Source organism: Mixophyes fleayi, chromosome 1 (genome assembly GCF_038048845.1).
Source record: "Mixophyes fleayi isolate aMixFle1 chromosome 1, aMixFle1.hap1, whole genome shotgun sequence".
Taxonomy (NCBI): domain Eukaryota; kingdom Metazoa; phylum Chordata; class Amphibia; order Anura; family Limnodynastidae; genus Mixophyes; species Mixophyes fleayi.
This window is the reverse complement of record NC_134402.1, coordinates 160552036-160612983: the sequence shown is the minus strand read 5'-3', so window position 1 is coordinate 160612983 and position 60948 is coordinate 160552036. Positions and strand designations below refer to the sequence as shown.

The 60948-nt window shown below is 38.8% G+C and overlaps 1 protein-coding gene across 1 annotated transcript; it reads left to right on the top strand.

Annotated features, from left to right (window-relative positions):
* The first annotated feature begins 1091 nt into the window (after positions 1-1091).
* Positions 1092-48196, top strand: MOB1B (MOB kinase activator 1B). The gene is made up of 6 exons (XM_075202476.1): positions 1092-1200; positions 33132-33298; positions 33873-33966; positions 34758-34891; positions 38946-39109; positions 41526-48196. The coding sequence occupies exons 1-6, from the start codon at positions 1187-1189 to the stop codon at positions 41601-41603; spliced, it is 651 nt and encodes a 216-aa protein (XP_075058577.1). The 5' UTR covers positions 1092-1186; the 3' UTR covers positions 41604-48196.
* Positions 48197-60948: the final 12752 nt, after the last annotated feature.

The following is a 60948-nucleotide window of genomic DNA, read 5'->3' as shown; positions in this document are numbered from 1 at the left end:
CATATAAGCAATCTGCGTACCAGACGTCTCTGGAAGAAACAGATATCTGCTGCTTTGCATATCTCTTCATTTTACTGAGCAGTCCTCATAACAGTGTATGGGCACTGCTCAGTATCACTACCGGTATTTACTAAAGTTTGATAAAAAAAATTGTAATTTTTTTAGCATGTTATTGTAGCTGGCGTACATTATCATTCTTGAAAAGTTTCAGTGCTGTCAGCTCTGCTCCAAAGAGCAGAGCTGGACAGCGCATGTGTGGAGGGATCACATGATCCCTCCCTGTCACTCACCACTCTCTCTCTGCAACTGTATAGTGCAGAGATGTTTGTGCATGCCCAAGGTTTTTAGTCGGCGCATGCGCACTGGAGAGAGAAGAGGACCCCCGTGGATCGCATACTTCTTTGGAAGTGAAGAGGCAGTGGTAAGTATGTTTTCCACTTCACATTAACAGCAGTTTTTTGGAACTGCTGTTCCTGTGTTGCTTTTTTCATAAATATGAGAAATAGTTCAATCCTTATCAATGCGATAAGGATTGAAAACTATTTTTCATTTTATGGTTGATAAATGTGCCCCTAAGACTGATGTTCTCTATATGTTATGACCTTCTCAGGCACCAGATCTAAACCCAACTGAATATTTATGGGATATTCTGGAACAAAGCCTGAGAGAGCACGTTTTGGATTAAGATCCCCCTTTTAGCCCCTGATCTCCTTGTCCCTTGCCATTCAAGATGTTGGATGATATGCTGAAATACTAGTTTATATTGTGTACTATGAATACAGATCATGCTAGTTACATACACTGCTGAATATCACACTAAAGTGTTTATTGGGCAGTTAAATGTATTGCATTTCAAATATACTTGTTTGAGGGTTGTATGCAAATTAAAACATGTTTTACCATCCAATAAATGTAGAAATACAGTGAAGATTGTCTGTAAAAAAAAGTAGTAGCACAAACAAGTTTCATTATAATATTATGACTAATATTATAATATTTCCAATTTTGTACTGTTCTTTTAGAGTTTTGTTAGTTTAAATAAAGTTATTGGGAGAAAAAAAAGCATTCTGCAGCGTGTGGTTCACACCCCCGTCTCTCTGGCAGAAGGATTACAGCTGCTGTTTGGAGAGGACTGTCACCTCCTGCGCTCTGCTGCTGTCCCTGCTGCTGTCGGCTTAGCAAGGAGATGAGCTTCTTGTTGTGAGTGTCAGTGTGGTTGTCACCATTAACCTTTGCATTGTCACACAGTGCTGTGTGTCCTGTGACATTGTGTACCTCCCTTGCACAATCTATCATTTTCTTGTTATTGTCGCAGAGTGATCTGTCCATTGTCACCTAGAGTTAAGTCCTCTGTCTGGCACTATGGTTTATGCCCTTTGTCTTTTGATCCCCGCAGCTGCATTCAGTGAATTTCCGCTATTTTATGTCCCCCATGCATTGTCTAGTGTCTCTGAGTCTGTCCATCCCAGAATGTGTTTCTGATCTCCCCACTGCAGCTCACATTTATACAAAGCACAGAGAGATCATAATGGTAAACTTTTTGTAGGGCACCTAGGCCTAGAGTGAAATACCTTCTCACACCTTATGGCATTCTGGGATTATTTATAAAACAGCAATGGCAAGCTCACAATGATCCAAAGATGCAACAAACTTGAATGTTTGGAAGCAAAATGCATTGTCTTTCAAAATCAATGTTTGTTGTTGGTTTTTTTTTGTAACAAAAATGTATTTATATTGGCTGATTCTGTAAATCTGACACAGAAGTGCACACCTATTATTGATATCCTTAAGATTTCAACTAATCCAGATGATGAATGGAGCATAGAGGTGCTGTGCTTAATACGTAACTTAACACACCATACTTACGCTGCAAAGTTAGCCTAACAAATAAATGTGTTAACTTAAGGAATGTATGACAATGCCTGGATATGTTTTTTAATGGTAACCATAGAAGAAAATGTTCTAATTTTGCACAATGTATTATACACAACCTATGTCAGTACTATCTAAATCTATTCATTTATTTCATTGTGGCACTGTTATTGGCCACTGTCAGTAGTTGATTGTTAGGAATATATATGTAACATTTAAACATCTGCTTTAAATGATGATGATGTGGTATGTTGGATTTATGTTCTGATTAAATAAACTTTAGGACCACTTCTTAAATTTTAAAGATAAAACTTTTGTTGTTATTAGTTGTTTTATGGAAATGTAATTATGAACACATTTCTTTCATCTTTGTGTATGTCACAGCACACAGGCACTTGCATGGCTGAGGAACTATGTAAAGAAAGCCACCTGGGACAGGCCATTAAATATATATGGCCCAGACTTGAAAGCGGACTTATTTACATACAGTGCATGTTATGTTATGCTCACAGACGTAGGGCATATGTAAAAAGCACTTGCATATAAGGTGACAGATTCATTTTACGAGAACCTTAATATGATGTGGAGATTTATATATATATATATATATATATATATATATATATATATATGAGAGAGAGGATCTTTTTAAACTAATTGCTATGAGTCATGAATTTAAGTTTGTCTTCAAAAATCCAATAGGAAGTAAAGTATATAATGAGGTTTTACTTTACGGAGGCATGGTATTATTTTGTGCTGTTTCCCAATAAAATTCTATTGATTATCCTGAATGAATAAATAAATAAGAAGTAAGAAACAGCCAAGGTGGCAGTCTCTTAGTCCCACATTAAGGAGGCCGCTAATAAAACATAATTTAGTGGACACTATATTGCTGCAACAGCTTGCAGCTTTACATGTCCTTTGTACTTCCTGACACGTGGTTGGAAATTATTGGACTTCTGTCCAGTATGTAGGCTAAAAAGATGCTTATATCCGTTGTTGCCCTATGGTGTTAATGTTCCTAACCATCATGGCTAGAGAAGACCATGTTAGGAAAACAGAAGGACAATTCGACACATTAGATTGTTTAACAGTGTATATTTGGACATAAATTGACAAGGGTTGTGTTTTGTAATCCTTTCTTCCCTGAATGACCTGTGGTGCTGGATTTGCAGCTCTTCAATTGCAACCTGCTGAGAATACTTGGTGATTCCAGTATCCTACTGCCCTAAGGCAATCTAGTAAAATGACAAATACTAAAAGATCATATTTTGCCTTATCTCTCACAATTCCAATATGACTATGGTTAATTATATTTTGTATATATAGGTCTATTAAAGATATTTTTTCAGGCTTAAAAGTGACGTGCACCACAAAGTACATATTTACATTACATTTCAACGTTTATCCATTTAAGATTTCATCAACCTCATAGTTTTTTGGGGGGCATTCCTTGTTGAAGTGTTTGACATGGATCAATAAGTTATAATATTTTTTTCATTTTTACTACAATATTTGTTATCTACATTTGGGCATCCCCCTAGGGGAAAGCTCATAGTTTGGTGCCCCATAGTTGTAAAGAACAGGCTTGTCCACTGAATTATCAAAGGTTGTTGATGTGCCACAAAGTCTGTTTGCGGTCATTTCCTGAGATAATAAAATGTGTGTCATCTTTAATAAAGCAGTTTGGTAACATATCAGCCTGGTGAGTCTTTCATTGTGCCTGCTGGTGAAAGCTGGGCAGCAGGGTGGCTAAGTGGTTAGCACTTCTGCCTCACAGCACTGGGGTCATGAGTTCAATTCCTGACCATGGCCTTATCTGTATTCAGTTTGTATGTTCTCTCCGTGTTTGCGTAGGTTTCCTCCGGATGCTCCGGTTTCCTCCCACACTCCAAAAACATACTGGTAGGTCAATTGGCTGCTATCAAAAATTGACCCTAGTCTCTCTCTCTCACTCTGTTTGTGTGTGTGTGTTAGGGAATTTAGACTGTAAGCTCCAGTGGGGCAGGGACTGATGTGAATGAGTTCTCTGTACAGCGCTGCAGAATCAGTGGCGCTATATAAATAAATGGTGGCGATGATGATGTTATTATCCTACTTAGTCCCACTGACTATACATTGCTACCCAGAATAGAGTCCATGAGCTGAAGCCTTCTGATCCCAAGGAGTACAAATGTGGCACTTGCTTTACTATGTCTTCTACAGCTAGCTGTAAAGTATAGATATTATTGTAATTTGTATGATTGCCAAGGTAAAACTGGTGGCTAGTCTTTTGGAGGTAGTTGAGGGGAAGTTATCTATCTTGGGACACAAAACTCTTGTTAGTAAAAATACAGTATTATATACTGGGTCAGTGCTGAAAATATTAGCTTTTTGGTTGTAGGTTGATTTCTGTAACTATTGGCAATACCAAGCTTATAAATGACTTCAGTAGTTAATTCACACATTAGCCATGTTGTTTGAACCCAGTCATTTTAAGGTGTGCTTTGCTATAGACGTTCTAATCTGTCTGTTCATGTTTACTGAATAAACAGGCCCTATTCACGTGCAGCAATTTGTTGTTTTCTGCTCCATAAGAGAAATGCATTCCAGAATCCGTAAAACGAATGCTAGTGAGTTTAGACTTTACAGGTCACACTGAAGAACTAACCAAGGATTGTCATGGACTAAATGATTTCTCAAATAAAAACCACCTTATTGCTTAACATACCTACAATACAAACCTTATCATATGAATACCAAAATCTCATGGCAAGTTCACAGTATAAATTTCCTTGACCTATATATTTCCTTCCCTTAATATAGTCTATAATTTGCTGTAAGGGTCTATTAAGAGGTTGAACTCCTCCGGACAATTGCATAAGTTTAAGGCTGTCAGCTGGGTGTGCCTATAGAAGTAGACTCCCTTGGCAGATGAGGGTGGTGTTATGTTATTGGATGTGAGGTGATCATGTGATATTAACATCCAATCTTGTGTCTCTTTCACCTAGAACACCAGCTGCTTCAATCTTCATGGCCTATGGCTTTAAATGTTGCGATCAGCCAGAAGCAGTTAAATAAACCATGGAAAAGTGGCTTGTTGGCCGCAAGTGGTGACTTAGCAGCTCTGCTTTTGTTTCTGTACCTCTAACATCCCAAGCAATATTTATTTCCCTTAGACACATGTAAAAAAAAACAACCTTAAATTAATTCTCAAAAATGAATGTTATTGACTAGCAAAGAGCAGATAATGTTAATGACTTGCAAATAAAGGTAATATTTTGTCATGGCGTAGTCATTTTTAATACACTGGGGTTGATGCAAAGTTAGTGTCAAACTGGAGTAAACTACTATAATAAAAAAAAGATGGAAAACTAATGTATTTCCACCCAAAATCAGAGTTGTACACATCTCAAGATGCATCCGCCTCTGCACCAGCAGCATATGTGCCTGGTTTCCAACGACTCATCAGCAGCAGCTTGCATTGTCAGCTGTCCTCCTAACAGACATATATGCATGTTTCTGCATGAGCCGCATTTGTGTAAACACAACTTCACTGCACTCGCCCATTGATAAAACACCCATTCCCTCCACATTTCTTGCCTCTTCAGGCACAGACAGGTGTAGGTGCCAGAGTCGAGTGATGCACTATGAAAACTATACATCCCACTCTGCATCAGTCCCTAAATGTATATATGATTTAGTTGATATACCGGTTTAAGTATACTGGTGAGAGGATTCAGGACTTGAAGAGATTTATAATGTTATACCACACTCTTAAGAAACACTGAGACTGGTTATGAAATTAGGTTGCAATCTCTGTGAAATGTAAATCTGTAGTTAGTCTGGAGGAGATGAGGAATGTTTTTTAGGAAATAATTTTATATATATATATATATATATATATATATATATATATATATATATATATATATATAAAAATTTAGCCAGCCACACTAGCAATTGACTGTTGTTTTTTATATGACAATATTATGAATTTGCTTTTTGAGACGTCTATGGAGTATCAGAGCTGGTGCATGTTTGGGATTGGTTCTATACAACTGAATTGGAGTTTTCTGCTGTTGCTTGTGGAAGCAAGCTTAGGGCTTTAGGCCAAGGCAGAGAGTCTCGAGGTATGGCACATAGTTTGTGAACAAGTCACATGGTCAGTGACCAGTGTTCCTCTGTTATACCCCCCCTCCCTTCTCCAATCCTCACATTCTGTGCTATCACTGGCTGCGGGGAGTACCATTGGGTTTACATGAATCAATTGGTGGAATGAGAACTATGATTCTATAGTTTCATATGCCCCCATACACTAGGTGCATTTAGGAGCAAATTCCATTAGCCAGTGCAGGTATAAACCAATCTGAGAGTCAATGGATGCAGATCTTTACTGGCTGCTTAAAACTTTATATTGTCTCAGAATTCTTTGACTCTTTATTTCCTCATTATTTTGTCCACCATGGCATATTGGCTATATGTACGGTTTAATGGAGGTTTATTGGCTACAAGGTGGCATGTGCAATAATACACAGTTTTATTGGCTAAGTGGTGCAATGAAAAGAGCAGCATTGAATGGGACATACTCTGAAACTTTCCTATCGCGGGACAAAGTGCCCATGATCAGGATTGCAGGACAGAGCCTAGTTGAGAGCAGGGCCACCTTAACAACATTATGGGCCCCCGGGCAAAGCAGTGCAGCGGGGCCCATACCTCTATATATGTGTATCATATAGATAGATAGATAGATTTGCAGGATTTTATTTTTTTTATTATTTTTTTTGCAGGGTTATTTATTTTACTTAAGAGCCCTGTCTGTGGGGCCCCCGGGCACCTGCCCATCATGCCCAATGGAAAAGATGGCCCTGGTTGAGAGGTATGATATACAGTTATGTCATTATGTTCTTATTGCTTTGTGGGGTAATCATATTACTGTGGTTGATAGTAGTGTGTAATTAGTGATGTTAACAAGGAGGTTTTAATCTTTAAGTTAATATTTTACTCCCGACTGGACATGGCTGACAATATTAACTTAAAGAGGGGATGGGAGTGGTGTAGTGAGGGGGCAATGTGGACAAATAGGTGTGTTGAAGGGAGGGTAAAGGATGATAAAGTTCTACATATAATGCAATGGAAGGATAATAAGAAAAGCAATTATGTTAAACATTGGAATTTAAGAATAAAGACCAATAAACTGAGCCAAATAAACTCTGGAAATGCAGAAATAAAAATAAAATAAAGAACCCAAAAACTCTGATCTTCTCTAGTTACTACCACTTGCTTGATTCAAACAGGCAGCACTGTTGTTAATGCCCTTCCTTAAAGAATTTCCCAATCATGCAAATGCGAAGTTCGCTTAGGAAAACCATCAACAGCACCATTGTTAGTTTGAAAAAAGCTTATCTTAGAAAGTATTGCCGTTCTGGACCATTGGAGCCTTTGGGTAGACCCGCTGGATTGAGATACTGCCAAACCAAAAGTAAGTATAACTTTGTATTTATGAGCACCAAAAATACATTTTTACATTAGGTGGAGTTATCCTTTAAAGTAGCACTACCAGATAGGGTAAAAAATTCATTCTACCACGGGCGCCATTCACCAGAGCCCAGAGTGCTGTCCACTGGGCTCTAAGTGGGCTTTCTTTAATACCTAACAAAAAAAAAAATGACATATGCAGGGTTAGTATTTGTTGTATTTAGATTTTATTTTTTTTTGCTATAGATTTTAATTTTAAAATGGCAGTGGGTTGCTATATAAGTCTCTTCACACTTCAATTTAACACTGTCTGCAACTTCAAAATATTAAACAAAATCTTTCCTGCTTGAGCATGCCCATAGGACACAACTGTTTTTGTTTTTTAACAGTTACTGGTAAACTGACATTTCATAAATTGCTTTTTCTAAAAATCTCTTTTCATCAGCTGTTTGTTTCAAGTCAGTGCCTGTATTTCTATACTTGAATATAGTGTAACTTAACTATTTACTGTTGTTTGTTTTTACTCAGTTGATTATCTAAGACACATTTGATTAATTCTAAAAGATACCATTCTGGAAATTCCAATTGCAATTATCACTTCTCGTTGTCGGTCACTTTGGAGTATAATGTATGTGCTCTAATGTGCCAAAGAATCATTGCCATTGCTTGCTGAGCAGGAATTGTATTGTGCCTTTAGCATAGCCCATACCATGTATCACAGCGAGCTGCAAACATATTTCCAGCTACATATGCCTGGTTCTTGGCGTGCATGTACCAAGTATTTCCTGACATTATATTGATTGTTGCTCATGTAGGGGAACATCTGGGCCTCTTGATTTCTTTTATTCTTATTCCCATGTGCATTGTGTTCGATGCATGAATAATGGAAACACAGTCTACTGTACAAAGGCAAGGTTGTTGTGCTGTATATCTGGCATCTATGAATTGGTCAAGACAAGGATAGAGATAACATGAGCACATTTCAGCCAATAAAGATGATTAATGAAATGGAAAAAGGTGCAGTGTGTATTATTACTCTGCATCTATTTGCCCAACAAGCACAAACACAGGTGCACTTTCCAAATCCTGTTAAAAATGTTGTGCGGACTCTGCATAACATTTTTCAGGCTTGCAATCTCTTATAGGAATGCACATGCGAGTAAAAAATAAGTCACCTTAAAGTATAATATTGGAGTGTCACTGTTGGTCATTGTCAGGATACCAAGGGGGTAGAGCCTGAGCTTACTAAATACCCCTGGCACCTTAGGGTTCTTTGGATCACACAGGCAAGAAGAAAGGGATTATACAACTTTAACTTTATTACAGAAGATAAACACAACTGGAAACAGTAGCTAAATACTACAAGAACAAAAACTTTAAATAATCACCAGCACCTTCACCAAACAAAAGAACACCTAAGCATCCCAGACTCAATATTACAATAACCGTTATATATACCAATAGAAATTACTTCACTGTAGCAAGTTGGAAAGTTCCTAGGCCAAGCTGTAGTTTTGCAAGGGGGGTGCACCAGTACGCTGAGAGTTCGGCGTTGTCCCAGCCAAGTTGCAAAATCCTTTGGGGTAATGATTAAACAGTGTATGGCTAAGCTGTTAATGCAACTTTCCCCTGCCAAGCTGTAAGTCCCATAGACTTATGTTAGAAGCTCCCGGTCAAGTTGTAAACTTTGCCCTTGCATGTTGCTGGTTCCGGCTGCTCGGCCACAAGCTCTTTATCAACATAATAGGATTCTGGAGCCCAGTCATGCTACTACATACTTATGTATATGCTGACACAGAGTGTCAGTACATTGTTTGTTTCAGAGCGCTGAGTTATATTTTCCTTTGTTTTCACCCTACTACAGTAGGCACACCAGAAGGGCAGACACAAGCAACTCCCGTTGGAGCAGAGTTTTCCCACTACAAGTTGTCTCGTCAAGGAAGCGACTTAGATGCAGGATTGCAAACTGGGCGCATGGTGGAGCTGGTAGGAGGCAGAATTCCAACATTAAGCTCTGAGTATTCAACAACACCCAGAATTTCCCCTGCAGGGTTCTTTTGACCAGTCCAAAATTTCACCCTGCCAGATTATCCTAAGGTCAGCTGTGTTGGCATTGGCTGGGAGAGGTCTAGAGTTTGAGGATAGGTTGTGGAAGAAGCAGCCCTATGTGGGGTTCTTCCCTGCTGTGTTGGTGCCCAGTTGCCTGGTAGAGCCTATGGTGACTCAAACCAGGTGATCAATAATACTTTCAGAGGTCTTGTGGAGTCCATAACTCAATGGGTTTGAGCTGTTTTGGTGGTACGAGAGGGACTTACACAATATTAGGCAGGTGGTTTTAATGTTGTAGCTGGTTGGTATAAAGCACTGTTATGTGATGGAAGAGCCATTCAAATCTACTTATTAAACCCATTATTATTGGTATTGATTGTCTAGGATTTGAGGTGAAAATTAATATATCATCCACAAAAGCTGTAATTTGGATTTTCCTACATCCAGCCTTGATAGCCTCTTGATGAATTTGGATATCTACTTAATGGATCTAGGGTTAGGTTGGGGGCAATGTGACAGTCTTGTTTTGTTCCTCTTTGTAATACAAATGTGTTTGAATAAATACATTATGTTTTAATGTGCTATAGAATTAGAATAGATAGCACAGAAGAGATCTAAAATATCAGGTGAAAGTGTTTGAAATTTCATTAATCATATGAGGTGAGGCCAAGTGATTTTGTTGAAGACGTTTTTTGGCGTCAAGGTTGACTATTATGTTATTCTTGACCTTGTCTGGGGGAATAGTTATAATAGCTGCAATGGCTATTTGTCTATATTTTACAAAGCTTAGTTTTGTGGGTGAGATCAGTCGTGTCAGGATATGGACATTATTTGACATTATTTTAGTGAGGAGGAGTCTTTACCAGGTTCAGGGAGGACTATGATTCTGGCCCTATTGAATCTATTTGCTGTACTGCATAGGTGAGAATATGATTGTAAAGTGAAGTGTATTGGGGTTAAGCCTGTCCCAGGATCTTGTATTATGATGCACCGAACCCATTTGGTCTGCGAAGTTTACGATTGGCTAACAATTTAATAATGCACAAATGTACTGCAGATTGTGGCGGTTCTGTTATTTTTGTATTATGTTGGTTTATAAGCGTAACCAAAGTTGTTTTTCAGGATCCTCTGATAAGATTTACTAATAGCTTCCCTGACGTGTTCCCACACCCATAGGATTTGTTTTACGTAAATTCATCTTGTTTTTGAGCTTTTTATGTGAGCAGGGTGTCATGAACTTGTTTTGCTTGCAAATATTTTTGCTGGTAGTATTCTGTTTACTGCTGGTAGGCTATTGTGAGTTCATTGTTAACTTTTATAACACTAGTTTTTTTTAGTATTTTTAATATTTCCTTGTATGTAATAAATAATATGGTCTCTTAGCACAGCTTTAGAGGTATCCCAAAAATTGTGCTGGTATCTATGTGTATCATGTTGTCATCCACAATGTTGAGTCAGGTTGATTTTAAGATATTGTCAGAAAGCTTCAGAGTGACTTACCCAGGCAACCTCCAATTGTTATTGTAATATTTTGTCATATCTAACTTTATGCTTATGGCAATTTGGGATATTATCAGAAATAATGTACTTCATAAACTTTAAGACGAGATGTTGAGAAACTAAGATATAGACAATATGAAGTGTGTCCCATGAGGATGGGAATAAAATGTGTATTCCATCTGTAAAGAGTTGAAGATGCATAATGGATTGGTAAAATCTAAATGTGTATTAAAGAATACAATACTGTTAGGTGTTGTGTTACACCTTGAATGATCAACTTCCAACTTGTCCTGAATGGATCACTGACCGAATGGAAGTCTCCTCCAGCAATTAGATTTTGGGGTCATCGTCTTCATTCTTCTTTATTCAGCTTCATTGTGTTTGCTGGTTTAGTTGGGAAAGTGTTGCAAAAGAGTCCTTGATGCCCGCAATTTTTTCTTCAAGCAACAGTCCAAAGAGGCAATATCAGAAGGTTTCATCTTTGCCACTTTAGAAATTTTTGAAGATTTGCACCTTTTCTGTTAGAATAACTGAGAGTTGGGATAATCACTCACTGGATTGGTGATTACGAGCATTGTCTGAAGAAACAGATTGTAGATTTTTTTATTTTTTTTTCTGGTTTTCTTTTTTTTCCCCAGTTCCTGGCCCTTGTTGTGACTTTATGTTCGATCCCCGTAAAATGGGCATGGGTGTTGCAGCCTCTATTTTCCTGCAGAACGGACCTTGGTGTTGCAGCCTCTATCTTGGATCACCATATAGAGGCCCTCCTTTCAGTCTGGGTGAAATCCAGGTATATGGGGCAGTGAATTACTGTGATGTTGAGTGCCCCCTGTGTGCCACAAAGACTGTCCTGGTGATCGGTGCCATTTTCAAGCTCTTTTTATAGCTGTAAGCATGCTAGGCCAGCGGATATTGTGTGGGTCCACTAGGAGCTGTATGAAGCCTAAACTCTAGGTAGTTGACGCTGCCCATGTGAAGAGTTTTGCATTCATTAGTATACCGTATATACTCGTGTATAAGCCGAGTTTTTCAGCACATTTTTTGTGCTGAAAAAAGCCCTCCTCGGCTTATACACGAGTGAACTCCTGTTCTCCCATCCCTCAGCTTTTAACTTCCACAGTGGAACATATGTGCGTTCCACTGACAGGAAGTTCGGCATTTGGAACGCAAACTTGCGTTCCAAATGCCGAACTTCCTGTCTGTGGAACGCACATGCGTTCCACTGCGGAGGTAAGTAAAAGGCTGAACTCCTCCTCCTGATCACTTATTGCACTGTTTCAAGCTGATGACCTTTGAGGTCTCAGCAACAATAGCATCAAATGTAATTGGCATTAACTGGCGCAATGAGGAGACATGGAACTGGGGCATTGACTTGCAGCCTATTTGCACATTGGACCCTTAATTGTGGACACTCATTATAAAAATCTAGCGATCCCAACAGCGCAGTGGAGGAGACCCCGGGGGAGGAAAACTCCATGATTCTGGTAAGGTGCAGCAACTTTAGTAGCCCACCACAACCAATCAGCATTCAATGACAGAGAGGTTTTAATCACTACAGCATCAATTTGCTTATTTTTTTTATATTTCAGGCGCTGGTAGCAATGGTTGCTAAAAACAGGAACTAAAATGTTAGTTTAGTTAACATATTCAGGGAGATCTTAGACTCCAATTTTCCCAACCTATCTGCCATGTCCTGCTGGATCCACCAGAACCTGTAAGATATTAGTTCCCCTCCATAACTTACATATGTCTCCTGTTTACCAGTAGCTGCTGCATTTCCCACCCTAGGCTTATACTCGAGTCAATACGTTTTCTCAGTTTTTTTAGGTAAAATTAGGTGCCTCGGCTTATACTCGGGTCGACTTATACTCGAGTATATACGGTAATTAAACAAATCAAAGCTAATATCTCATTTGTTGTACTATTTGCACCATGTTATTACAACGGCATAATGATGATTAATTTGTACTTAAGACCCATGCGGTCGCTCCAAAGGCTGTTGTGTTTTCTAAATGTCATTGTTGCTCTACTATTTATTTAAATATTTTTATTTTTTTTAGATTTTGCTTTGTCAGTTTGAATTATTATTACATAGTCAATGCCGGCAAGCTGGATGGGAGATGTCTGTAAACAACTAATGCCTATAGCAGTAATGTCAATATTTAAATCTCTGTGGATTTTTTTTGCCTTACCACAACATGCAGCACAGATTTCCTGACCCCTGGCATCATCTCTGTTTAATCCAAGTATAGTAAAATACATTATATTGTGGGCAAAATAAATGAAACACCCAAGTAAGCAATTGTTCTATTTATTATTACAACCCTGAGCATGGCAATATGTGAAATTTATTATTATTTTTATCGGTGTGAAAATCACGTAGCACTGGTATTTCTGAAAGCAATATAAGTGAGCCAGCTGAGTTAATATTTATTTGCCCCAGTGGATACTGGCCCAGAGCGGTAAGAGTTTGGAATTTCAGTTCAACTAATGTGCTTTAAGAATAAAACATTTTTTAATGCTTTTGTTCTGTTATTGCCATCCAGAGATTTCGATTCCAGAATAAGTCATACTTGCCTACTTTCGGCAAGTGAATTCCAGGAGAGGGGTGGGAGGGGGCAGGGCGTGGTCAAAAGTGTCATTTTGGCCCCACCCCGTGACGGAAATGCTGTTTTGACGCGGGGGCGGGGCCAAAATGACGCAATTCACAGAGAATCGCGTCATTTTGTCCAGGCAATTGCGGGATGCGGGAGACTTGCCTGCTCTCCCCGGAGTCCGTGAGACTCCCGGACATTCTGGGAGAGTTGGCAAGTATGGAATAAGTATTAAGGTGATACTTATGTAAAAGTTATGTTAAATAGGCTTCCATATGCAAAGTCATCTTACTGCATGTAGGGTTATTGCGGACGGTAACCCTTTTCTTGTATTGCCTTGGCAGTGATCTGGTTAAGTGCCTAAATATCTGACTTCAGGAGTGAACATGGAATTATTTTGCAAAGAAATGTATAGCCTATAGCATATTTGTTATGGTTATAACAAAGTTGCCTACTCTCTGTCAGACGCCGTCCCCGCGCCTCCACGCTAAGCAGGGACGGACGTCTGACTCTCTGAGCGTCCCGCTGCCCACCAATGAGAGTGAAGGACTTCCTATATATATCCTGCTCTGACATCACTAGGATGCCAGAGCAACTAGTTATCTAGCCTCCAGCGTTCCTGCTATACCTTATTGTATACTATCTATTGATTCCTGTTACTGACCCGGCTTCCTGACCTCGCCTTTGGATATTCCCTGTGTTCTGCCTTGTTACCTCGGTTTGACCCCGGCCTGCTGACTATCCTCTGCCTCCTGATTTGGTACCTTATCTGCCCGCTTGGTTCTGACTCGGCCTGTACGTCTACGGATTTTGCCCTTACCTCGCAAGTAGCTATCTGGGAGGGCCGCGACCTGCACGTCGCTCGCCGCGAAGTCCAAACTCCCTTGCGGGGGTCCCTGGTGAATACCGGCGGCGTGTTAGACTCCGCACCTCCTTGTGTAGCTGAGCCTATACTTGCAGGTACTAAAGTCACCTCTGTGACAGTTTGCTCTGGCCATGTCGACCGAGTCATCTAATGAACCTTCAGCACGTGACCTACTACTCCATTTGGCTCATAGAGTTGAGAAACAATAGGCTGAGCTAGCACAGTTGCTTCATTGCATTCAAGGAGTCGCCTCACGTCTCGAGACCTTCCAGACCTCTATGACCGCAGCTCAGAATGTTCCCATGACTACCTCAGCGGCTGCAGCGACCACCTCCTCTCCTGCCGTGGCAACCACTGCTGTTTTGAGACTTTCCCCACCGGAGAAGTTTGACGGAGAGCCTAAGAGATGCAGGGGATTCCTGAACCAGTGTCTTATACACTTTGAGTGTAATCCAGCATCGTTCCCCTCAGAACGCATCAAAGTGGCTTTCATCATTTCTCTATTATCCGGACAGGCACTCGCCTGGGCTTCCCCCTTGTGGGAGCGAAATGACGCACTGCTTTCTAACGCCTCTACCTTTATTGAGACCTTCCGTAAGGTCTTCGATGAGCCAGGTCGCATATCCTCAGCTGCCTCCAGTCTCCTTAACCTCCGCCAAGGATCCATGACAGTCGGTCAGTACGCCATACAGTTCCGCACCTTGTCCTCTGAACTCAGTTGGAACAACAAAGCCTTAGTAGCGGCATTCTGGCAAGGTCTGTCAGATCGAGTTAAGGACGAGTTAACATCTCGGGAGCTTCCTACTGATCTGGATTCATTAATCACCCTATGCAACCGCATTGATCTACGCTTTCGAGAACGTACACAGGAACGTTCCGCCTCCAGACGGGTCTCTACTTGCCTAGCTCCCATGTTCCAAAATCCGATACTTCAGGAGGAACCGATGCAGATTGGCCGATCTCGGCTTTCCGCTGAAGAACGTCAGTGACGTTTCAAACAGAATCTGTGCTTATATTGCGGGGATCCTGGTCATACCATATCCTCTTGTACTAAAAGACCGGGAAACGCCCCCTCCTAGTCGGTGGCAGGGAGGCCGACTTAGGAGTTGGAGTTACTACTCCCTACACTACTGCTAGCACAGATTGCCTCATGCCCATCTCCTTGGATTCAGCTGTCGGCCCCTTTGAGACCCTAGCCTTTGTGGATTCCGGCTCTGCCGGAAATTTTATATCTGCCACTCTGGCATTGCAACTCCAATTAAATACACTAAAATTGCCTCAGCCGTTATTTCTCACCGCAGTGGATGGGAATCGGATCTCCCACGGGTAGGTTTCCCACATCTGTTCTCCTATTCGGCTGACGGTAGGGGTGCTACATTCTGAACTCATTGAGTTTTTGGTTCTTCCTCGTTCTGTCAACACTGTCATTCTAGGATTACCTTGGCTCAAGCTTCACTCACCCCAATTTGATTGGAATCGTGCTATGGTTACCTCTTGGGGCCCACAATGTTTCAAGTCCTGCATGTCTGGTCTAAAACCTGGCCACTATACTCTTCCTTGTCGACGGACATCTCCTCAGACTGAATTACCATCTTCATATAACTCCTACCGAGATGTGTTCTGCAAAACTGCGGCCGAGGCCCTACCTCCTCATCGGGCCTGGGATTGCTCCATTGAACTTTTTCCTGATAAACTGCTTCCCAAGGGCACAATATATCCATTATCCCTTCCCGAGAATGCTGCTATGTCTACCTATATATCTGAAAATCTCCAGCGTGGATTTATCAGGAAGTCTACCTCTCCCGCAGGCGCGGGATTCTTCTTTGTTAAGAAGAAAGACGGGACTTTGCGGCCTTGCATCGATTACCGGCGATTGAATGCCATCACTGTTAAAAACAGATACCCGTTGCCACTCATCTCGGAACTGTTTGATAGGATCTCTGGATCTAAGATCTTTACTAAACTAGATCTGAGAGGAGCATATAACCTCATTCGTATACGCTCTGGTGACAAGTGGAAGACTGCCTTTTGCACTAAAGAGGGTCACTTTGAATATCTTGTGATGCCCTTTGGATTATGCAACGCCCCTGCTGTGTTTCAGTCTTTTATTAACGAGATTTTTCAAGACCTTCTCTACGTCTCTGTAGTAGCCTATCTTGACGACATTTTAATCTTCTCTCCAGATTTGGCCACCCATCGTGCTCATGTAGGAGAGGTTCTATCCTGGTTAAGAACAAATAAGTTATACTGCAGACTCGAGAAGTGTGTTTTTGAGGTATTACAGATTCCCTTCCTGGGTTACATTGTATCTGGACTCGGTCTGCAGATGGATCCTGTGAAATTATCTGCTATCCTCGAATGGCCCAGACCGTTGGGACTAAAGGCAATTCAGAGATTCGTTGGATTCGCCAACTACTATCGACAGTTCATACCTCACTTTTCTTCCATCATTGCACCCATTACCCATCTGACCAGAAAGACAGCGAATCCTCAAGTTTGGTCTGCGGAAGCTATTACCGCCTTTGAACTCCTCAAGAAAGCCTTCTCGTCTGCTTCAGTGCTTGCTCAACCTGATCAGAACAAACTATTTCTAGTCGAAGTTGATGCTTCCTCGGTTGGTGTCGGGGCAGTCTTGTCGCAAGAATCTATTTCTGGGAAACTAATACCCTGCGGGTTCTTCTCTAGGAGATTTTCCCCTTCCGAGTCTAATTACGGCATCGGAGATAAAGAGTTATTAGCTGTAAAGTCTGCACTCGAAGAATGGCGTCATCTCCTGGAGGGCGCTCTCCACCCGGTCACTGTACTTACCGATCACAAGAATCTCATCTACCTTCGGGAGGCTCGGTGCCTGAATCCCCGTCAAGCCAGATGGTCCTCATTTTTTGCCCGGTTTGATCTCCGACTCACCTACCGTGCTGGTTCACTAAATTCCAAGGCTGATGCCCTGTCCCGTTCCTTCGATACCTCTGATACTCCTCACTCGGTAGAACCCCCACCGGTCTTAGAACCTTCTTGCATTGTGGCAATCACTCGGACACCGCCTGTCGGTTGCTCCTTTCTGGAATCACACCTTCGCCTGAAGGCGCTCCGTTGGGCACATACTTCTAAGTTTGCTGGACATGCCGGATCAGAGAAGACTCTTTCATTACTCTCTCGACAATACTGGTGGCCCACCATCCGTACTGACGTCCGGGAGTTCGTAGCCTCATGCACTACTTGTGCTCAGAATAAAGTACCTATGCAACCTCCTGCTGGACTGTTACAACCTCTTCCAATTCCTGATCACCCTTGGTCTAGCATCTCAATGGATTTCATCACCGATTTACCACTCAGCAACGGCTACAACACCATCTGGGTCCCTGTCGACAGATTTTCTAAAATGACCCACTTTGTTCCACTAAAGGGCCTTCCAACTGCAACTAAACTGGCACAAATCTTTATTAAAGAGATCTTCCACCTCCACGGTTGTCCTCTGGAGATAATCTCGGACCGTGGCGTCCAGTTTATTTCTCGCTTCTGGAGAGCCTTCTGCAAGGATTTAGGTATCGGTCTTAAATTCTCCTCTGGGTACCACCCACAAACCAACGGTCAGACGGAGCGAGTAAATCAAGATTTAGAATTGTTTCTTCGTTGCTTATCTTCGCACAACCAATCCAATTGGAGTCTTCTGCTACCTTGGGCCGAATTTGCCCACAACAACCATAATCATTCTTCTTCTGGATATTCTCCATTCTTCACTGTATATGGGACCCATCCCATTCTTCCCTCGTTTTCTTTCCCACCTCCCACGGTCCCTGCCGCCCACGCTATGACTCAAGATATGGCTAAACTATGGGTTTCCACCAAGCAGAACCTTCTCAAGTCTGGACGTCATTATAAATCTTCCGCTGATAATCATAGAAGAGTCGTACCAGTCCTCCAGGTTGGGGACAAAGTCTGGTTGTCCACTAGGAATCTGAGACTTCGGGTTCACTCCATGAAACTGGCACCCCGCTTCATTGGACCCTTCTCAGTTACTCAAATCATTAACCCAGTTACGGTTAGACTCCAACTTCCTCTGGCACTGAAGATCCATAACACCTTCCATATTTCCCTCCTTAAACCTCTGATACTCAACAAATTTTCCCATGTCTCCCCTGTTCCTCATGCTATTCCAACCACTATGGGGGACGAATATGAGGTTAGTCAAATCCTGGAGGAACGTAAATTTAGAGGACGTTTACAGTACCTAGTACATTGGAAATGCTTTGGTCCAGAGGAGAGGTCTTGGGTTTTTAAAGAAGATTTGCATGCCCCAGGATTATTATCCGCCTTTCTTAAACGGCGCTCTTTACCAGATGGGTCTTCCGATTGTGAGGAGGGGGGTACTGTCAGACGCCGTCCCCGCGCCTCCACGCTAAGCAGGGACGGACGTCTGACTCTCTCTGAGCGTCCCGTTGCTAGGCAACGGAGACGCACCTTCCGGCTGCGGTGTGCGCATGCGCGCCCGTCGCCATGACAACGGGACGCGCTGCTGAAGCTTCCTGTTGGCGGCCAGCTGTCTGACCGCCGAATCACTGCCCACCAATGAGAGTGAAGGACTTCTTATATATATCCTGCTCTGACATCACTAGGATGCCAGAGCAACTAGTTATCTAGCCTCCAGCGTTCCTGCTATACCTTATTGTATACTATCTATTGATTCCTGTTACTGACCCGGCTTCCTGACCTCGCCTTTGGATATTCCCTGTGTTCTGCCTTGTTACCTCGGTTTGACCCCGGCCTGCTGACTATCCTCTGCCTCCTGATTTGGTACCTTATCTGCCCGCTTGGTTCTGACTCGGCCTGTACGTCTACGGATTTTGCCCTTACCTCGCAAGTAGCTATCTGGGAGGGCCGCGACCTGCACGTCGCTCGCCGCGAAGTCCAAACTCCCTTGCGGGGGTCCCTGGTGAATACCGGCGGCGTGTTAGACTCCGCACCTCCTTGTGTAGCTGAGCCTATACTTGCAGGTACTAAAATCACCTCCGTGACACTCTCCCGGGATGCTCCCGAAATATTAAGAAACCACCCATATTCCCGGGAAAGTAGGATAACCTCCCCAGATACTCTTTGCTTCCTGATAACCGCTGTAAACCAAGGAGCATTATGTTTGTCCACTACATTACTGACCCTCCTCCATGCAGCTGCTTCTAATTGGGTAGAAGAAAGCTCAATTGCTGATTGGTTAGCAGTAAAGCTATATTAGTGCTGATTGGGTGGGAAGATGATTGTGCTGATTGGTTAAACTAAATGCCTGTGAATCACTGCCAGAGCGGGTCTTAGGCACAGGGAGTAGGGAAAGATGAGGTGAAGGGGGTGCTGTCTAACTTAACAACATTGCAATCTATTGCAGGCAAGAGCCAGTTGTCTATATATACATACATCATTTGGGTATACTATATAGCCATATATGTACAAGATGTTTATATCTGTTCTGAGATATACTATCCAGTAGTATAACTGTCTTGTGTCTGTATACCTCTGCTGTAATATAGAAATATTTAGTATGTAAATATACCTAGCATGTATCCCTATGCAGGACACTAGTATATTGCACTGTGTAACTATATGTTAAATATGGATAATCAAGTTTAGAATCATGGATATTATAAATCAATCTTCCCATGTTGGAATAATTTATCACACCTTACCCAGGCATTACAATTCCCAGGAGCCAGGTGGAGAATGTGCCTTGAAATTACTGCTGGAACCAAACTTTCAATACTACTTTCTGTTTATATGAATGGATGCACATCCTCCCTGGCTCCTGAACATAAGAGACTATGCTGGCATATAATTTTCAATGAGAAGCTCGCAAATTCTACATTACTTTGACAAGTGTGTAAAAAGTGTAGTGTGGCAGAACATGCGTATTCACAGTGCCTGATACACAGATGTAGCATAGTTGCCTACTCTCCAGGAATGAACGGGGATGTGACGTCACATAATGATGCATCGTCAAGGGTTGTGTCAATCTTCCTGAAATGGTTTTTCAAAAGTAGGCAAGTATGGGTTACATTGGAAACATTGGCAGCTTTGATATATACACTTATGTACTTTTGTCTCCCTATCCATTTCAAATTATATAGCAGTCAATCTGCCAAACAGTCACTTACAGTTTTCCATATGAGAAAAGTATTGCAAATGGTATTAAAAGCTGCCAAAGCTGCTCATAAATTTCTTTCTGCTGGAATTTGTGCCATACTCATTTTTATAGAAAGTAGTCTGGTCCCTCCAATGATATGTATTTTTATGACTGCAGAATGGTTATTAGATATTTTGACTGAAAGCTGACATTTCTGTTTTCCTCCAAACTAAATATGTCATATATTAGTCACTCAGCAACCTCTCCTACTGTATATATTTACATAGTTTTAATCACTCTACTGATTGTAATTTAAGGATCAAATAAATGTAGGGAGATGGGAGGGAGATTGTTGAATTAATCTTATACTATACTTTTTATTTTCATGCTATATGTTGGCAGGTAACATAGCATATCTAACAATGGTCAGCATATATTATTAAAATATTAGAAATAATATAAATATATCTTAAAATATTAATCATCATTCTACCCGAGAGTCCAGCATTTTACCAGCCAGTGCCCTGCCATCAAACCTTTTGCCAGGCAATTTCCCCAATTAAAATTATCAGCTACTCACCTACTTGTGCTCCCATCAGGTTGCCAGCCAGTGATCTGCTGCAGTGTCTTCTAGCTCATACTTGTCAACTTTTCCTCGTTGGCTTCAGGAAAATCCCGGGGGAGGTGGGCGTGCGGGAGTGGGGCTTGACAAATCGCATCATTTTGGCCCCATCCCATGAACGATTGTCATAATTTTGGGCAATTACAGCAGGGGGCGGGGATGACGCAATATTTGCGTCATTAAGCCCCACCCCCGCCACTTATCTATTGCAGGGGTGAGAACCGGGAGGTTGCCCTGCTCTCCCGGACGTTCCGGGAGAGTAGACAACTATGCGTTAAAGAAAAGCAGCTAATGAATCTCTAGAGACTGAAGTGTCTCTTACATTTCTGTCTCCATTACTGAAGTCATGTTGTCTTACCTGTCAGTCTTTGATTAAATCTTGGTCTCCATGAAAATGGCCACCTCCATAGGCATCAATACATGGACATATGACACAATTTCTGAACTGTGTCATCATGCCACAGATGGCGAAGCCAACCACGTCTTGTACTGGCTCAGCATCAGGGAGACTGCCAGACTCTTCAGGGAGTGAGGGAGATCACCCCTATTTCAGGGAGTCTCCCTGACATTCAGGGAGAGTTGGCAAGTACGTTCTAGCTACTTCCCACCTACCTGCTTCTTGTAGGTTAAAGTTCCCAGCATTATAACATACTTTGCTGTTATTGTTGCCAGAGGAGCACTATAATAAAACCAAACTTACCATCACTGGCAAAATAAAATCACGGCTCTGCATAGGGTTTTTAATCACTGGGAAACAGCTAAAATGGATCTCCGTATATATGAATTCAGAGCCGGCTTCAATGTGGACACACTCGGATTTGCAGGACATATTTCCATGCAGTCCTTGTAATAGGGACTCGCCTCCTTGGCACACAACATTTTGCGCCCATTCCACATCTCTCTGTTAAATCATTTCATCACAAGTAATAGTTTCTGAAATTGAAAAGTTGTTTTTCCACATAGATCTGTGCAGAAGACGTAAAAGGGGACAAGGAGAAATGAGAGAAAGGATTGGCATACGGAATCAAATCTCCGCAAATGTGGACAATTTGGAAGTATGCCTTTGAAAGTACTAACTATTCTGCATATAGATACACAACCAAAAGGGGAGTAGCAGTGAGTGCTCCTTTGCACTCCATTACACCTGCATTTGCTCCTTGCACACTCCAGCATGCTATGAAATTGCATGTATTGTGTATTCTTTGTATGTTTATATTCTGTGCTTGCCTAAGGAGAATAATGTTAAAAAGTATGGTCAACCCTGTTTGGAGTTACCCTGGCATTAAGTTTTTAATGAACTTTACTGCTGGTTTGATCCTCATTTAATTACTATTGAACTTGAGAATGTAAGGTGACTTTAGGGCTATATTTATTTCATGAAAATGGCCTGTTAAGTTAATATTGGCGTCATATTTTCTAAAATCATAAGTTATTTTAGTCAAAATACTTATCAGCAACCGCAGAGTTAATATATTTTGATGAAGGAAATATACAGTAAACTTCAGCCTGCTTTCTGTCCTCTTACATTAAATCATTACTCAGATATGACTTATCATGGAGGGACAATCAACCATTTTTTGTTACTCGGTTAAGAGTTAAAATGACCCTAAAAGGTTGACAAAACTTCCTTGGGAAATAACTATTGTGGTTAAACAAAGTTCAAGCTATAGGCATGATGGGTAATTAAGATTGATCAAAGGAATTCATCACATGATAAATGTTTGTGAAGACCCCAAATTTGTAAACTCTGAAGTTAACAAAATAATGTGTCAACGATATAATGTCCCACATAAGGAACCTATAGGGATAATATATTACTCCTAATAATCAAACTTACCATATATCAATATTGCCATATATTGGGGCAACATGATTCCCGACCATGGCCTTATCTGTGTGGAGTTTGTATGTTCTCCCCGTGTTTTTGTGGGCTTCCTCCGGGTGTTCCAGTTTCCTCGCACATTCCAAAAACATACTAGTAGGTTAATTGTCTGCTTTTAAAATGACCTTAGTCTCTCTCTGTCTATGTGTGTATGTTAGAGAATTTAGACTGTAAACTCCAATGGGGCAGGGACTGATGTGAGTTCTCTGTACAGCCCAGCGGAATTAGTGATGATAATGATGATATCTGCTAAGTTCCATACAGGAGTTATGGTATATGTTTGGGAGCCATTGATAGATATTTTCTTGGATAAGAGATGAATAAATCAGGAAAAAAATGTGAAAAACCTTATTGGCAAACCCGCACACATCTTTCAGTGAGGTTACCCTTATTCTTAAATAATTCAAGGTTCAAATAGCTGTGGTCTTTACAAAAGCTACACGTAGGAAATTGTTTCATTTACACTAAGTAGGTTGTGATTGCATTTTGTCATCAATCAAAGATGGCTTCCTAGAGTTCCAGCTTTTTAACTAAATTCTAGAAGTGAAAATGTTTTGTTTTTATCGGTGAGTGTGAGAGAGATTTTTTTATATTGGACATACCAGGTTATTTTGTTTTCATACTCACATGTCTTACACCCAAATGTCCACCTAGGATGTGTAGATAGCGCCACATATATTCGGTAAGTTTATTTGTGATTTCTTATCAAAAGGGGCAATATTGTGTACAGAAACCCTTACATTTTACTTTTACCAGCACGGTTTTATTTTTTTTCAGGCCACACATTGTTTTGTTTGTGTTTTGTTTCCATAGCTTTACTAGAATCTTATTTAATAATTACAGCTAAGTTTAATCAGAATTTATGGGTCTGTTTATTAGAAAGTGGTTATATTGCAGAGTTAGAAAACCTTGTGTTGCTGGGAAACCTTACTGTTCAATCGTAATACATAGTGTTCTCTATTTTTCTCGTTGTACTGTAATTTAATTATCTATGGCAGTATTTTAAAATCCGTGTTTATGGAAGGCAGCCTAGTGCAGCTGTCGTGATACAATCTTTTGTCATTTTTTCCTGTTTTGCTCAATGTGACCAGTATCTTCCATTTCCTTTAAACAATGCAATTATGTTCAGACAAGTCAAGTAATATTTCCGATATAACTTCATCTTGATTCTTGTTTTCCATTCCGGACAAAGGAGAACCCTGGAATCATTCCTGGGAAATCTCAAATCATCCATTTGTCTGTTGACATTGCCTTTAACTGAAGATGCAAACTAAATATTCCCAGAACCACTTTTCCTGATATAGACTGACTGCAAATTTAAGGAATCTCCTGGTTTGTTTTTTTACTTTAGATTCTGAACCTGATACAAACATATCCCATGGCTGTGTGTGGCTATATTTTACATCTTTTATTTCTGCAGGGATATGTTTGACAGACAATAACAATGGCCAAATCAGAGCAGTATAACATTTGGGATTTGTACACCTGTTTCGACATAGCATACCTAATAAAACTAATGAGAGAGAATGATAATGCACTTCTGTACAGTGGAAAACAGAAAACCACACAACTAATTAAACAATATGTTCAATTTTTAATACTTATGGAAAAAATATGTTTTAATGTAAAAATTATGATAAGCGGATTGTGACAGGATGGACCGCCTATGCCACCCTGTCTATTGTCGCTGGGCTTTCTTTGCCACCGTCTCCTTTCTTTATGCCAAATACAGCCCTCCTACCACCATTAGGCTCCTACATTGGCACCTAGAACCGCTTCCTTCTGGGTAACTCTCGCTGCTAGGGTACCCCCTGGCTGGTACACCTGGGCTGGTATACCTGACCTCTTGCCTTCAGATCAGGGTTGCTGTGGATGGTTCCCTCCTGGCCTATCACACTGACCAGAGCTGCAGGTAGCAGGCAAAACGTTGGTACTTATGCTGGGTCCACCTCAGAACAACCGGAGAATGGATTCAATTTGGGTCTAATCTGCAGGTCACAAGAATTTACAGCAGGGTAAGTAGTCGTCAAAGCAGGTTCTTAAAGCAAAAGATGGTTTATTAGCTTAAGTAGTCCTAACAAGGACAATTCACTAGTTGAAGGTACTAGTGACATCCAGAAAGGTACAAATGGTATGATACATTACATGCTCAAACAGCCCACTTTTTATACAGTTCTGATATAACTCCTGGCAGGGGGTAACACCGCCCCCTGATTCTACCCGACCCCAATACGTCTGAGTTAGTTTTAATAACGGGATACAATATGTTTTCCCAAACGTGGATTTACATTCAATACAAAATTTACACTACTTTGTTATTTACTAAAACTTGCTGCTTGCACTAATTTATTTTTTCTTTATTTTTCATCTGGGGCTGTAAGTGCAACAGAGGAGACTTGTGTAAACCCGCTGCACAGAACAGCCCCTGTGGTCCTACTAGGGTCAGGGGCACCCTAGTAAACATTTCTTTAAAGATGGTATAATATTCTATATTTGCAGATGCAGCCAGCAGGTGGCATATTTGCTTATAGCTGAACTACAATAATATGAAGGCACCTGAGATATGCAAAAAAACCAACAGTTTACTTATAGTGAATCAATGAAAAGATTTAAACTATATCTATATATATATATATATATATATATATATATATATATATATATATATATATATATATATAAAAAAATATTTCTCTTAAACATTGCTGATTTTAGTGAAATGCTGGCTTTTTTGTGGCAGTTGTAATAGAATAAGCAACATCTAATTACTTCTGCCCTGTACTGTGTGATTACTGCTCAAATTTTTTATTTTTTTTAATTTTTAAATTTTAGAGCTATTTTGACAAGCCATTTGAGAATCACTGTGAAAAATGTGAGAATCTCTAATAACTACACTCTATTTTCTTTCCTTTGTGAAGTACTTTTCCAGTGATTTACAGGGTTCCATTAATTATTCTCCCCTATTTAGAGTGCATTCTATGGGGGAATTTCAATTGGCCGCATTCCTGTAGAAAGGAATGCGGCCTGCGCACTATTACTGTTACGGTAATTTCAACGCTGGCTTTTTGCTCGCAGCTCCCGAGTAACATTTACTGTAATAACAGTAGTATGATTAACACTGCATGTATCTGGGGGGGATTGAATTCCCCTCTGTTTGCCACTTAGCAGAACTGTGCTATGTTTCCTTCTACAGGTAAGTGGAAACATATGTTATCTTATGTTAGAATTTCTGTATCTCAAAATCAACTCATTTATGTATGCCTACTGAGTAATTTACTTATGACATGCCTGAACAAATGAAGAATACTATAGCATGGAAGACAGACTATGGGGCCTAATTATTAAGACTCTTTCTTATTGAAGATTTCCTATCGCAAAGAGAGAAAATCTTCTATTGGGCAATTTGACAATAAAAGGTCACCGGGGAAGCTAAGTGATTCTCAACTTTCTGGTAATATTGGCTTGCATTGGTGAGAGGAGTCTTCTTGCTCACCAGGCCAGCATCCTTCTGTACATGCGTGAGCCGTCATGCCAGAACCGGAAGCCTGAACTTGGGCTTCCAGTTCCAGATTCCATTAAAAAATGTGTTACTTTTAAAAAAGAAAAAAAAAAAAGTAAAATAGCAATTGAAGGATAGCCACGGTATGTCCTTTTTGAATAGGCTTCCTTATGCCTTGCCGTAGGCCCAGGCGAAGGTGCCTGCTGGCAGTAGTCTTCACTGGCCAGGGAGCTTTGGTAAATAAGAAAAATCCCTAAATTCAGGTTTTTAGTTTTTTTCTTATTGATAAATAGACCCCTATAACTTGCCTTGATTTTCCATACAGCAAATTACGTACTGCAATGTTGTAAACTGGTGATATTTGTATTGTGTTCTGATACAGGGCATGTAGTTATAGTGAAAGGACACATTGGCATACTTACCAACTTTTGACTCTTTTCTTCGGGAGATCCCGGTAGGGAGGTGGAGTGTGACAATGGAGGGAGGGCAGCGAATCATCTCATAATGGTCCTGTCCCTGCGATGCAATGATACAAAAGCGTCATTTTGCAGCAAGGGGTGCAGACAAAATTACGTGATTTGCAGTAAATCGCGTCATGGAGGCTCCCATTTTGCCCACTTCACTAAGAAGTGGACAGGATGCGGGAGACTGGCCTGCTCTCCCATACAGGAGTCCGGGAGACCTACCCGAAATTCGGAAGTTTGCCATATATTCTGTGACAATGGGCAAGTATGTGCATTAGTCTCAAATAAATTTTTAAGCTATTGCTTTTTATTATTAGAAAAGAAACCTGCTATTTGACTACATTCCGCTTAACTGAATCATAAACTCATTAGCCACAACAAAGATACTTCCCCTTTACAATGGTACAGCTGCAAGTGATATATTAAGAAAATCTGCTCTGTTCCAGTATTCTGATTCATGAACAAACAAACAACATTGAAGTTATATTAGGCAACCTAAGCAAAATTATCAGTGAGGCATGAAACTCATCACTTCCCGGAATTAAACAATGGTTGGATTAAAAAAAAAAAAAAAAAAAATGCCTTGTGCAACATTACAGGTATTTTGACAGTAGATGTGCAATTTATAAACCATTCACTAGTATATGAGGGAATGCACACCCCACTGAAATTTATAAGGATGTTAGAAAACACAGTGGATTTCCCTCACCATGTGAATGCAGTAAGCTTCAAGCTGAATGCTTTTATACAGGTCGAAGGTGTGTTTGACAAAAAATAATATACCTTATATACTCGTGTATAAGCCGAGTTTTTCAGCACATTTTTGTGCTGAAAAAAGCCCCCCTCGGCTTATACTCGAGTCCCACTTACCTGGTCTCCGTTTTCCAGTCTCCCCCGCTCATCTGCCGGCATCTGCAGCCTCTGTGGATCACTGTCAGCCACCATTTTATTGTAGCCCGTTTTTGTGTTTTCATTGCACATGGAACATATTGTTAAATGAAAAGGAGCCTGTCAGTCAAAGCTAAAGACCGGGACATTTCCATCTAGCCCCGCTGGTCAGAGACACATGTGTCTGAAGATTCTTTTGCATAACTGTGAAATCATTGAAAAGACTAAAAACATCCCAAACTTCAAGTATAATAAGGGTTAAATCACACAAAGCAAATTGTATTGTTCTGTTAAAATGTTTCTTCCAGCAAACAAAATCAAACTTATCTTTATCTGAGCTATTATATCAAATTCTATTTAGTGTATGTGCAGCATCTTTTGCATTACTAAAGCCTAAATTACTGTACTGTTCTGAACACTTAGGAGTAACTGCTCATCACCTTCTAAAGGCGAATAAACTTAACTGGCACATGTATTTAGTATACACAGGCTGTCTCATTGATTTATATATTAATGATCTGAGTTGTCTTTAGTGAATGTTATTTATATCTGTGTTCACCTATTAGGCTTGATACCAAGTGCAGAGGATTTAGTTTAACCATTTGTGTACAATTTATTAGGATATGGGTATATATTATGTACTTATATAATTTTCTTGATGTTTAATAACAATAAATTTTGATATATTCATTTACAACCTCACGTTTGTATTATTGGGAGCCCAGTGTTAACGATATCCAGCACTGTTTTTATTTTTGAAACTTACCAGTAGCTTCTGCATTTCCCACCCTAGGCTTATACTCGAGTCAATAAGTTTTCCCAGTTTTTTGTGGTAAAATTAAGTGCCTCGGCTTATATTCGGGTCGACTTATACTCGAGTATATACGGTATATATATATATATATATATATATATATATATTTATTATTATATTTTATTTTTTTCAGTAGAGGGTGCATTATTCTTTATACATATATTATTTACAGGAGTCTATACATATTTTAGCATCACGTGTGTATTGTAAAACAATAATAAATACTAAACCCAGAAGAAGTCCTTAGTTTAGTGCTACTTGAAATGACATTTGGAGGCCTCCCTTGAACCCTACCTGATCTCCTCTACAGCATTTACGGGGGAATTTCAATTGGCCACGAGTTTCCGTAGGAACTTTGCACAGTGTGTCTCCCCGGGATTGTTTCAGATAATAATCTTTGTTCATTTTTGCTTGCATCTCATAGAGATACGAGCATAAATGAGCAGTGTTTATTGTAACTGTCATTGCCGTAAACCTAGCAGCTAATTGAATTATCCCCCTATGTGTTGATTAGTAGCTGACATTTTGCTGTTCACCACTACATGAGGCCGTCTGAACGAGGTGTGAGAGTACGTAACATGAGCCACAAGAATTGCAATCTACAATTTCACATAAAAGGCTAAAGTTTACGTCTTTTTGGCACATTATTGAGTAATTTGTGTTGATTAGTGGTAATAAATTTCAAATAAATCCACCATGAATCCTCGTTGTAGCACAGCAAAATGTGAAAAAAGTCCAAGGGGTAAATTATTTCTTTATTTTCATCATTTACTTCTATTTGTGGAATATTAGCTGTTTGTGAAGGTATGTGACTGGGACAAAATGCTGTCCTGCCTTTAAAAATACAAATGAAACTAATGTGAGCAAGAAGTGCCTCATTTAGTGGCAGGTGCAAATACAGCTACCAGGTGCAAATTTGCACCTAAACAACCGAATTGTGATGCAAGGTGTGCAGATTAATGTTTTTATTTCATGCAGGGAAAATACTGCAGCCTTTGCATGTAGCACACAAATGTTATATGTATTTACACATATTTATCAGTCCATACCCCCTGCAGGTCAACATGGTTTTACCAAGGTGCAAAATTGAAGCTTGTAGCCTGATTTTCTCCCAAATGAATATCTTATATAATATAAGAATATAATATAGAATATCTTATAGAATGCTCTCATGTTCCTGCAAGTTTCAAAGCACCGCATCCGTTCCTCACTTTACTAATTCTAATATTGTTTCATGGTCTCACATAGCTCAATCATAACGACTTCATTTAAAGCTAATGCAAGTTTTCATCATTTATTTGTTTCATTTCATTCCATTATGTCCATCTGAAAATCTTATAGTTTGTGTGTTGCTTTTGTATGTGTATTTTGTATGCTGCATACTACTTTGACATGGACACCTGCTCTGTCTTGCTGACCACTTAGGAGTTGTATTCTCTTGCAGGACTGGAAATGCTTGTTTTGCTCAGGGAATATGATTTTTTTTTTTTTTTTTTTTTGGCAAAGTTCTCTTTATTTTTTCAAAACCACCAACGTTCAGTTTATTTTTGTGTATGCCACATCTCATGGCAAAGTGGAGATTAGGGGCTAGATTTACTAAGCTGCGGGTTTTAAAAAGTGGGGATGTTGCCTATAGCAACCAATCAGATTCTAGCTGTCATTTATTTAGTACCTTCTACAAAATGACAGCTAGAATCTGATTGGTTGCTATAGGCAACATCCCCACTTTTTCAAACCCGCAGCTTAGTAAATCTAGCCCTAGGATTTTGAGAGTTATGTAAATTCCAGCACACATTTTGGTAGGCAGAAATGCAAATCAAAGAGAAACTAAGATCACACCCATACCACTGAAGGATGGAAAATAAAACATATTATTTGATTAACCCTGCTCCTCAAAATCATGCATGGAAATCACTTTAGGATTGATTACATGTCTACTAGTTTGTGGATTAGTGCCCCCTATACTCAAGCAGTTTTTACCCTTTGGTCAAAATCCATGACCACTCGGTTGGTGTTGAAGAATCTGAACTAGACACCAATATCTGTTTTGATATAATATTTTTAAGTCTTTTTTTCACTAATGTGACAACTTAACATATATACATATATATATATATATATTATATTTTTTTATAGGTATTGCCTAAATAACTCGGTAACATTTTGTCTGCAGGCTTCTTAAAGTTGTTCTTTACGTTAATGTTTGTACGGGGTCTCTTGAAAAAGAGTATCCCAAAATGTTCAGAAAACGTCTTGTTTACCCAGTTGGTCTGCAAGAAATGTGCTTCAAAGCATTGTAAAGCGTGATTAGGACTAAAGAGCAGCCCTGTCTTTGATTGTACATCTATCCACATATGTGTATGTGTCCAAAGCCTGACTATGTCATAGAGGGCTTAGGGGCCTATTTGTCAAGTTTTAAATGTTTTATGCAAATTCATGTAATGGAGATATTTAACAAAGCTAACTATTGCAGAATACCACAGTGCCCATATCTGTCAATGGGAACTGTGACCTGAACCAATGTATCCCGAATTTGACCATCTGAAGATGACATTAGCCGTTCTAGCTCCTCCTTTCACTAATTGTTTTCTGAGCACCCTGCTCCTGCGTAGTGCATAGGCCAGGCCAGAACCTGAAATTAAAAGGATTACTATAGAATCTTTGCCAGAACAGGCTCTTATCAAAGTTGGCATCCTAGCAGAACAATTTCGATCAATTGCTATGTTAAATGTTTTCTTATTACTGCAATAAGAAATGATAATTAACATAGAGAAAATGTGAATGTTCATAAATAGACCCCTTAGTCTTTCACTTGGTAGTTTACAATTCAATCTCCTCTAGCACAGCAACAGCTTCTTGGTTACATGTTGACAACATGTGTCTGTCATTAGATAGAACTATAGCTCTGTCTTCTCGGCATGAATAACCCCTTCCCTGACTGGCAAAGTGGATTGAAAACGTTGGGGTGAGTTGTCATGAGGATCCCGAACATGGGACACCTCTTCTACAACTTGGGATTGCCATTTCTCCCAACTAATGACAGACTTTAGTGCCACTATGCAGCTGGAAATACACAAGAACAAGTGTGCCAAAATTACACTGCAGAGCTTAATATTATATTGTCAAAGAAGGAACAGCTGCTAAATTATAGCTATTTTGGTACTTAAGTGCATCAAGCCCACATACATTTGCCAAGAGGTTTTAGACAGCAACGATCTTTAGTTCTCTGAAGAAAACAAATTGAAGAAAACAATTTTAATCTTATGCCTTTACTTCAAGTATGTGTGGTAAATAATATTGTCTTGTGGGTGACGTGAGTATAGCTGTGCTAAATTTGTGCTAAATTAAGCAAAATTAAATCATGAAATAAGACAGAATGTATCCAAAAAGATCTGTTTACAAGGAGATTGTGTTGAAGGATGACAAGGGTATTGAGAGAGATCATGTGGTAGAACTATTGCCAAGCAGTTTATTTTATGATAACTTGGACAAGGGTGTCAGTGTTCCATGGGAGACAATTGATGATACTCTGCTTGCTCTGCTAAGGTAAAACAATATCTATTTCTAGCACACCATGCCAACATGAGACTTGTCGCTATGCTCTGAGTTTCCCATATATTCTCCATATTTTACATTAACCCTTGCTGAATGTGATTTCTTATACAGACTGTCGGGTACTGCAGAGTTTTGTGGCACCTCATAATTAAGCGATAATGATGATGAATAAGAAAATGCGCACACAAGTATTTTTATGCATTTCATAATTGAAATCAATTTCCAAAAGACTAGCAGAGTTAAAAATAAACTATTTTATGTTTCCTATATATGCAAACATGTTTAGTGGATGGATTTATGCATATGAGGACAATTAAGTCTCTCTTCCCTGATTTCCATGTATAAAACATCACTTGGTAACATCAATGGGTAATCCCAACCTACATACTCATTAAAAGGCAGATGTAGCTTATAGCCCTTGTCTGGGCGAGATATGTGTCAGTTAGTGGGGATCTACAACAAATGGAGAGAGAGGATGTCTCAACCAAGGAAGACAGAGTACTTTGAAGAACTAGGGAAACTGATGGCTTCTGTCCCTGTTTACATGTCTGCTTGGAAATTACTTTTTGTTATTACATTTGTGTGTGGTTATAGTAAATCGAAAGCAATAAAAAAAAATTGTCATTGGTCTTTTTATAGGTATTTGAGCGCTAAGATATTGGTTGAGCCAATAACTTCAAAAAAGTATACCCATCACAACATATCAATCATGTCATGTTCTTTATCCTATTTTATATAACGTTGTAGTCTGTGCATTTTTATAGGCAGATACGTTGTGCTGGTAACTAAAAATCAGGATTGTATGCAAATACAAAAGTTGTGTGTTACCAATGCCATACACCTATAGACCAAACTGCTTCATTTTCATTTATTTCAGCTTAGGATATATATTTTAAACATTGAAATGGTAACAAAAATCTTCAACAGTAACATACAAACTTTCTTCTCTCTTGGTATTTTTTAGTGGCAATCGCTCTTCAAAGACCTTTAAGCCAAAAAAAAGTATTCCCGAAGGCTCCCACCAGTACGAGCTGCTAAAACATGCAGAAGCTACTTTGGGCAGTGGAAACCTGCGTATGGCGGTCATGCTACCGGAGGGAGAAGATCTCAATGAATGGGTGGCTGTGAATAGTAAGCACTCAGTGATTCAGAATTGATTTTTTTATTAAGTGTGTTTATGTTTATAATATGGGCTTAACAATTAAAATATGGCACAAACATATCCCCCATTGGTGTCTGTTTTGGAGGGACAGTCCGTGTTTTAGACCTTCAGACCTTTAACCAGAAGGTTGGAACTGTGCTATAGCAATGTATAAACATTCAGCTAATTTTGTGACTAATTTGTCTTCCGCTGATATGTGAACCCAGCCTTAAGTCAACCAGGCCAAACCAAAATAGCATCCAAGAGATGTAAGAATGTCACTTTCTTATCTACAAAGCAGTGCAAAACAAACTGCAGGGCTCCTTCTGGAAGCTATTGTAACTGTGTGTAGTGTCTTCACCAACAGAGAAGCACAGTATAAGAGAACAAGTCACTGCAGAGAATACTGATGAAGGGAGTTTCATGAGATCTAATTGGTTATTTTCATTTTTGCACGGCATCATTTGTACTCGGGGACTGTTCATGGCCATTATTCAAATGTGCTGTATACTTATTTGCCAGCTGCTCATATTAATGACTAATAGGCTATCCCTTCAATTCCAGCTGTGGATTTTTTCAACCAGATCAATATGTTGTATGGGACCATTACAGATTTCTGTACAGAGGAGAGCTGCCCAGTAATGTCTGCTGGCCCAAAGTAAGACATTTATTTTTATCTTTGCTACTTATTTGTACATGTTCCATGGCCAAATTGCTGTAATGGACATTAGCTTGAATTGAGTGTTAGACTGAGCAGCATTGTGGTGGAAACACCATTTGTCACTTATTCATACCTGCCAACATGAGCCATCTCCAGAACATATCGCTCTGCTCCTGTTTTTCCCATGCTGAATTATTAATCTGCCTTAATCAATTCATGATTAATAAAAACACTACCATCACAATCATTTATTCAGCCCTGTTCAACTAAAATTGGGTGATACTTAGCAAAAACTGGTGGCGAGCCAATGTGCCAGGATAAAATGTCACGCAAGACTTACCACCTCTACGTAGTCATACAATACTATGTATAGTATTACACTAGAACACTAATGCATACTATTTCATTCTTTGTTAAAAAAAAAAACACTAGACAAAACCAGTAATACCAGCAAAATTGCCACATACCTGCCAACTTTATTTAACTCCCCTTTGTTGCACAAGGACATGGCCAAATAGACACGACTTGTGTCACATCACGTCATTAAGGCCCCCTCCCATGAGCTTGTGTGTCAGTAATGTTAGCAAGCTGTAACCACTTATTGAGCTTAGAATATCTTGCTGTTTCCTGTGTCTGTACAAAGAATATGTCAACTAACTTTCCAAAGTTAAAATGTCAAAACAAGTGAAAAACATATAAATTATTTCCACAATACAAATTTCTGACACTGTTTTTTTGTCTACCTAGACCATGAATCTGTCCAAAGATTAACATGTCCTTTTCCCTAGGTATGAATACCATTGGGCTGATGGAACTAATATAAAGAAGCCAATTAAATGCTCTGCCCCCAAATACATTGATTATCTAATGACTTGGGTACAAGATCAGCTCGATGATGAAACACTCTTCCCCTCAAAAATAGGTAGGAATATGGTTGCAACAAAAACAATGGCATCTGATGATCATTATGCATTACTTTATTTGTTATTTTTAAAATGTATTGAGTTTGTAAAAAGTAAAGGTGTTTTTAGATCAGATTTTTATTACACTTTTCTACATATAAATAAAGCTAAATACATGCATATTTAGTTTTAATTATATGTACTTATAAATAAAACCGGCACATATCCATTTAGCTCTGCATACCCCATCAAAGTCCAGCAGCCTTGTCCTAGACCACACTCAGTGTTATAATGAGGTCCTCTGGTAGATTCTTCTGGCACTCCACCTACCCACAGCCTTACCAAGTCAGCTCCCTGCCACAACCACCATCTTGTCTTTCAGGCCCTGCATAGCTCTGTATGGAAAGGGATCACTAGAAACAAAAGTTGTTTCCAAATTTATCCAAAGACATATAACCTTGATATTATTTTACTCTATGAAACACATTCTGTGGTAAGAAGGTGTTTGCTCTCTGATGGCCATGGATGAACTGCATACTATGCCACTATGTCACATACTCCTCAGATTCTAGGAGGATCTCGGTATTGGCAAATATACCTCAAGGCTACCATGTTTAAAACTACTTAGATCCCGAGGGTCAATGTTAATTCTCCAACTATCCATTCCATCTCCACTATTTACATTTGTTAGCATATACTGCAACTAAAATATTTCTCTGTTTGATCCTGGCCCGTAGTATTGAGGGGGATTTTATTGCTGTTCTAGCTCCCCACAAGTCCATTACACTCTATACACTGGAAATGCCCAGCTCAAAAATAGTTTACCTGTTCATCGGCCACACACAGGTCCCTATCTAGAATTGATCACTGATTTGTTTCATCTAATGTTCCAGTCTCATGCCTAAACTCCCACCGGTCGGCTACCTCTCTTTCTCATCCCTTCTTCCCTTCTCCCCCTTCCTCGACTCCGTCTCCGTTTCTCCCGTCTCTCCATCTCATCCATGTGTCTGTCTGTCTTCCCCTGCCTTTAGATTGTTAGCTCCTTTGAGCAGTGCTCTCCTACCTTCTGTTTCCATCACTTTTAACTGCGCTCTCCAGCTACTCAGCTCACCTCCTCTCAGTCCCTCTGCCCTCTGTCTCCTCTCGCTTCTCTCCGCTCCCCTCAGTGACTCTCAACCTGTCATCCGTGCCCACCCTCTTGGGCCATAGTTACCTGCCTATACTCACTTTTCCCCTCCCTCCCTCTCTTTCATGCTGTGCCTGAGCCCCCAGAGTTATAGTGCTTACTGTTACTTGTACTGTGCTGTTTCACCTTGTACTGTGCCATTGTTTGTCCTTGTACGGCGCTACGGATACTTTGTGGTGCCCTATAAATAAAAATTAATAATAATAATAATGTTCTGCTCATAGACAAAGGATAGATCGGATCACATTCCCGTAGAACTCAAAGGGCTGGGAGTGGTGGGGAGATTTAATTACTACGGTAAAAATATAGGCTCAGTTTTCCTCACACCTCTATGGGGTGTGAGGAAAAAATGAGCAGATAATTCTGTAAAAGTATACACGAAAAGGGTCTTCTGATTGCTCGCAAGACACTTTGCGCTGCATTAAATTCCCCCCAAATTTTTGCTATATTGACCTGGGAAACCTTGGTATAGAACAGTGATGGGCAAACTTTTTCAGGAGCGTGCCAAATAAAAAAGAAAAACTTTAGACGGGCCAATATAATTTATTAAAAAACTCAAATATCGAAATATATAATACAAATTTTTTGAATGGGACAGGAGGGTGTTATATAGCAGTGTTACCTCTATAAGTTCAGCGATCGTACAGACACTGCACTTATTTCAGCAGGTTGTTGTAGATCCGTCTTTCTGGTGAGCCACTAACTGACAAAACAGCAGCCAATCTAAATCCGCCTTAGTATATGGCCCAGCCCATCTCTTCTCACATGACTTTCAGCCATTAGGGGACGGGCAGGTGTTTGAGTGATTGACATACGAAGTGTCCTTTTAGGAAGGAGGACGAATTGTAATGGAGGAAATAGCTGGGAAGGCGTAAAAATGAATGTTCTGACACACAGGGTCGGCCCTATTAATTTTATGCATATTTTAATGAAATTTTTTAAAATATTGGCGGGCCGGATAGAACCTCCAAGTGGGCCGGATCTGGCCCGTGGGCCGTAGTTTGCCCATCACTGGTATAGAAGCTGAGTTCGTTTTGGATCGCTAATAGACTTGAGACCTTCTATATATGTCATAAAAGAATACATGACAGCAAATAGGTTGGCCAGACAGTTGAATCTATGGAGACCCTGGTAGTAGCTACCCTGTGATACCGTCAAATTTGTAGGGAATGGGCACAGATCTGCTTCAAATTGTTTCTATTTTACTAAAAACAAAGGATTTATGAATGAGGTGACTAAAATGAGAAGCTATTGGCTCGGCTCCACTTTTGAGGGAGCACTCAAAACCCCTGCCTTACTTCGTAATCTCAGGTCTCCAACTCCTGTATCCTTTTATTTTAACCTATACTAATTGTGGGGTGGATATACAGTTTGATCTGGATAGGTACCCATCATCTAGGATGCCTAACCCCACACGTGACTAATGTCCTTGATGGGTGTATAAAGCCAGAAGAAGTAGCTAAGGCTTATTGTTATCTCCCTAATATTAAAACCTCTGATAATGATTCATATAGAATAGTACAAGGTATACTTCAATTTCATTTCTCTTCCAATCTCCTTTTTTGAACAATTATGCCCATAAAGGAGATGATTTTCCTATCTCTATGAGATAGGCACTTATGGTTCTGGTCACCAAACCAGTCAAAGACTGAGCTTATGCCAGAGTAAGCCATGGCTATTCATATAAGAAGTTTATTTTCAAACATAAAAGTTCAGAAGCACAATACATTGCAGTAGTACAAACAATATAGACAGAGAGCTCAGATAAACAAACAATAACATAGCATAAGTAGAACTGAAAAACGTGGCTAACAAATAAAGAAGTAATACAACAAGGTTAACATATATCAAGCCATATTACACAGGGAAATTCCAGATTAAATTACAGAGATGACAATGGGGGGAAAGGAGGACCCTGCTGGTGAGAGCTTACAACCCAAAGGGAAGGTATTCGAGTGGAAGGGCGAGGGGGTGACACATAGTGGAGAAGGAATGGGGGTGGTGGAGAGGGGTTAGACAGTGGTTTGGTAGACTTTGGTTTACAGGTGAGATATGAATGAGTATTTGAGGCTGGGTGAGATTCTAATAGAGCAAAGAATCGCGTTCCAGAGATGGGGAGCAGTGCGCCAAAAGTCTTGAAGTAAGAATTGGTGAGGAGAGGTGGCGGTCGTTGGCAGTAGGAAGTATGATAGGAGACGAAGTTGGAGAGGAGAAGAATGGGCAAGAGCTTTGTAGGTGAGGATGGGAAGATTAAATTGAATTCTGTATGGAATTGAAGGCCAGTGAAGGGATTGGCAGAGGGAAGATGCAGAAGTAGAACGTTGTGCTGAAGCATGAAGGAGAATTTGAAAAGGAGAGAGGTGGGTGATATTCCATTGTTTGACATAACTGCAAATAACTGTTAAAATAAACATTAGTCAAAATTAACAGGGGAACAGTGTTCTTATTAATTTCGGTGGTGCGCTGACTGCCATAGCCTTGCTTTAGAATGCTGTGGTCTTCTGATTGGAAACTCCCAGGATTCTAACATGACCTTGACCAAACTGTGATAGAAGTAAGAAGTGATCCCAAGCCCCTATATTAGCACTCTATCACTGGATCTCATGAACATCCTGTACAGTGACTCTTGGTTATACCACAGCAATCAGAGTGAATTCTTTATTATTAATATAAACATAACTATGCGTAATATTTTCCTGTACTTTGTACTGTGATATATGAGCTATTATGGTTGGACATACACACTTATGTCATATAAGAGACAAAAAGTTGGTACTGGTATGAATTCAGTGAGTTCATCTGTCTAACGTTTGTCATAATGTATTTGGATCTTGCATGTAACCAAAGATATGTTGTTTTGTTAAGTGCATATTATTCCTTTTTTCTAGGTGTTCCTTTTCCGAAGAACTTTATGTCTGTAGCTAAAATTATATTAAAGCGACTTTTCCGAGTTTATGCCCATATCTACCACCAGCACTTTGACTCAGTGATCCAGCTTCAGGAAGAGGCACATCTCAACACGTCCTTCAAGCACTTTATTTTTTTTGTCCAGGTAACAATGAAGCCAACACCACCACAAATAGCAAGTTACCTTATGACATATTTTATCGAGCCAAATAGAAAGAGCTGCAATTAGCCCCTCTGGTCTGCACATGTGATATATTTAAGGCTTATACTCAGAACAGACCTGTGTTTATCTCATATATTATATCCTAGCACCAACTACTGCTTCAGCCTAGTTTTAATTTTAAGCTGATATCTTCTTTGCTCCCAAACACTGTGGCCTATCTAACAGTGGTTCAGTGTGATCTTTCATTTTCACACTTTGACTATTGATGAGTAAACACATTTTATGTGACAATGTACCCCCACACCTGCGTTAAATGTCGATTGCTGCTTTCTTATCCCAGTGTATAACACATTGTAGGCTGTGTAAACATTGGTTACTCATCATACTACCACAGATTATCTCTATACACACTGCAGACAGTAGTCTTAGAGCATATGCGGTTTAATGTGATAGGAACCCAGCATTTATACTACCAACAATGTGCAAGCATAAGGAAAGGATGAACACCGGGTTCCTTGAGCAGTTATATAATGGGTGGTGAAAGCATCCGTATGACCTAAACATTTGAGAGCAGAAGTTTGAAAGGAGGATGGGTGTCAAAGAGCGGCATTAAACACAAGGGGGGGAGGGGTTTACGGAAAGTATTTGCAAAAAGTTTAAGCCACCATTTTTATGTTACTACTATGCCTTGCATGCATTTTCATTTCATTTATGTAACCCACTTACAGGCAGTTAAACGGTTTAAGAAAAAGTACACTCACTAGTTGGCTTTATAAAAAAATGGAAGATTTTATATTGTTATTCCCTGTTTGGGATTCAATTATTTTTTTTTGTGTTATTTAAGTTGCATGTTTTAATAAATTTATGCATTTTTATGTGGAAGCATAAGCCAATCTCAGGGTAAATGTATCAAACTGAGAGTTTTCCGGCGGGTTTGAAAAACCAATCAGATTCTAGCTATCATTTATTTAGTACATTCTACAACATGACAGCTAGAATCTGATTGGTTGCTATAGGCAACATCTCCACTTTTCAAACCCACTGGAAAACTTTCAGCTTGATACATTTACCCCCTCGTGTTATTTTTCTAGCTGATTGACTATTTCCCCGCACAGCGCCATTATGTACTCTATATTAAATTAAATATACCTGAAATTACTGATGTGTTTATACATATATACATTCTACATGGCATCTGTTTTATTCTTCAGCAGTGTTTCCAAACTCCGGGCCACAAGCTCCGCTAGCAGTCCAAGTTTTAAGCATATGTCTCAATCATTTTGATTTTTCCACACAAACATAGATATCCTGAAAACGTGAAATGTTAGGGGGGCTTGAGGACTGGATTTGAGAACTACTGCTTTAGAGAAAGTGGTCTTTGTTTAGATGGACGGTGCTTCAAAGTAGTGCCTGTTGTCACTTTTGGACCATCCTCTTACTTTCTCCTAAATTACATCTTGAGTAATGGGGCATCAGGGCTGTTTTTATTACAAGTGTCACAATCAAATATTTTAGTCTTTCAATGACAATGTTTGTTATACGCATGTGAATGCATTTTCCTGCATCAAATACGCCTGTATGGTGTGTAAGATTTCCCACAGAAGCAGTGGCTGATACACGATCACCACCACCACCACCATGTAAAGATTGAGTAGTCTTGTGCTCTGTGGAAACCGACCACGCCTCCCGAAACGTTCTTGTGCCGCAACACAAAATCGCTTGTTTGCATTTGAATGCAGTATCGGGTGCATTACATTGGCTAGCCCACATTCAGCAAGGAAATACCAAATCTGCCCAGCTTCTAGCACAAAAAAGAGCACAATTTTGCACCTCTTCATAGTATTGCATAATGCTGGGAACACTTGTGCAAAAATAGGACATCACAAATAATCATTAGTGCTGAGGGTCTGCAGTCTTGCAATTTTGTAAATTAATCTTATTTTGTCTTAGAGCTGTGAGGCTACAACTGTTTATGATGGGAAGAAAATACTTAAACTTATTAACAAAGCTGCAGTAAAAAGTCTGGGTGAGCTGAAACAATGCATAGATGTCATATAGGAAAATTCCATTTTTTGTTGCCGTATTTTAAGTTTATTGCTCCCCACTCTCCCACATGGAAGAGATGTCTCCAGCTACAATTGAATCGTGCTCTTACTGAATTGTTTTTCACCCTTATGGCTTCTGTATTGAGTTCCCCTCATGTAGAGATATTTCTTGGCTTCTGCAGGCAGATTGGGGATCTAGAACCAATAAGATTAAATGTTCCCCTTCATAACATACAGGTTGTGATCAAACAACTTGAGTAACTGTCCTCACAAATAGAATCCAACACCATGAAATGTAATGATGCCAAATGCTATTTTACACTCTAATGTTAAATTCTGTTGACACTTTTTAGGAATTCAACTTAATTGACAGAAAAGAACAAGCTCCTCTGCAGGAACTGATTGAAAAGCTGACATCCAAGGACAGATAAGATTCAAGTCACACAAGCACAGAGGCCTTTCATTCTAGCAAGCTTTGTTTTATCATTTTTGTTCCATTTATAACAGCCAAAACCTATTTTATTTTAGCGTGTGTGCTTACAGAGGGAACGTGATGTACCTATTTATTTATTGCCTTCTAGTGATTCCAGTTGATTGTATTTTTACATAACCTGTTTCAAAGGGAGAAGAAGGAATCTATAAGACCCCTGTATTCATTTGCACACCTTTACTGCACTGAAGAGGTTATTAAGTATAATGTGCCTAATTTAAATACACCTTAACACTTTCTCAACCACTACAAGTTGTACATTTATGTGAATGCTTGCTGATTTCCTATCTAGCGTAGTGCAGCAACCTAACAGGACAGGAGTTCTGAGTTTTAGAATGTCTGTTCTGCCTGTATAAATCAGAGTGTTAGTTAGACTGGGAAGATTGAATCTGAAGCCGGAAATTGTTGCACATTTTCAAGTTCTGTGAGCATCCAATATTAACCTATGTTACAAATGGGTAATATTTCAGAATCCCAGATTTTTGTCATTTTTGTTTCTGATTTAAACTCAGTGGAGCTCATTTATACAAGCTTCAGCACTAAGGCAGCATTTAGAAGGTCGAGTGTTTGATATCGATCTTATTACTTGCACACGTTTTACTAATGTTTGCCTTAAGGTAATTCAGTAAATACTTTAGATTTAATTTTACATCAGGGAAGAGTTAAGAGTCCTCAAATATAAACTCCTGCATTCATTTGTACACTGACTTGGTAGCAAGTAACTGATAACCAATAAAAGAAATAAATATGTTTTACAAATAATTGCACATAAAAACTACTACTTTCATTAGAAAAACAATATTTTGGATGTTTTTAATTTAAAAAGGACCTGTAACTTATTCTTATGTAGCATGTATATGAAACCAACAAGATACTAATTATGATGCAAGAAAGAGATGGACTAGCCAATGTGGGGGTCTTGACATAGGTGTAATCCGTGTTTGAACGCTGCTCCATTCATCCTGCAGAGAAACCAAACAGAGCTTCAAATAGGCATCATTCACCTTGATGGAAAACACTTGTCCATGCATATGAACCTGAGAGAAAGTCCAGGGTAATGTTGGAGCATTGACATAATGTGCAGTATTATATTGTGCGCAAGTTGTTTATTGCAGTAATAGTTAGCAAGAGATTGCTAAAATACAGGTAAACTTTGCGGAAATCCAGTTTTGTGGTGGAACAGACTATTTCGCATAGGTGTGGCATTTCAGTGATGAAATCTTTTGAGGTGCGCTTTTGTTTTACCATTATGCGGAATGATATTTAGCACTGTATTTGTACATTTACATTTTGGGGAATGAATAGTGTTGGGACAACTCGGTACATTCTGCTGTGTGATGTGGTTGGTGTAGGAACTCTTAAGGCCAAATTCCTCCAGAGAAATGAGCCAAATGAGGAAATATGAGCAAAATTTTCAAAAGTGTTCTGCAAAATATTTGCCTCTCTAGTCCTTAACGTAGGAATCCATTATTTCTATTTAAAGCTCTGTTTGTGATCCATTTACCTCGGGGTGAGGAGAGTGAAACTGGGATGTGGGCTATAAACCTAAAAGTGCCCATATTTTTTGACATCCTATTAGGTAGATTCAGGCCTAAATGACTTCACATTGTAGTGTGAATAGCCCCCCAAAAATTCCCAATCAACATCTGATGAGGACCATTCAGAGTTTGAGAAGGGTGGTTGGTAACCTGGTTAGAAGTTGACTACATGTGAATGTATGTGCGGTCGTCGTCCAGCTGCACTGACTGTTCCCTCCCTATATGAATGTATGATACGACCAGGTGGCCGAAGTGCTAAGTAGTCCAATGTTTCATATCTAACAGAGATTACTCTACATATGGACATTTAAGCAAAAACAAAATAACTATTTGGTCTAGTATGAAAGGCACTTTCAGTTCATAGCACAGTATGTGTGTTGAAGTTCTAATTGCATATATATATATATATATATATATATATATATATATATATATATATATATATATATATATATATATATATATATAATTAGTATTAAAAGGACAAGCATTTTTCTGTGCTTTTATTTTTTGATCCCTAAATCTCAGATTTACTTCTGAAAGTATTATAAGCAATGTTCCTCTATAATACACTGCGAGTATTAATGTTACTTGGGCAGAGGTTATATTTTAATAATGGAGTCCAAGATATGTTAACTACAATGTCATTTTTTTTTCAAAACACTGGACAATTATGGGTATATACCAATAATAACTTTGAAACAGATCTTGAACTAGAAGCCATATTTCCAGGTACTTACCGAATACTGTTCAATGTGCTGCTATCTGTTAGCAAACAATTAGCAAGAAGAGACTGCTTTCATATCTCCTGGTGCTACTGCAGTGTAATATAGGGTAAGGGGCACTCTTTTATATCCCATTGGCAAGCAACTAGAAAGATATGTTTTGGGTGTATTGACTTGTCCTGAGTGGAGACTTATTTGTCATAAATTTACACTAACTTATGGAAGTTAAAATGAAACCTAAAAAAATGTAAGCACTTACTTTAATACTGCATTGCATCTAACAGGGCTTTGCTTGATGATCCAAGTCATTGACTTGGAATATGGGCTGGACTTTCACAGAACTATGGCTGTGTTCAATTAGCAACTTGAACAAAGCTTTCCTTACATTCAGAGACAGTTATGATACCAATGTTCACTGTCCTCTACAATTTATTACTTATTTGTTTGGTTCCATTTAGAGGGGTTAACATATATTTTTTTTCTGATCTTCAAAATAACTGTTACAGCATTCAAAAGAAGAGAATACCTATTGCTTTAAATTGGCATTATATTGAATCGTTACTTTAAAACATTGTTGTGCAGACCTTTTTGTTGTTGAGTGAAACGAGTACTGCTGTCAGATATGTTTTCTTTACTAGTTGTTTGAAGCTTGGAAGTACCCTTCCATTTATGATGATTTAGCTATTGGAGTCACTGTTACACTGGGGTATTAGGTCAAGGAAACACAATGGCAGTTTATAGCGATTGTTAAGACTATAAATATGCAGAGAATACGGTTTGAGCAGTATAACAAATGCCCATATGAGTTGCTGTACATTCTTGGAAAGATAAAATGGTAAAACAAAATAGACTGGAGATTCCCCATGAAAAAGTGCTGTAACCTATCAACCAATCAAGATCTAAGTCCTTTTTTTAAGTGCAAAATAGGAAATGAAATTGATGGTAACTATGTGTTGCAGCCATCTTGCTGTAAACCAGTTTTTGTAAATGTCCCTCGGTATCTTTTCCTTAAAACACTTTCCTGAAATCGCACTGATAATTTCCACTAATGATAAAATTTAATGGCACTTCAGCAGCATGTATTCATATTTTGATACACTTTTCCATCCAAGCTGAAAGTGCACCAGTGGCAAGAAGTAGGTTGATATTGGCACCATCTTTCTTGCTACTTGAATTAGAAAAAAAATCTTTCTGTAATTCCATTTCCAATTATGTCCTGCAATCAGATTGAGCTGATAAAATGCTTCTCAGGCTGTATTAATAATATCACTGAAAGCTGCAAATGTTACCACCATGAGATTGACCTTGAGTCTAATTCAACATTGTCCCGTTTCTCTAATTACATTCTACAAAGAAAAGAGATGGGAGGGGTAAAACAACCAGTGATAGCATTGGGGCACTTCATGACAAATATTGATGAAGAGCCAGTGTTCTTTCCAGAAAATTTTGCCAGCTGGGTGGCATTAAGCAGCACCCGGGTGGAGACATATTCAATACTTTGCAATAATAATGAAAAATGTTGGAGGTTATTGCCCACACCTACCAGGGATGGTCAGACTTGTGGTCAGTGGTCTAACACACTCCTGGCTGTAGTGCTCACATAGTGCCTGTTCTAATAGGAGAAACTATGGTTTATTCTATTATTATAGGACTCTGTTGGGCTCCAAGAGCCGGGTAGCAAGTAATAACAGCTGGGTGTGCACCTGGGTAGTAGGTGCTGAGGAGAACACTGAGAACTGGTTCTTAGTCAATATTAAATGTTTGGTTAAGCCCCCAAAATAGTTGCTTCCATTCTATGTAATTGACAGATACACTTAACTTTTTTCAATTTTTTTTTTTCCATTTTAAATTATAATAATCTACTCATGGCAGTTTTCAAGCTTGGCAGTTAAGCACCCACAACAATAACAATGGCATATCCACTGGGTTTATCACAAGTGCCAAATATATATTATTAGGACAAATACTCTGCTTCCAAATGTAGAACATATACAATATCTACTTATATTTCCTGTCCAATACATGTGTAATGTTTGCACCAGCCTTCCTGATTCGGGGCTAATTGGCCACATTTGTCCTGTAAATATTTGTTTTTATTTAATGTCTTACTAATTTATACCCTGCTTCTTAGGGGGCATTAATAGTTAAATACTATGATCTGTTTATCTTTTCTATTTTTGCCAATTCATTGTTGAAACCATAATATTAGAACTGTCCTATAATGGTTTGTTTTGTTTTTTTCAGTTTCTTAGTGTCCTTTATAAAATATTTTGCCAAATGCTTATAGATTTGTTAGGTAGCCCGCTACATGCTTATTCCCTTCATCCATGACAATGTTCTCCTCGCCCATTAAAAAAATGTACATCTGGATTGCCTATATCAATAGTATAACCTGGACAAGAGGCCCAAAAGTAAAACAGATCCACTGTGCACTATTGTAACCCTATTCCTCACTCCAAAAACAAGGTGCAAGTAATGAATCTAATCATTTGCCAAAGAGTAATTCCACCAGAAGAGTTTGGAATGAATCAAGGTACAAATAATATAAAATCCAAACATGTTTTAGTTTATGGTATGTTGAAGACCTGTATGACACACATTTACATGTGTGTGAACTATAGTAAATAGTTGTATTCTATCTGGATTCATCTAAAGAAGATGATATCCATAACCATGGCAAAACACAATAGTACAGGGTTTCCCAAACCCAGTCCTCAGGACTCCCCAACAGTGCAGGTTTTCTGGATCACATGTGACATAATTAGGACCACCTGTGGATCTGTTACAATGTGTCTGTCAGTAATGAATACACCTGTGCTCCAGCAAGGAGATATGGAAAACCTGCACTGTTGGGGAGCCCTGAGAACTGGGTTTGGGAAACCCTGCAATAGAGAGAGCACATTAGATGATGATGATTTCCCAAGCTTTCATTTTATGTTGTAGACTATGCTCAGTGCTGCAGCCCGAGAGGCTGCATAAGCTTGTCTGTACCAATATAGTAGGGGGGTTGTGATCATTGTATTAAATAGAGAAATGTCCACGACAAGAACTTAGTGAACTGTGCAATTGAAGGAGCACACAGTTGAAGGAGCACACAGTTGAAGGAGCACACAGTTGACAAAGATTAGCCAAGGGGCAATGTATTTTTGAGTGACCTTGGTGTAGAAATGCACGAGCAACTTCAGATACCTGGGAGTCCTCTTGTCAACCTAGGATGTATCCTGGAAACTGGTCAGATAGAGAGGTAAGAGAGCAAACTAGTTTTTTTATGGCAGCTGTGAAATATTTCCCTGTCACATGGGAGAGCTTCAGATGTAAAGTGCTACTTGTAGAGCCTTCACAGCTGAACACTATTCGATAACAGAAAATAAGTTGTTTTTTTTCCCCCTACCATTTATTAGTAAGTGTTAATATGAGGTAATACCTTCAAAAAACTGCTGTTTTCCTGTAAGGAAAAATAATACATACGAAAATGTCTATTTACTACATCCATAATCTTGAACATTTCTGCAGAATCTTAGCGTCAAAGGAAAGTATACATTCTAGTTTGTTCAATGGGTTGGATGCTATTAGATTAAAATGAATAATAAACACCTCTGGGAAATTAGTACATATTAATAAGATTGATACCTACATTAGTGAAAAAAGAATATTTAAATTCAAATCTGTTTTTATACAGAACACAGATCTAATAACACAACGCTAATAGAACACTATAATGTCAATTTTCAATGTAGAAACACAATACAATCAATGTTCTGTTTTCATATTGTGCCAATTTGTATTCAGCTCAATACCATTAACTGATATTCCCAAGTTCTACTGTATTTAACCCATAATAAACAATGCATCATATTGTTCCATAGCTGGACTTTGTTAGATATACTCTGCTTTTCCATTAATAAAGACATTGATGGGTACTTGTTGGTTCTGGAAATAGAAAAAACTCACGAAAAATATATGCCTCCTACACTTGGAAATAAATGTAATATTTTGTTTCCTTGGTTTGGTGAAAGCAGGTAGAATTATATTAGTGATGTATAACATAAGCTGTGTATGTGTGTGTGTGCGTGCCAATAGATATTCAGGTTTGTAACTCAACCTAAAAAAAATAAAATAAATACGTTTAGAGCATAGTTCTGAAGACCGAAAAAGAATGTTTAACCTCTACAAAATGTAGACAGATGTAAATAATGTATACAGATTGTATTTGATGGCTTCTTTAGTGAAAACTGCTGTTTTTATGAAAAATAAAAATCTTGTTTGATCAACTGTTGTGTTTTGTATTATAGAAAAGAAAACACAATTGAAAAGCTTGACATAGGAAACATTTTGAGAAGTACTATCAGAACCACTCAATCATGTCCCTCCATCACCTGTACAACTACTCATTAATGTCAGTGTGCTCCTTGCACGGTCAGCAATCATAGTGTGCTTGCTCACTCAGTCATGGTAAAAGTGTCCACTCACTAACAGCAGGAGTAATGGTAGCATGTGCGTAGGAGCCAGAACTTTGGATCCAGTGGACCACACCTTGGCCATGGCCGCCTGTAGACACAGGCCTACAGTACCCATTGGGTTGTACTCCTCTCACCCAAAATACTGATAGTTTGCACTAAATAACTCTTATAGTAAGTTAACCCATCACTTTTAATGTTTTACAACAGATTGTAAGAAGAAGAATGGCTTAGATGCAAATAAAAAAAAAAGTCAAGGAGAAAAGTGCTCGGCTACATGCTTCCCATTGTAAAAAGGCAATAGATTCTGATCAAGTAAGAAGATAATTATCACCTTTACTACTCTACAAGTAAGGGATATTTCTGAGACCATAATAATGTCTTAGCCCATGTAAAGGCAGGACACTATCTTCCTGATAAAGTCAGGATGGAAGTCTTGTGAAGAGGAAAAGAGTAGAGATGGAAAGAAACTGGTATTCAGAGTTAATGTGTCCTCAACCAAATATGAAATTATGGTCATTGTTATTAGTTGTAACATAAATGACATTTGCAATTGGTCTTTTCTTGAATTGTATGTTTACAGCTCCGTAAATGAACAACAGAACAATAATGTTACGACCTTGGAAATGAGAGGTCAAAGAGAAATTACATTGCATGAACATTAAAGAAGAAAGGGGTAGTATCGCACTAATTGCTAGGAGCTGAATTCCCAGCTATATTTTGTTTCAAGAGAGTTTTTATAGAATAATATCTTGATGTTATTTATAACCTATATTTGAATGCACAATCAAGTATTTATTATGCGGGGTGCATACTTAATTGTAATAGAAATAAAAAGAATTGCATCTTATTAAAAAAAACTCCGTTCCAAATATAAACATTCTTAGGGATCATCATAAAGTTAAAATATAACTTTTTATTACATTGATTAAAATAAGCGAAATCTAAAACAAAGAGTATGTGCATATACAATAGTGAAGATAAAACTGCTGTCTGCACCAACAATCTTCTAATTTACCTTAAGGTCTTATGCTTTAAATACCTAAAAAATAAGGGCTTATAGTAAGCGAATGATATAAAGGTAGGGAGAGATATGTTGGTTGCTGTTGTAACCTTTACTATACATAGAAATCTGTCATTTGGAGTCAATATATAGGTAGATAGCAATACACTCCCCATATCTCTGGGCATGGTTGTGGTCTCATTGAAAATGTCACACAATATTTCGAGACAGCTGAAGGGATTGACACTTTCTTTGAGAATAATTGCTGTAGAGGAGAGGATTTATTATAGACTGCTCCAATATGCAGCATTGCTAAACCTATAGATTTCTATGTATAAAAGTAGACAGCAGTGTTATCTTCACTATTGTATATGCACTTGCTTTTATATTTCGCTTATTTTAATCAATTTAATAAAAGTTAGATTTTAACTAAGATGATCCTTAAGAATGTTTATATTTGAAGCTGATAGTGCAGCTTATTAGCAAACTTCTTTTTTCTTTTTATTTCTATCGCATGAACATTGTAAAGATTTACACTCAATTCAAGCATGTATTTGTAAATATTGTGAGCGTCATTCAGAAAGACAATGTGTACAATGGTGTACTGATGATCTGAATTATTTCCATGATCCACATCCTATAGATATAGAAACTTAATACTAGTGAGTGTTGGATTTGTACTCAAGTACCTTGTAGGCATCATAGTGTTGGTCTTTGTTTCAGGTTGAATGAGGTTCTTTCGGTTTCAAAGAGTTAATGACTCATGCATACAAGATTATTGTAAAAATAAAGATAAACATCACAATAAAACATAACATAAAAGAAAAAGTGAATCAAATACTTAGCTTCCAATATGTTCAAGTAACGGTCAATTTCCAGGACCCCTCTTTCCCACGAAAGCTGGAAAAACAATAGGCACCTTTCTTCATCAAGGTCCAGTCATGAGGTAAGGGTCTCTCTGGCTACATTCCAGTTCTATATATTTGAAGAACAGAGAGTCTTGGAATCAACTTACATATAAGGTTATGAATATATTTTCAGACTTGGTATTGGTACATTACTGATAAGAAATAATATATTCTCGGTCATGGGCAGAAACATCTGAGACAACGCCCTGGCATTATATGTGGAGATGTCTTGGCCCAGCCTTTCATCAGATAAGCATTTTCCAATACACACAGAAAAGTATGAATACAACAAAATGGAGCTCAGCGGCCATTCTGATAGGCCTGTCATAGTCTTTTATCATTTCAAGTAAATGAAAGTCTTGTTACCACATTTGTTTTCTCACCTAATTTACTAAGGGGTATATTTACTAAACTGCGAGTTTGAAAAAGTGGAGATGTTGCCTATAGCAACCAATCAGGTTCTAGCTGACATTTTGTAGAATGTACTGAATAAATGATAAGTAGACTCTGGTTGCTATAGGCAACATCTCCTCTTTTTTAACCCCCCAGTTTAGTAAATATACCCCTAAGGGAGAATATAGTACTACCATGCCACCGCATATAAAGTTAATAAAATATTATAATGTTATACATGAAAATATAACACATAATAAGACTGCTAATCCTACGATTCAATAGAAGGGAATGAATTATGTTCCAAATATATATTTAGGAGCAATTAAAGAATGTTTGAGAATTGTACAATTTCACAACCTAATTCTTCAATTAAATTTAACGCTTAGTGGAAATGAAACTAGGTTGACGAGAGATTATGTTAATCAGACCACTTGTGAATTGGGATATGAGGCAGCTCATAGTTTGATGTCTGATATACCATATACACTTCCTGTGTCAGGATGGTGGAAAGGTTTATTCTGGACGTTAGGAAAATGTTATTTTTTCGATAATATGTGTATTAATTTATCTACTTTTAAAATGTGTACCAGGTATATTAGAGAGTTTGTGTAAGGTTGGAACAAGGACTTTACAGATTAATGTTGTGTCAGAATCACAAGGAAAAGTACATATTGCATTAAATAATATCAAGGAAAAAAGAATACCGTATTTCCCCACGTATAAGATGCACCTTTTTCCCCCAAATTTTTGGTCTAAAAAAAGGATGCGTCTTATACACTGCCAGCGCTACTTACCTGAATGAAGATGATGATCCCTGGTGTGCGAGTATGAGAGAGGAGTCCCTGCTGAACAGATCTGTGCTTGCAAGTTTCAGGTTAAAGGACCTTTAGGTGCCTCCCACAGTCTGATGTCTCGGAGCTGTCAGTCACGTGACCGGCAGCTCCTCTGACCACCGATAATTGAGACCAGATGGTGTGACGGTATGAGAGAGGAGTCCCCGCTGAACAGATGAGCGCTTGCCAGTTTCAGGTAAAAAGACCATCAGGTCCTTCAGGCGCCTCCCAGTCTACGCTGACCGCCGATAATTGAGCCAAGCGGGTAGTATGGTATGTACAGAGCTGTGCAGTAGCACTGCCTTCCTGTAACTGAATGTGGGACTTTATTGTAAACTCTGCTCCTCTAGACCTGATGTGAGATCTCTGACTAAAATCACAACCTGACAAGCCATCTGCTTCAGTAACATATTGTAATACATCTTTTTTAAATTTTGGGCCCAAAATTAAGGTGCGTCTTATACATGGGGAAATGGATGAATATTATTAATGTATATATTCTATTTTGTGTATAGGGTTAAAAGCTTATTTGTGTCTTTGTCTGAATAGTGGGGTCTTATGTTCCAATTTATGCCAGATGGTAAATGTATGAAGCTCCGATTTTTTTTTTTCAGCGACTTAAGATCGCGGCAAATGGCTGGTGGTAACCTACGATTTTAGTCCCCAAGTCGTCAGATGCATTAAACTGCTATTTGGATTCAGATTGTCAAAATCGCTGTTCATCTTTGGCGATTTGCTGCGATTATAAACATGGGCATGTTTACCCAACTCTCCCGTGTTTAACAAACTTTCCTGTGTTTAGGTGAAAATTTTTGTTGCAAACACAATACTCATTTCTGATTGGTTGGCAGTTTGAACTGCAAAACCCGGGGGATTTTGACCTCACCAACATTATTAAAAGCCAGCTACTTCCTTATTTGAGTTGAAAGGTGTTTAAAGAGTTTGACAGAGAGAGGGATATTGTTTTTTTGGTGTGAGACGGTTGGTTAAAATTTTTTTTTTTTTTACAAATCATAAATCTTGCTATTCAAATTTATACCCCTGGCTTAAAAATTAATATCCAGATTATTAGGATCTAGATTACCCCACATTACTTCACACTAATACTGGTACATCAGTTACAGTGTGACCATTACCTTAAGAACTTAAAGGGAATATCATAACATAACCATGAGCTACCTTAGGATGTGTTAATGTACACATATTTTAACCACTTATTTATTAATCTACTCATTTTATCAAATTTAGAAAAATGTTGCCTGTCAAACGGTTAATGTCTTAAGACCTTTATGGTTATTAGTATATGTAGAAATTGTGTAGTATTGGAAAGATATGATTTTTTTTTTATCATCAATAAAGTTTTTATTGAAAAATGTTGCATAAATATGGGGTACAGAACATAAAAAAGGGAGTTAACAATGAAGGGGGATAGGGGAAGTGGAGGGACACACAAGAACCCCCCACCAGGAGAGAGGGAGGAGAAGTGGCTCAATGAGTATTGTAACATAGCATAATATGCTTATGGAAATAGACATTCAGTAACAAAAACAATAAAAACATTATTCAACCTGAGTAACCAGAATAGATATATCATAGCTCAATGAAAAGGTTTCGACCTTCCAGGGGTAGAAAGTGGAACCATTGTCCTACTAATTGTGGGCTTCAAGGATAGCTTGTGGTAAATGGGTAGAAGGGGGGGGGGTAGGAGCTTCAAGGATAGCTTGTGGTAAATGGGTAGAAGGGGGGGTAGGAGGTCCACGAGGCGCTTTGGCTCCTTCCGTAACAAATATGTGCCACTTTAGCCACCTCATGATTGGGGCCGAAGTGGAGGTAGAATAAGGCATATCAATCGTCTCCATCTGCTGAATTTTAGAGATGATTCTAGATAACTTAGGAGGAGTGGCAACTTTCCAGTTTTGGGCTATTGCTGCTCTGGCTGCTAACAGGATATGACCCAAAAGATAATGATCTTGTTTAGAAACGGAGGTGGGATATATATGAAGTAGAGCCAGGCTTGGATTCCTGTCGATAGGGCCACTCATAACAGAGGAGCAGAAATCAAAGACCTCTCGCCAGAGAGGAAGTATGATAGGGCATGCCCAAAACACATGAAATATATCGGCTGTTTGGTCGCATTGACGCCAGCATAATTTTGTCAGTGAGGGCCATATAACATGGAGCCTGGCCGGGGTGAGGTATAATCTGTTAATCAATTTAACGTGCATCTCTATGTGGTTGATGCATTTAGATATGCGGTGGGAAGTAGAGTGGATCGTTACCCATTGTTTGGGGAGAAATATTAAGGTGAAGATCCAATTTCCATTTAGTTTGGGATGGGGACTTTGTGGGAACCGTGAGAAACTGAAGGTATTGATACCAAAAGGTTATACCTCCCTTGTTATGACTTTTCGTCAGTCTGTCAACCATGGGGGAGGAAGGTAGAGCAAGAGAATGAGTTATCTTTGAGGCAGAGCTTATCCAGTGGTGGATTTGGGCATATTTTAAAAAAATCAGTCCATATAATGTTTGGGAGCAGCATAAGGAATAGTACAAAATATATACATTAATTACAGAACCAACATCATTTTAAAAGAAGCAATACGGCCCAGCCAGGAGACCTCATAGTTTGACCAATTCTTGGTTAGTAACAAAAGATGTTGGATTAATGGGGCATAATTGGCTTCAAAAATATCAGCAATCTTAGGAGTAATCTGAATACCCAGGTATGGTAAGGATTTCTGGACCCACACTTTGCTGCAATGATGCAAGGGGGAGGGGGATGTTAACAGGTAATGCTTCTGATTTAGTGACATTCAATTTATAAAAAGAAGCAGCACTATAACGATCGAAGATAAGTTTCAATGCCACTAACGAGGTCTCCGGGCTGGAAACAAAAGAAATACATCATCTGCAAACAAGCATAGTTTAGGGGAGGTTGAGTGGAGCGTGATCCCTGGAAAGACGGGGGCAGAACGAATTGTTTGGGTCAGAGGCTCAATGGCAAGAGCAAACATAAGGGGGGAACAAGGACACCCTTATCTAGTTCCATTATAAATGGAAAAAAGGGGACACAGGAAACCATTGCGAAAAATCCTAGCTGTTGGATCTTGATATAATACAAATATTTAATCGAGTATATTACCTTGAAAACCAAATTTAACTAAGGCTCCATTGGCTTTATTTGCGGGAGGTCTATCAAAGGCTTTTTCCACAACTAAGGAGAGCAGTACCAATTTGTTTGGGGTACACTGTGTAAAGTCCAGTACATTCAAGATACGTCTGGTATTGTCAGATGCCTTACGGTCGGGAATAAAACCTACCTGGGCCGGATGGTGAGAAAGGAAAGGATTTAATCGAGTAGCGAGGAATTTAGCAAAAATCTTCAAGTCGGAATTCAATAAGGCTATGGATCTATATTTTTTGCACTCTGAGGGGTCTTTACCCGGTTTCGGGATCGTGATGATCTGAGCTTCCAGCATTGCCGCCCTTCATCACACTATTGTAAATAAAAGTGAGCAGGGGAACCAGGGTTTCCTGGAAGGTATTAGTGAATCTGTTCGGACCAGGGGCCCTACCTTTCGGGAGACTCTTTATAACTACTTCTACTTCTTGATGAGAGAAAAGGAGGTTAAGAGATGTCAGGCAATCATTAAGGTGGGAAGGTTTAGATGGGCCAAAAAAGCAGAAATTAAGTCGAGGGCAAGTCGGGGAGTGCTGCTATCGTCACTCAGGTTATATAGTTGAGTGTAGTACTCGGCAAAGAAAGTTGCAATCACAGCAGGGTTATGGGATTTAGTACCTCGAGAGTCGTGGAGGGCTTTAATTCTATTGCGGGCCTGTTTCCCTCTTAACTTACGTGCTAACAACCTACTTGTCCTAATCCCCAGAGCATAACATTTTTGACGTACTTTAGTTAGGGCTGTATTCATGTGGGAAACAAAAAGGGTGTTTAGTTGTTTCCTTACATTGTTCAATTCTTTCTGTAGAGATTTAGAGGGGTGTGACTGGTTTTGGGCCTCAAGGGTAGCTAGTTGAGACTCCAGAGTTTTTTGTAGAAGAAGATATCGTTTTTTCATGCGGGCGCCTATTTCTATGACTTGGCCCATGAGAACTGCTTTTAAGGCACAGCAATGTGTATTCAAAGACGTATCTTCTGAATTATTAGTTTGGGTGTAAAGCAATAGGGCCTCAGAAAGAGCAGTTCTCAGTTCAAGGGAGGAGAGAAGGTATGAAGGCATTCTCCAATGCCTAGGGGAAATCCTGGTTTGGTGGAGGTCCAAGGACCATTCAACACGGGCGTGGTTGGACCATGTAATTGGCAAAATGTTTACCGAACCATTGTGTTGTAAGGACCATTTATCAGTCAGAATTATAGCAATCCTGGAATAGGAATTATGGACAGCTGAATGATAAGTGTATTGCCTGGCCCCTGGTGAAAGAACCCACTATATGTCATAGAGATTATTTTCCATCAACAACTTACGGAAGGCTACTTAGGGACCTAAGTTAGTCCGTGAGTTACTTGAGGACAAGGCTTGTGATCTATCTAATTTAGGGTTAAACGTTAGATTAAAGTCTCCCATTATAATCAAATGGCCCTGTTGAACTCTAGACATCTCTTCGCATAATGATTTTAGGAAGGGGATCTGTCGGGAGTTAGGGGAATATAATGAGACATTAGTTACTTTTTCCTCATCCAGTAGCCCCACGAGAATCAAGTAACAGCCAGATTTATCTTCTATCTTCGTCTGTAGGCAAAAACACGTGAACTAAATAAAATGGAGGCCCCAATTCTCTTGAATGGGCCACTTGCTGAATAAACTGTGGGGAATCTAGAGTCACAGAACTTGGGGGGTGGGGGGGTTGAGAAGAAAAATGGGTTTCTTGTAGAGCTACTACGTCTGCTCTGCATTTTTGAAATGTTGTGAGTGCTAGCCTGCGTTTGTTAGGAGAATTCAGACCCCTAACATTCAGAGAGAAGAATTTAACCATGGATTCAATAAAACATAGAGATGGCTATGGAAGCAGTCGATTAAAAAGGAGATACTCACGAGCAACCAATGGAGGAGAGAAAGGGTGGAAGGAGCAGAAATAAAGAAAAACAAGGGGGAACAAACAAAACTAGCCCGAGAATGAGGCTAGAGCATTTGCCACAGAGGAGAAGTAGTGGCAAAATAGGTAACATGGTGGAGGAGGAGGCATTAAGCCCCACCCATGTGACAAGTAAACATTGGACATATATAATACAGTCAATAAATAGAAGCAATATGTAACCTAGCAATATATAAACATTCCCTTTTCAACATATACACGTGGAACTTTTGGGGTATAGAGGGAGAAGTAAAACACCTGTACTATTGCATAAAAATAGCAATTAACTATATAACCAAACAAATGGCCCGCACATTTTGCATTAATATAAAGGACTCACTACTTTTTAGGGGTTGCAAATATACTGTACATGTGATATTGAGATTTTTCATAGGTCCCAAAAAGTGATTTGTACAGTATTTTATTGCCTTTCCTCATCATCTGATCATGATGTAATGTGATTTTTTAGTAATTCATTTGTATGTTTTAATAAATTGTATTATTATGTTCATCAACTGCTCACTATGATGGTATATATCATAAGCTAATTGAACCATCTATAGTGCTGTTTTTTTCTTCTTAGACACTATAGAAGGACTGATAATCCACTTAGCCTCATGAAACTGTCACTTAGTAAAAATTGCAAGCTTCATCTTCCCAACATTTACACCATGATCAAATGAATCTTCTCAAATCATAGTATTTGTAAATAAATTTGTTTGTTTTTGCTTTTTTAAGAATTTCATTTAAATTTTCAAATACAGTATAAAAAGCGAAACACGATTTCCAAAGACCAGGATAACAGCCATTGTACAAAATAAACAGAAGAAACCAAGTGAGGATAGATAGTGGAAACAATGCAAGAAGGTAAATAGCTAACGCTTTAATATATGTAATATATAATCTCCCGCTCAAGAAAAATTCCTTCCAATTAATATATCACTCCAAAGCATACAGTTGATATGGATGGTATCTACTAATAGTGTGAGGTGCTACTTCCAGTAGTGGTAAGTTACTTATAGAGGAAGAAGAAAAAGTACTACTTATAAGGAAGGCAAACTCATAAGAAAATTCCTATGTTGAAGGAAGGGACACTCTATATTGAAAAACAGAGGTGAATGAAAATAAATGGACACCACACAATAAAAACTACTGTTTATTTGGTATTAGATTAAAACTAAATAATTTAAAAGCGAAATATATTCATATATTCAAAGAGCCATGGAATAGTATGTCCTATTTCTGGTAATACATTTTAGGGAGCTTCTGTTAAATAGGTAAGTATCAATGTGCATTATAGATTAACTGGAAATCAGTATCTGAGGACATTCAGGATGCAGTATTCATAGTTATAACTTAGTTTCTTGCAATGACTGCCACTTGGATGAAGAATCTCAACTATTATATCGAGAATAACATTAATTGTTGGTGTAGAGATAATATGAGGTAAGGACAGGATAAATTTCTTTTATGTCAAGATCATGCTCATGGGATCACATTCAAATTAGATGGTATAAGGTAAGTATGATCTTGGTAAGTATATCTTTTATATGTGATCAATAATTGGTCATTCCTTTATGCATCTCCATCAAAGGCTGCGTACAAATTCAACATGTCATTTAAATATGACAAAGTAAGATTCTCAGTCATCATTTGAGAAAATATATGTGACCCATATTGAAAATTACATCCATATTACCCAATAGTAGTGCGAGTAGTAACCTCACTTTGTATATACATGCATATGAGAATTGTTGGATACTTATTCATCAATTATCCTTTTATAGGCATCCACATTTGTGAAAAGATTTTTGCAAATTATCATTTGCTCTGTATTACGGACTGCTGATATTTCTAAATGCCACCCAGTATTTGTCCACACAGATTATTCTAAAAGTTCTCCGATGGTTGTATGTAGCTCGTATAAAAATCTCAATTTTCATATAATATACGGAGCCTGTCTTAAGTGCCGCGCAGACACCGCCAGCTAAACACTATAAATGAACAGATTCCAAATCGCTGTTATTTTTTATATGTAAATATAAATTTCAAATTCCTTTGCCTTTATGGCAATCATATAAATGGTTAATATACTTGTAATGCACGTGGAATCATCATGTTTAATTCGTATAAAACTATCTCACTATTTTCATATTCTGGAGACATAATAATCTAATATAAGTGACTTCGATCTGAATAGTAATATATATAGTGATTATAAAAATTATAAGATTAACTCTTAGTTGGTATCATATAGTATATGGAGATTGTCTTGAAAATCAGAGACACTGCCGACTTTACTGTGCGATCGCAGTATGCCACGTGTAGCGTGGCATACTGAGTGCAATGGCACAATAAAACAATATTAACCAATATACTTTTGTTCATCCAATTATACGACTTTGACACATCCTATGCAATCGAGTGTAGTTATCTGTCCCTGAGATTTGTATTTTATATAATGGCTTGACTATTAAGTGATTTCAATATAATACTGGAGCTGCAGCTAAATCTGAAAATTCCCTAATGAGCCTGACACACAGACGACTCCTAAAACCTTTCATAAGAACATCTATATCTTTGGAAACCAATTTGATAAAAACCTGTACTTGAGGGCTAAGACTTAAATCTGGGAAAAAATCTGACTTTTTCTTACATAGAGGTCTTTGGGATGGTGTTGTAATTTGTGTTGAATCTTGTTCTGATTCAATTTCCAGTTCCATCAGGTATTGGAGGGCGTTGATTTATTCCTCGGTATTTAGACTTCTAACATTATTTGAGTTTTCAAAGTTATCATCTGGAGATTCAATATTTCGATTCTTGAAAAACTTGTGGAGAATCAATTTTCTGGCATGTAAATTCAAATCTCTTTCCCACCCAAAGCGTTCAAGATTACAGGTTGGGGAAAAGAAGAGCCTATGGCTGAGTGCCGAAATGTGTGATTCAGTAAGTTCTCTATCTGACAGGTTAATAATTTCTAAATGGTCTCTCAGTTCTGATGTCGATATGGTCTCTCTCTTTGCCGTGGTGAATGGTCTCTCCAATGATATCTGTTTCTAGTTGTTTCTCTTGCCTCTCCGTATTTTCTTTTTCCTTTTTTCTGTTCTTGCATGGGAGATTTGTTTCTAAAAAATCACTCCTTCGTTCAGAATGGTGTATGTTATCTATCCTACTTCTACTACTTCTAAGGTCTGATCTAGTTGTTGTTTTTTCATTTTCGGATGACTCGATATCCGAGGTGGTATAATTCAAAGTTGAATCCTGTTGGTATCTTCGTGTAGTTTTAGAGTGTGGCCATTTAAAAACTTTGTTTTGTAGATAATCTGATTTATGTATTTCAAATTTGTTTCTCTTGTGTTCCATAATTGTATTTTCTGCTTGTTCACGTTCTTTTCTATATTTTTCAAATGCTTTTTGAAAATCACATTGTTCCTCATATGGTTTTATTTGTTCGGTAAGTTTGTCGATTTCCAGACTATATTGTTGTAATACTATCGTGTCATGTTTAATAAGAATATTGATAAGTTCAGAAGAGCATTTGGTTAATGTATTTTCCCATTCTACTTTCAGGACTGAAGTGGCTAATTCATAAGCAGGATACAATCTGGGTCTGAGACCTCTAGGAATCATATTCTGTGTTTGACAATTCAAAAAGGTGGTTTTGTTCCACCATGTTTTAGATTGTTTAAATAAACATTGTTTTAATTTAAACAATTTTTTTTAAATTAAACAAATTATCAAAAACAGTGTTTCGGGAGGTAAACAAGTGGCTGAGATGTTGACACAGGAAGGGGGGGGGGCTAGTTTTTTTGAAAACTGGGATACACCTCAATGGGAGTGTGCACCTCTGCTGGGGAAGATGGGCAGCTGTGGTTTTCTCCACGTGTACATTTGGAGCTGATTACCGGAGACACTGCTATTGTGCAGCGAAGACAACATAAATGTAACCAAATCCAGCTGAGTAACAAACAAAGTCAGAACAGTCTCAGGGTCTCCAGCGCAGCGAGCATCTTTGGCTGTGGTTCTTTTTCCGCTAGAGTTCAAGCTGACAAGGGGAAGACACCAGTTGTGTGCAGCAAAGGAGCTAGGTGTTCCTCTAACCCAGCAGAGTATTGAACAGGGTATCAACCAAAGGAGGTGGAGAATCTAACAATCACTGAAAAGAAGCGAGAAGGAGGTATGTATTTAGAAGTAGCAGTAAAAAATATAAAAATAAAATATAGGTTTACTATTGAATGCTTCCTGACCTGAGTCTGAGAACTGGCAAGGATCTGCTTTAGGCGTTGTATAAACTATGCTACATACTTATCAATTACACTACAATTAGGGAAAACT

What these genes read in the sequence shown, in the direction of transcription:
- MOB1B (XM_075202476.1), top strand. An exon ending in GTAATGTCTGCTGGCCCAAA is followed by an intron (nt 33,967 to 34,757) that starts GTAAGACATTTA and finishes CCTTTTCCCTAG; the next exon opens with GTATGAATACCATTGGGCTG. An exon ending in ACTTTATTTTTTTTGTCCAG is followed by an intron (nt 39,110 to 41,525) that starts GTAACAATGAAG and finishes GACACTTTTTAG; the next exon opens with GAATTCAACTTAATTGACAG.